At 34.5% G+C, this 72089-nt stretch overlaps 6 protein-coding genes and 1 long non-coding RNA gene across 7 annotated transcripts; 4 read left to right on the forward strand and 3 right to left on the reverse strand.

Moving 5' to 3' along the window:
• Positions 1–734: 734 nt before the first annotated feature.
• On the reverse strand, positions 735–4120 carry LOC120346279 (beta-1,3-galactosyltransferase 5-like). Its single transcript, XM_039415982.2, has 5 exons — positions 4014–4120; positions 3594–3728; positions 3007–3236; positions 2664–2889; positions 735–2329 (listed from the first exon to the last, which is right to left on the reverse strand). Exons 2-5 carry the CDS (start codon positions 3689–3691, stop codon positions 1792–1794), a joined length of 1092 nt encoding a protein of 363 aa, XP_039271916.2. The 5' UTR covers positions 3692–3728; positions 4014–4120; the 3' UTR covers positions 735–1791.
• Positions 4121–15354: 11234 nt separating this feature from the next.
• Positions 15355–21143, forward strand: LOC120346634 (uncharacterized). Its single transcript, XM_039416401.2, has 3 exons — positions 15355–15490; positions 19138–19248; positions 19587–21143. Exons 1-3 carry the CDS (start codon positions 15415–15417, stop codon positions 20021–20023), a joined length of 624 nt encoding a protein of 207 aa, XP_039272335.1. The 5' UTR covers positions 15355–15414; the 3' UTR covers positions 20024–21143.
• A 10422-nt stretch (positions 21144–31565) lies between these two features.
• Positions 31566–32661, reverse strand: LOC144425783 (uncharacterized). Its single transcript, XR_013477655.1, has 2 exons — positions 31966–32661; positions 31566–31680 (listed from the first exon to the last, which is right to left on the reverse strand). It is a non-coding gene; the product is annotated as an uncharacterized LOC144425783 (long non-coding RNA).
• Positions 32662–36973: 4312 nt separating this feature from the next.
• On the forward strand, positions 36974–41490 carry LOC120345592 (uncharacterized). Its single transcript, XM_039415113.2, has 6 exons — positions 36974–37126; positions 38071–38201; positions 38632–38705; positions 39277–39330; positions 39942–40028; positions 40354–41490. The coding sequence occupies exons 1-6, from the start codon at positions 37028–37030 to the stop codon at positions 40500–40502; spliced, it is 594 nt and encodes a 197-aa protein (XP_039271047.2). The 5' UTR covers positions 36974–37027; the 3' UTR covers positions 40503–41490.
• A 17-nt stretch (positions 41491–41507) lies between these two features.
• LOC120345591 (carboxypeptidase inhibitor SmCI-like) lies at positions 41508–45527 on the reverse strand. Its single transcript, XM_039415112.2, has 3 exons — positions 45439–45527; positions 42169–42375; positions 41508–41947 (listed from the first exon to the last, which is right to left on the reverse strand). Exons 1-3 carry the CDS (start codon positions 45509–45511, stop codon positions 41520–41522), a joined length of 708 nt encoding a protein of 235 aa, XP_039271046.2. The 5' UTR covers positions 45512–45527; the 3' UTR covers positions 41508–41519.
• Positions 45528–57066: 11539 nt separating this feature from the next.
• On the forward strand, positions 57067–58130 carry LOC120346361 (uncharacterized). The gene is made up of 3 exons (XM_039416074.2): positions 57067–57208; positions 57360–57470; positions 57831–58130. Exons 1-3 carry the CDS (start codon positions 57181–57183, stop codon positions 58037–58039), a joined length of 348 nt encoding a protein of 115 aa, XP_039272008.2. The 5' UTR covers positions 57067–57180; the 3' UTR covers positions 58040–58130.
• A 7038-nt stretch (positions 58131–65168) lies between these two features.
• On the forward strand, positions 65169–71890 carry LOC120345922 (translocation protein SEC62-like). The gene is made up of 8 exons (XM_039415520.2): positions 65169–65363; positions 65561–65672; positions 66047–66152; positions 66514–66793; positions 67987–68122; positions 68562–68693; positions 69506–69736; positions 70390–71890. Exons 1-8 carry the CDS (start codon positions 65268–65270, stop codon positions 70521–70523), a joined length of 1227 nt encoding a protein of 408 aa, XP_039271454.2. The 5' UTR covers positions 65169–65267; the 3' UTR covers positions 70524–71890.
• The last annotated feature ends 199 nt before the right edge of the window (positions 71891–72089 follow it).

Below are 72089 nucleotides of genomic sequence, written 5' to 3' on the forward strand. Positions count from 1 at the left end.
TCCCATTGTGTGTCCAAATATGCCCCCAAGTGAGATTCAGTGGGATATTTGACAAACGTATAACAAAGCGTTTTGGTGGTAAAATGTGCGTGGGAATTTCCTAATCCTAATTTCCTATTGAAAACTAGACTTGCCCATCTCTGTATTAGCCCTGCAACGCAAATGAATGGGCAGATTATCAAAAGATGCAAAGTTCCAACCTCCTTACCTTTTCCCCTACATAATCTGTTGAAGTTACCGACGGTAAAACCACAAAATTATTAGAAACTAATGCAAAAATGTAATATATACTTGTTGTGGCTTAGTAACTACATAAATGCGGAACAGTAAATTATTCACTATTTTAGCATTTCTTTGGTATTCCAAAATGTTTGATTTTTTGGAAGGAAACAAACTTTGGTTTATTCGGTAAAATTTTCAGTTGTTAGAAGACGAATAAACCTATACCTTGACATAAAAAAGTGCAGCAGATTGCAATATTACACCAGTGGTGACCAAGGGCGTGCCAAACTCTTATGCTGCCCGGGGCGAGTTTCCAAAAATGCTGCCCCTTATATCTAACCATGAAAATAATTCGTGCAATGAACAAATTATAGATGTTGTTATGCACGAGAATAAATAAATTAAAGGCCAATTAAGTAGAATGGAAACGTTCGTTTTATTAAATAAATCATCAACTTAAGCTACAAACTCACATTTACGAGATCGAACTCATTTATTAGCAATAAACAATTCACTTATTTCTATGTCCAATTGCTACTTTGCGATTAACAAATGTCTGAACGATCGCCCTTTTCCCTTCGTTAGTCAGGAATTTCTTTTGTGTAATAACGCGAACTACAGCTCGGTTCTGCTGCCCCCTATTACGTGCTGCCCGGGTCGGCTGCCCCGTTCTATAGAACCGGTGCGAACCGGCTGAATACCACCACTGCCTACAACACATTTAAATAAATTTTGACCTTCCTCTTTGGATGATTTATTATACTTGTCGTTCTGATTAAGTTTTTTCATTACCATATTTACACTGTATTTCATTGCGCCTAGACTTGCTAGTTAGACACAATTTTGACTAGAAGAGTATTATCAATCTATTCTTATTTCAGTTTATATATGTCACTGCGGACAAAACAAGATTCAAATTAATTTCAGAAGTGGTATTGTTATATTCACAGAATGCGTCACCCTTGGCTTCGACCCGGGCTGATAGATTTGGTCAACTATTGCTTGTCATTTCTCAAAGAGTTGACTTACTCCATAAAAATGTGTTACAATAAAATGAAGAAAGAAAATTTTGGTGGCATATCGGGTCCCATAAGACTCAGATGAAATTTAAAAGAAAAAAGTAATAGCGTTTTAGCTCTTTCCCGGGAACAGTTGATTTTCTTTCCGGAAAGTTCAGCATGCAAGCAATTTGTGCTGGAGTATAAAACGTGTTAATTTACATTTCTGAAAATACGTGAAAATTGTCGCTATCAGCCTTCAAGGTAAATTGTTCAAATCTGATATATATATAAGAATAGACCGGCTTTGATAATATCAAAAAATTCTAACGAATCTTGTTCGTGCATTTCAGGCCACAACTTTTCATAAGCCTTCAATATTTACTTCTACAAATATATAACATAAGCACATCATTCAATGGCGTTCGAGAAAAATGAAAAAGACCAGAACTGAATATTCAAATGAGACTTTCGACACAAAGTAATAAGTGTAATCTAACCCACTTTGGCACTTTCAGCTTTTATATTGTGAGCCGAATAGTACACATATTCCAACAAAATATTACAACAGTTAAAAGCCGTGTTTTACTCTGCCTCCAGCCATGGTAGACATTCCACAGTTGATATCTGTCTTGTTGAATATGAATTCCCGGTCTGTCATTAAATCGCAGAAACGAAGCCTCATAAATCCTGTTATCCAAACATCATCCAAATGAAAATAGGGATACCATCTTGAAACAGTGTAAATTGCGCTTGCTTGTTTCACTGACATTGAATAAAAACCTCCCAAACAAAACGGTGGATAATATTCATATGGATAAATTTCCACGCTGATCTGCCATTTGCATTTATTTCGTTTTGGTTTTGCGGCTGGTCGGTAGCTATAGGCGCAAAATATTGGTAATTTTTGTGTGTTCAACTTATCATATGAAACACCACTGACAGAGTATTTGGAAAAACTCCCTTCTTGTGACATTAATTTTTCTATATTTTTGTATAAACGAGAAAAATCTGGTGACATGTCATCATCTGCGGATGAATATATCCAATTGCTTGGGAAATGATCAGCTGTCCATTGCATAGAAGCTAGGGCTTTCAATCCAATGTTTCTGTTAAAATATTATACTTGAAAAAAATCATATGGAATAAATCATAAACCGCACGTGGTCCATATAAACGTTATGTCCCATCCTTGTTTTAATGTACAAATAATAAATGAACCTATTTACCCGTCAAATGTTGTAAGGGTTGCGTGATCGAATCACATTAATTGTTGGTCTAACAATAACATTCCCTAGATAACAGGACTCAAAAGAGGTTAGCATGTTGACAGATGTTGAGATCTTATTTTTTAGGTTCCTTTTTGCACGATTTCTCACGACGTGAGATAAATAACACGACTGTGGAAAGCGTGGTATCGTTATGTGCAAATTAAAAATTTACCGATATGTTTCTTCCAATTCAACCTGTAAAATATCGCCATGTACCGATTCTTCTTTTCTCAAGTTAAGGTTCTCTTCTGTGGTTGTTGTACTCGCAACAACAAAAATAACATCTAAACAAACTCCATCGAGAAACTTATTGAAACCCCATGTTTTTCTGATACGATTTCGTTGTTCAATCCTATTGTATCCTGTCTTGACTGCAACAATCATTGCCCATCGAGAATCTGTAAAATATGACAGGAAATGTTCATTGAATTTGCTATACATATGTCTGCTTACACATACTGGTTGATACTCTCACTATTTTGCTTTCTTAAAATATATTACGTTGAAAATGTGACCTGTTGAATGATTGGTATTATTTGTACACATCATTTTCCAGGGTGCCATAGTAATGTTAAACAAGGACCGTTTTGTATCCATCTTCTTTAAAAAACTTATTTCTTCCAAACCAAACTGTTTGAATGAACTCATAGGATGAAAGAGAGTAGGTTCAATAGAGTAGTTCATTGAAGGTGGCAGATCCATGTAGCTTCCCAGCATATTCATACCAAGATTGTGTTTTGGCCATCTAGAGTAGAAAGGTTTCATGTAAAATTGTAAAAAACTGCAATTGGATTTTGCTAGTACTAAATAACTGGACATCTAAAACAACATGATTAAGTCAAAATACTTGTTTTAGATAATTATCTTTAAATTTGGAATTCTGGATACAATGGTTGCTAAAACAGATCAGCATTTAGATTTCAAAATTCAGTGCACTGCAATAATTCCTTGTACATGCATATTGTATTTAAAAAGTTCGGATTCAAACTTCTATAAATTTGTGACACTCTTTTCCAGACACACACCAAAGTTCGCAACTAAAAAAAAACATATTTATTAAGAATCTTTATTTGGTATTGATTTTACACAATACATACACTACCTTTCTTGGGTAGAGGTTTCATACAGATAATATATCATTCCGCAAAATGAAAGAGTAATCAATATTGCTAAACCATTCCTTATGAATCTTGTTGCCATGAATTACTTTTCTGCAATTAACTCCGAGTAAACCGCCCTAAATTATAATATATAATATCATACATAATAAGTATTATTTGGTTCTGTAATTTTCTATTCAATTTGAACGATTTATGACTTTGAGTCGCTGGTCATTATTTTTGGCATTGCTGATAAACACTAGCCATAAACCTAAGTTGAGAAATAGAGTAGGCTACGTTGAAGCAAAATCATTTTGGAGAAGCACAATAGCTTTCTATGTCTGAAAGACTTTTGTTAGATAGAACACTGGCCAACAAAAAGTTTTGATACAACACTGAAATAATTCAAAAACATATCATACTTCTACCCCGGCTCACAGCTCATACGTTTTGATCAGCACCTTGGCTGTGAATAGCAGTGAACAACTGCTGCTACTATAGTGAAATAGACTTGACGTTTTTAGTCTTGCAAATGGACACCTGCACATCTGCACTTATTTAAATGCGGCTTAAAATAAACTTCCACGGTCGGAATGCTAAATTACAGAGAGGTGTTCAAAAAAAAAATACTTATTTAGCGCTACGAACGACTGTCCGCCATAAATCTTATATGTCAATATGATAAGTGAGGAAAAAAGAAGATATAATACGATAGCGTTTTGTGCGCTGTTAATTATTGACGAATTGTAAGGTGTAATAGATCTTACCATCCGACGCAGATAAAATAAAATTGGCATAAACTAAACAATTTTATTAACATCAACTCTTGTGGAAACTTTGGGAATCCTAGCAGAAATTTATATTCTCGGCATTTGAAAGTTCAATGGTTTTCCGATTGTGTCACTCTCCCTAGACCGCGACATACTGCCAACGAGTTAGGACCTGTAAATGCTGTATACCTGCGGCTGTAACGACGTCTTGGAATATGAAATATACTGTAGTTTAGTTTTCACGAAAACGCTATTTCGGTTGAATTTACAAAACGACACGTACACGCCACGTTCACAATATCTAGACAGCGTAGCGGAAATTATTTTTTTGAGTTTAGCTTAGGTTTTTTTCAGAAGCAAAATATCCACGTTAGGCCCATTTCTGTTTTCTATAGGACTAGAATAGCCCACTTAGACCAAGCACGAACTTTGAGCTGAATAAGTATAATGTAATATCTTATTTACACATACTTCTCGGACGTCATTAGGTTCTCATTTCCAGTACTAGTTGTTTGTTTGTCGCGGTGTATTCGCGGTTTGTCCTTATCTATCCGTCTCAAGTGAATTCCTTTTATTAATAATTGCCAAACTTCAAAACATGAGTACCTTAGTGATTTTGATGACATGGCGACTTAGGGAAAAGAAGAATACATTTGCTAATATACTAATTGGACTTCGCAACGTTTATCTTGATTCCTTGTTTTCGATTTTTGCGTAGAAAATGGGAATCTTTGTCTAACTGCGTGGAGCATTGAACTGTCCATCTCTACTCGGCCAGAACTAGATTCCGACTACATGTTTTACTATATATATGATTAAATCGTTCTATTAAATTGCATTTTTGTGGACATAAACATGATACATTACTCTTTGAATTATTTTTCTTGCAATTCCCACCAGGAGGCAATCAAGAGTTGAAGACACATGATACCAGAATCGTATTTCAGAATAGCCTAACCTGGTAAACGTTCCAGATGCATGGATTCGGACGGCGGGAGACGGCCTACACACATGGGGTTACCTAAATCGCCGCACAGAGGAGTCCTGATTTTGTTATTCATATATCACATCACTATCTCCTATATCAGCGGATCTCAATCGGCGAATTGTTTCAAGAGAATTTGCATGGCAGTTGAGTTTCCATGTAGTTTATATTTTCATATTTCGAGATATTACTGCATCAAAGTGATGGATTTTAAACGTACATACAACTTGCCATTTTGGAAATTTGAACATAGTTCTCAGATCAATTAACGCTCTATGGTATTTTTTGACGTAATTGTGCCATTTTTTTACTCCCATGAAAGTCGGAAAAAAAACTTGACAATTTTATAGCATAAAGATTTATTGGTTTATCTTCTCAATAGACACTTTGGCGCGGTTGCTGGGCTTGTCTTTATTTGCGCCATTGATTCAAAATAGATTCTAAGAATGAGAAAGTGGCTTATGGCTAACTAATAACAATTTATTATTAAATTTATAATTGATGACATTGAAAATCATATTTCATACTCGGTCGTCAGCAAATATTGCAATCGCTTTCTGTGTCTTTTTATTTTAAACTAATGCATCGAGTGTATTATTTTGGAGATCATCACTTTCCGTTCTACAACAATATCACTGTTGTTACAGCATCATAAATCCTGAAGACTCCTAAAGAATTTTTTTCAGAAAAAATGAACATTTTGTTTCAGCTCCTCCACCTCCAGTGGGTTACATATTTAAGCAACCACGCCTTTAGCAAACCTGACCACATCGTCGTTAATTAATGAATTCCCTAAAGACATCCTTTTCCACATTTCAACTAATCATCAATAAAAAATACCATTTATTTGTTTTTAAAAAGGCCACAATGACTCCAAAAATTGACCTGTTGATCAAACTTAAATAGGTATCGACAAACAGACATTTTCAGCGCCATGTTTGGTTGTCGATTACTTCGAAAACAAACAAAGACTTGAAGAAAATTCGCCATAAATAATTAATGTTTCGAGGAAGTGTTGTCATCATTAAGCATAGTTTGAAGTTTTTAATGGTTTGCTCTGTCGGGCCTTAGGGATTTGCTAACAAATCGGACTTGTTCAGGCGCAATGAATTTGGTTTAGTTTGCAACTTTTTTGACGTGGTTTGTCGTACGTGTTTTCGTCCCAATTGCTCCCAATGACGCCAGACTAATGCAAAACGTTTGAAATGACGAAATTAATTGATGCATTAGTTTTTTCTTGAGTTGGTTGACTCGAGTGAACGCAATTTAAAATTGACTTCGCCGTTTGTGGGGTTTTGCCGTACAAGAGGTTACAACATCTAGCAGTCCTGTTCACTCTTGTTTGACACAAACTTTTGAAATTTTACCACGTTGTTAATGTCAATAACACGCAAAGTTCTTGTTCATGTCTTCATGCAAGGTTCTTAAAATATGTTTATATTGAGCAGATTTTAAATTTCCAATACTGTGTATCAAAATACTGAATATTTGACTCCTTATGTAATATAACCTACATATTAAACAAGAGAGCAATGCGAAAATGTACGAACGCGAAGGTCCAGGAAACTAACCACAGTACCGATAGTCTACGACTGTACGCGACTTACATTGAATTGTGGGTAAACACCGATAACGAAGAACATGTGTGATGTACTCGGCCACGCGTGGCGGAATAAAACAGACGTGGTGGAGGTACAGGAGTTTGTCCTAACACATATTTGCGCGACATATACCCGTCACACATAGGACAACAGTTTAGGAATACCAATGAACAACATTCGATACACAACACGAAATAGTTTTAGTTATCACAAATAGTAAGTTATTCGAATCAGTTGAGACGAAAATTTCCAATTGTTTGCCATCTTGTAAAAAAATGTGGATGCTATATGTATTTTTGAAATGCAATCATGACATATTACTCTATTCTTCCAGTGATGAAACATCTTTCTTACTGTGTGTGACAAGTCAGCAAACTGACTGAGTGATGGATTCTATGTTTTCAGTTAAATTTGGGTCTGGAGGACCCATTTACAACAACAAAAGTCATTTACAATTACGTCGCTGTATTAATTCAAATATCTTCCATATATCAGAGATTCGATTCGGAAAAAAAAATACTCGATCCGATTCTGAAATCATCTGTTTTCGAAAAAGCCCAGCCCCAGTCGTCGGTCTTCTTTTTTACATGATCCAGTCCATATTTTCAAAAAGGTAAGCTGGATGGCGTTTTTCTTTTCCGGAATAAATATGAAATCCAACTGACAAATATTCATAAGCATTGCTATTTATAATATATGATCATTTCTGGCAATGAGGAAGCGTTGTTTCGGCAGTAGGAACACAGCCAGGGGTTACGCAAAAAATATTCTACACCTCGAAAATCTGGACTAAATGAGATAATCGTGTGTAATGTTGAAGGCTCTCCATTTGCATTGTTTATTAACTTTATTCTATATAACATGAGGACATTCGACTTCTATTCCGTGTAAATGGATTTAACACGCAATTTTATAAAGTAACAAACAACACGCTTAAAGCGATTTTAAAGCAACGCGGAAAACTTCGTTTGCGTAATCGTCATTAAATGACGTAATTTGTTCCGGTTGTCGAAGAAATTTTACGTAGAATGTACATGGTGATGCGCAAATATACCCGTAAGAAATTCTACTTTATTAACTGCTGTTACGGAGATTTACTTATTGCGTAATGCACCTAAACTGAGTAAAACAATCTTTAACTTAGTAAAATATAGCATACGTAAAAATTGCGCTTGACCGCACTTCGTTTGATTCAGACAAGCACATCAACACGACAAAAGTAATAATTTCTTAATGCATTAGAACGTTTCGATTTTTTCTGAATGTCACCCGTCGTGTTTACTGACATTTTTTGTAAGAAACGTTTATTTTCGGTTTATTAACCTTTGCGATTTATCAAATTGTCAAATTCCACGCAAATTTGAACAATCGATTGATCGACCAACAATGACATTATTTTAAAATGTCAAAATGAAACAAATGTACTACGTTCAACCTAGTTAATGACAAATTCGTCAAGATTATCACCTTTCGCCTATTTTTTCGTGTTTCATCACCATCATTCTTATTTTTGAATTAAATAATTTTCTGCTTGTATACGGCGACCCCCTAAAAACAGAATACATAAATTGGTGCTCCAGAAGTATGCGCACCAAGATGTCGCACAACTTGAATCCTAACCGGTACATACATAATATGTTCAGGTTGTGCGCCATCTTGGTGCGCATACTTCTGGAGGTCCCATAAATTTATTAATTACTCTTACGAAAATAAGGAAAAATTATTTAACGCTTGAACTTCTATTTGTGTATGATTGTATCCAAAATGGATTCTGTTTTTGTGTCGCCCTGTATAAGGGGTTTAAGCTCTACCACGTGAATTGATGCGTATGTGACACATTCATATTAATTAAGTATATTTACAAAGCGTTTTATAACTTGCTTTTTAAATTTCTTCCCACTGTCTATCATTTTCTCTGCACTACTCACCCTAATTTATTTTTAGCATAAACTTCATTGCTCGAGAAAATTTTAAATTGAGTTTGAAGACAAATCGAATTTGCGCTGCAGCACCATATTATATTTACCACCACTAATCTATGGACACGAATGGAAAAAAGATTCATTAGCTGAACCTGTTTAACCATAAAAAATTGGCGAACGAAATGCGATGAATCGGATTGAACTTACTTTTTGAATACAATGCGAAGACGATTTAGAATCGCAAACTAACATTTCAAAACATAATGAGTAAAACATATCGCCATAATGTGACATCGGTAATTATCAAAGATATTTTATTCATCATTTTACTCCATTACACGTCACCAATTTGGGTTGGGTATATAGTACATTCCAGCTCAGTAGGGCCAGGAAAAAATTGAGCCTGTTTTGTAACGTGATATAACAAAATGTAGTGGTTTAGAAACGAAAGTGTTTATAATCAGAACATATTGAATGAGCGAAAATTTTTATTTACGTTAATGCCGTTTTGCCTCTGGATTGTTCATAACCTACTGTCGCCAAAAATATTTCACGGCGTCAACTTTCAATTGGAATCGAATCAAGTTCAATAACGGCAAACTACGTCGTTTACTATGTATGTTGTGATTGTGTATTGGTATTAACTGTTTCCGATAGATGAGAGTATAGTCGAGTTGACAGTTAATTTCTACTATACATGAAATGCAAATCCAGTCGTCGATTAATCTACGTATTGAAAATTTAAAATGCTATACCATCTTATTTACCATTTAAAATGAACATAAATAATTACTCTTTTTTTGTACGTCAGTTATTGATAGAAATAAATATATTTGAATATTGACATTTTGACGAATTGTGACGTTCCTTTCCGCCATCAATATCACCAGTACAGTACTCGAATATCAATTTTCTACATTTCGAAAGTCTAAAAATGTGATAATATCAATGGGGACAAAGACCACCATTGGCCTTTCAATTCTACCTCCACGTTCACGATTGTTATGATAAAAAATAAAATTTATACCAATGATTCGCAACTTGGAGAATCTTGGTACCACGAATAATCAGATATCAATTGCCAAATATTAAAAAGATGAACAGTTGCACTACATATGTGTCGTTCATAAATTCCCGTCTTTATTTGGAAGATACCCCGTAGATTGACACCTTTATTTAAATTGATTCTGACCTGTCCCACAATACCAATAGTTTGATACTTCGATTATGCGACCTCTTACTCTCAAAATGACCCGACCCACTCACATAACTCGGAATGGAATTCCAGAATTTGAAAAATAAAATATTTCGAATATGACACTTCACTCTGAAATTGAAGAGATTCACTTTTAGTCGACATTTAAATGAGACAAACAGAGAAATCTTAAAATCTGCAACACGACATCATTGTTATTCGTTTTGAGAGATTTGATATTTCTGTGATATATGTGCAATTGTTCATATCAATGTATTTCTCTTGACGCTCTTTTTGAGATCAATTTTCGTATTTCCTATACGCGAGATAAGATTCTGGCATAATTCAAGACATTTCATTAAAATTTCATAAAACACACGAAATTTGAGCCAATTCTACAGTTTAAACTGATACAAAACGCTGAAATTTGGCGTCAAGATAAACCAATAAAACATAGGATATTCGATATTGTCTGCCCCTGATATGATTCAATCTGACAAACAGTTTTTGTGCGAAAATGAAATAAAACAATCCCTGAGCGGAAGTCTTAGTTTTAAAGCCGTACTGTCAAATGTCAATTTGCATAAATATTTCTTCGAGTCAGTTTATCTTCATCGTCATCGAAAAAAAAACGCGAATTTACACAATTGCAGAGTAAATTCAGATATACACTCGTACTTAGTTCAGTGACTTTTGGAATTGCTTTTAATTACTGGATCGCTATATATAGGAGTGATAAATATTTAATAATTCCTTTGTACGTCCTGGCCTGTATTAGTAGTAATTTCAGACTTTTGGAGAAATTGTCTGTCAGATAATCCAAAACCAAGGTGTTGTGAATTTCGACAAACCTGCGATATAGGTATGTATATACCAATACAATTTTAAAGCATTTATGATAAAAAAATTATCCAAGGAGTTACATTTACGAGTTTATTGGATCTATATTGCTAACAACGGAATGAACTTCTAATGATCCAATTCACAAGCTAATCCTTTTCGTAAAAGCGTGTATTTGGTAATGGCCTTTCAACAAATTTGAACAATTAAAAGATAACCCAATTCTTATTGGACTACGTAAAAATAAGTAAAAGATTTAACCAGAGCTTACATACGTTTCGGCCCAGAATATCAATTACTAATTCCGTTATTACAATTACTGAAAAAAATCACATATACTTTCATTAATGGTAATAACACAAACGTTATTGGCATTGTGGGTTTGGTTCAAAACGTCCGTGGGCCCAAACAGCTGTAAGATCTGCATTTTTTCAACATGACCAAAAAAAAATGGAATTTGTATAACTTTGGTTAGAAAAGGGGATGGATTGATTATGTAACAATGCATTATTGAACGTTGCGCATGGATCGCCTTTCTAATTATTGCTTTATATGCGATTTTTCGATATTCGTATGATATATATAAAATATGTGATATTTATGTTCCATCGTAACAATACGGTCGAATCGAAACAAAATGTCGCTGTTTTTCCGGCATGTTGGATTCTAAACGTGTGACAAGATACCCAGGTGGAAATCGAACGTGTTTTGGAAACGCAAAAGCCTTTAATCTCTAGCTTAACTGTGCCCCGTTACGTTCTATTCATTGTTGGGTCATATTCAGTAAACGTGAGACGTCGTTAATGGCAGATAGAATTAGATGATCCGAATATATAATGGAAGTCGAGAGAGTAAATCATGAACAAACGGCCATCGATAATAAGAATTTACATTGGTCGAAACCGTTTCTTACATCGTGTTAAAGCGAACACTTAATTTTGAGCATCGCACGCAAAACGTGATCGAGCATTATGGTCAAATAAGACTTGACTTCTGCTTCGCTCCACCTGAAACCAACTATTATTTTGCTAGCTGGTTTCATCTACTTTGTCTCTAGATACATCTAGGTAACTTTATTCGGTACGGAGACAGTATCTATGAGTAACCCTTCCACGATGTAATGCATGAAACAATATGGCGGATAAAAATATACGATGAATACACGAGTGAGTATTCAAAATACCTATCCTGCAAGTCTATTTTCGTTGTGTGTATTAACTGACCCTCCCCATCCACGTTCGGTTAGTGATTTCCTGTCACGTAAATGTGCTAGTTGATAGCGGCGCTATTGTTAGCGCGAATTTAGCACAAACCTTAATGTGATTAACATTAGTAATTAATGTGTCTGTATAAAAATACAAAGATTTTTATTTAACACAAAGGTACGTGTGACTATGTATGTAGCCAGCAAAAACCATGAATTTAACTAACGTTTACATGCATACGACCTGTCAGAATATTCGTATTCCTTCATTGACGCGAGCGATAACAAGAATAATTGTGCAAACAAGCAGGTTGAATTAGGAGAATATAATTAGTCCCCTCATTTAATCTACGCTGAACAAACACCATCTTATTTATATCAGTTTCTTAGAGTTCTTTTCTCATAAGGTGTGCAACATGGGCTATTTCTCAATTTGTATAATTGTAACCGTTTTTAAACTATTAATTGAAACAAAAACAATAAATTAGATTGTCAAATATATATTTCTAGATTTTAGTTCTAATTTTGAAGATGATGATTGACTGAATATTTTCTCCAATAACATTTCAACTTTATTTGAAAATGGTCCCAATTTGCGACGATACTTCAGACATATTCAAATATTTTGACTGCAATTCGCTGCGTGGAACTATCATTAAGATTTGGAATTATATCAAGGCAGGCATTTGTAAATATAGATATTTGAGTGAAAAACTCGATAGTTCCTATTACGTTAACGAATTATATGAACAGTTGATATGAAAAAAAAACGGCGCTCCAGAAGTGTGTGTACCAATATGAAGGTAACTAATTTTGTTCGCATACTCTACATCAAGTTGTGTAAAGAGAATGAAATCTATGGGTAGTGGGTATATTCACTTGGCTAACACAGACAGTTCCCAAACTCGTAATAGAACTAAAATAGGGAAATTCAAAATAAAATTATGGCCTAACCCTAACCTGGTACACACACTACAGGTGACCAAAAAATCAATATATTACCCCATTTATTTTTAGCTGTTTGGAATGTATCAATCTGTAATTATGAAAAAAAATTAAAAAATTGTCGTTGTAAATCGGATAGATTAATATTTCGTAAGAAAATTATTAGTTTACCACTCACTAGAGTGGTAGCCATTTTAGATTTTTCATTTTCTAAAATGGAGAAAAGATCTCACACTAAATTTCTAAATTTATTTCTGGAGAAATGATGAGCCCATATATCCAGATGGTATACTCATTAAATCAAGATGGAAAAAAAATCTTCATTTCCCCATTTAATGGTTAAGGCGTTGTCAAAACGTGCACTCGGGCAATCAACGGCGTATGCCATTCGATCAGCTGAAATTTTTCACAGCGTTCGGCCGCCTTTTTCGCTTCCATTTGTTCTATCGCAGCCAATTACAATATAAAGAGCGGAGAACAATTTAATTCGCAGTTTGTAAAGAAGACTAGATGCCAACAAACTGTGGATCAGTAATGGAATGGCTGCCTATTTTTGCGTTGGGTGATAATGTTTTTGCCAAATTCTAGATTTTATTGTATACATTTAGATACTAATGTTCTTTTACGAGAGTTATGGCACAATTTCAATACCCGAAGGATTTTTTTAGAGTGGTAAAAATATCAATTCGGTTAGTGTTCTGACTTCATCTGCTGCAGTGCTGTAACCAGAGTAGTTCAGCTATACCCGGAACTTGTTGTATCGGTTCTTGTTTTGGAACAAATTCAGAAATAAACTTTCGTACAGAATTTTTTTTGTAATGTAAAATTTGCACGGAAATTTTTTGCACTAAAATTTTCGAACGTTGTTCCGCAATATAGCTGGGTATGGTCGTTAATTATTGTGCTATTCAGGTCCCGAATTTCCAAATTTGCATATCTGTATAAATTCTTTGATATTGCAATATCCGCTATGAAATATGCGCTGATAAACACCATAAATCTTTCAATTATTTCGACATTACTTTTAGTTTCGAATATTTTCTCCCTCGGAATGCACTTTTCCCTGAAACCGGAACACCTGTGTCTTTGTTGCATATGAAATGTGATAGTACTACTGCATAATTCACTCGCAAAAGCTGGGATTGGCCGATTAACGAGGATTAGCTTAAAATTGGGAATAGTTATTTCAACAGTTCATGCTAATCAGAAGTATGAACCTGACGGGGCATTGCGACGAAGAGTTAAGCCCACAAACAGTTTCTAAGTAATTTTATCGTCATTTTCATTTGAACAGATAATGAAAAGATGTCAAAAAGTAAGAAATAGTGTAATTACTTTAGTTTTTAAACTACAAAAATGAAAATATTAAATAACAAATCCCGGTGCCATGTCAGGCTCCAATTTCAAATACGTGTGTCTGCTTCTGTACCGCTCAGCAGGTATATAGTTTACATTTGCGCATTTTTTTTTCTGTATTTACTTCTTTATGATATTTTTAGGAATCAGGAACTTTGTATAGATAATTTTGGTATTGATTATTCGGGATGTTTTGGTGACTAAAATAATTCATTTCAACTTCAATCTAAAATTTTTTATTTTGCATCGATTCTTTGATTTGTTAAATGTTCCATTTCACATTCTTTTTATTTCTAAATACCTTATTTTAATTTTTAAGTAGATTTTAACCAAACTCACCATGTAGAAACCGGATTCGGTCTTGCACATAATAAAGATTTCCGATCTTGTTTACCCGCAAGATGTATATCACATATTTATAACTACAAGCATCACAGAGTCGTTTTTGGGGTTGGGGTAATCACAGAAAGAATAATATAAAAGAAAATCACGATAAAGTGGAGTGGAAAGCGTGGAAAGAGTATGGGTAAAAAAAATGTGAAAAGATAATACACTATTTTGTGTGATTGGTCCACATTACTCTCGTATTTTGAGGCCGAAAAATTGTAAGTGCAATAGACGATATTATCTCCTAAAAGCCTGGCAGCTCTTCTGCTACTTACATCCCACGCATGATTATATCGATAAAGAATTGACGCAATTACACGAAGAAACTGGTGGTTTGTGACGTACTGCATGTTCAAGTAGGCTGGTCTATCGAAAATATGACCGAGGCGGCAAACCAACAACGGCCGATGGTTATAACAAGTTAAAAAGTTGTTTAGATACAATAAATTAGCTTTAATAATTAAATATTGCTGACTACAATGAGTTTCCATTTTAGTGTTCATTAGTACAACGTTTTGGTCGCGGATGATAATATCTTGTATTACTTCTTCATCTAGATTACGATTTAAAATATTTTAAAATAAAATTCAACCGATATTTTGCACGTCACGTCACAGAATGATCGTCACAACCCTTGGAAAACGTGTGTCGGGAGGTGTTCTCTTTGTTGCTGCGCTGCTGTGTTATACCACGGGTAAGACAATTTATAATATTGGACAACATTTTTATACAAAGTGGTAATATTATAGAATGAATACTATTAGAATGTTTAGCATAACTGATACAGGGTGATATACTAAAGCAAGCAAAAGCTGCAAGTAATATCAAATCACATTTCTGCATCGGATCCGATACAATTAGTTCAACCTATCCGCCAATATAATTACGTAACGCAATTTTGATCAAGATGATGCGCATGTATAAGGTCTTCTACTTAACTATGTTTACTAAAAATTCGCATATTTTCAAATAACGAAATTAGCATGTAAATAAGTCAGCGCAACTTTTAAATGATGAATTCCAGAGCTATTTTGAGTGATTGTAGCTTAAATTCGGGTCTAATGGCGTTTTTATTGCTTATAGTGAATTTTCGGTGCTCCTGAAGTATGCGCACCCTAACCCTAACCTGAGTTCAGGTTGTGCGCCAACTTGGTGCGCATACTTCAGAAGGTACGAATTTTCGCGTACCTTCAATTTCGAATCAAAATTTACTCTAATTAATCGCTTTTTCTAATTTCTGAAATATGACGTTAGCATTTTTGGCAAAAACAACTATTACATTAAAATAAAAATAAAAGTATGCAACAACGAAATACATTAGCGACAAACAGAGCGCCACGGGGAAGGCAAGAAAGAGTATGCGGCTATCGCTTAGCCTTATAGTAGTAAAGGCACCGGAAAAACAGCGAAAGAATTAACGCAGCGACAAGAGCAAATAACATGATGTATTTTTACCCATGTGAGCTCTTTTTTAAACATAAACTGCTGGATTTTATGCTTGATGGGGATAATCTGAGTGTTGACAAGGGCTGCACTAAATAGCCTAGCGAGTCGGGCTGTGGCCCGCGAGCGGCTGTTGCACACCCCCGTGTAAATAAACACAGCTGTGTAGCTTTGAATTTGAAATGAATTGATTTCTCAACACTGGTCTATGGCATGCCAATCGCAAGCAAGCAGATGAGCAAAATCGAATGTCTTATTTTACTTGTTTGGTGAATATTTGCTAACGAGAATGTAAAACAATATATAATTCATGAAACGCCTAATTGGCCATTTGGACAATTAGTTGATCCGGACCTGTTGAATATTCGTACCTTTGGAAAAATCAATATTCTCATTTGCTCTCCGGTTATTAAATTCTCAATCTGTCATATTTAAATTGTGTACGGTGCGTAAAAGGAGGGACTTGTGTCAGCAAGAGACATTATCACGTATAACGAACGAATGATGTATTCCCAGCCTCCGCTAGGAAGCACGAAGCTGCTCAGGAAGCAGTCAATATATGCCTCTTAAACTGGGACTGTACATTTGCATGGATAATGAGCCTATTCAAATCATTTATTGGAGTAATGTGAATTTTCTCTACGAAAACACTATTTGTATATCGGCGTTATAATCTCGGTGAATCATCTTTTGATCGCTAGAGAAAGGTTCCGTAAAGTATTGGATTATTGCTTCCCGCGTATCCTTATTAACTGACGAGTCCAACCGTGATAAAAAGATGAATTCCCCCGAGATGCCATGAATTATCTCCTAATTTGATACTGGAAAAGGTATCTGTAGGTCCCAGTTCGCAAAAATATCATTAATAGAGAGATAATCAAATTAGTCTGCACACTGATATCGCTAATTGGCCACATTTTCACGCTCTCGCACAATCCCGAGCATTTTACATAAAGTATAAATCACGTCTCGGTCGTGGAATCCATATAAATTTGTTCACTGGAAACACGCCAAAATATAGAATTTCCGTATAAACAGGACTTGATACTTACTACCTTGACATTTCGAACTCAAGAAGAAATGAACCCTTTTTGTAATATGCAAAATAAATCGAACCACACGCCGTATTTCTAATTTAATCAACTTAATTTTTGAATTAACGAATGTCGTTTGCCAACTTGGAAGTAAAATTTTGAGATGATATATTGGGAAAACATCAGTAGCTGGGAATATTTAAAAACCTCACCTAATACATGTTATTGGAGTTCGATTTTGGATTAAATGAAACCTTTTAGTTTCGAGTTACACGCATAGCGATAAAAATGTCTCGGGTGTGGGAACTACATCGGTCGCAAAACGCTACTTAAGTAGGAATATGACAATTTTTTATCGCAAGTCCATCATTCAAGGCCATATCAGATAAATTTGGAATCAGTACAAGTGGCAAAACACATGGTGCGATTCCATATTTTCCCATTTAAAAACATTTGCGGTAAATTTCAGGCTGAATATTATCTGATTTTGATTCAGCGTCTGCTGTATCGGTTTCTCTTAAGATGCGAAGAAAGATAAAATCGTCTTATCGATCTGACCGACTTCCACACATTATTTGTATCCAAACTTGGAAAAAACAAAATAACATATTTTGAATTTCATAGTAAATAAATCTTATGATTGATGTGAAAGTTCGTTCTATCGGTCTATAGCAGAACCTCCAGTCATGACGCTCATTCGACTGTATGACTCTTACCATTGGTTTTCGAAATTTGATTTCGATTTAAATAACAAGGATATTACAACCATTGTTTTGCTAATATACTAACAGTTTTTCAGTGTACAATAAACAACAATTCAGAGGTGTATAAAAACCTACTGTTTTTTTCTCATAAATATTTTATTTCAATGTTCCCTCGTGAAGTAATGCTGTAAAATACAAGTTGTATCGTTCACGACGAAATAATCGAGCCAGTCACAATACGCGGTGATAAACTTTGCGATGGCAAAAGTCAAAACGAAGAGAGATAACCGGCGCCTTGACCATCATATATACAACAACAATTATTATAAGCTAAAATCATTGCCGAAAATTCTCGATTATATTTAGAGATATATTTACGTAGCCTTTCATCTGACCGAGAGATTCCTCAGCCATACATATAGGATCTTCCGACGCGAAAGGATAGGTAGCAGAAACGCAATCGATTTGCAGAGATCGCACATTCCGCGCTTCTCTCGATGCGATCGACGTGGCCTTTCGCTAATTATCGCGGCACAGTCCCTCTTAAAATACAACTCGGGTAATTTACTGACGATAAAGAATAAGCCGCGACAAGCTGATGTGCGTCGTGTGTAATGAAAACTTAAGTTTGCAATCACTCTCGCATTCTATTCTTGTATGCAATTTGACTATCCGATCCACCATGTACGATGTAGTGGAATGTTCACATACTTTGTGCTTTTTTACAACACATTAGAAAACCAAGAATTGGATATTTTAGTGAAAATATAAGCTTAGGATATATAACATGGAATTCTAATGTTCTCGAGTTGCAAGCGATGACGAAACATACAAAAATAGAATACCTTGAAAGCGCGATAATCTACAACACAGGAAGAAAATTTTAAAAAGTTGCAGTTATTTTTTGGATAATTTTAAAATAAATAGGAATATCACTTTTCAAATAGTTTTCGGCTGTGTCAATGATATTTGTGTATATTGCTCTATTATAAACTATAAAACGCGATTTAGTAACGTAAACGTTAATATGAGCAAAATCCATTAAACAGACTTATGCTTTTCGACTCGGTGATAAAATGTAACAATAGCTCATACCCGAGAGATAGATAATCTTGTAGAATTTATTTTAGATCGGTGACATTTTTCTCTCATTCTAACAGATGCTGCTTTTGATGGAGACGACGACACAAGAGAAATTCATACAAGTAATTCAGACCTATGCAAATATCTTTATGGTCGAAAAAATTTCTTGGAATTCAATGAGAGATGTGGTAGGTTATATTTATTTATTCGATTGGACTTGTGATCACACATGACTTGATAACATCGCTTTGTGTAGGATGATATTTGATGATCAAAAGTAAATCTCAAATCATGCTACGAAAGTCTTCAAATATTCCAAACCATTTACCGGAAATCGACATAAAAATTGTCATATATGATGATACCGTCAGGATCTCTTTTAATTGTAACGTAACCACAGCGTTTGGCAACTGGAACATTGGCATTGGCTATCTGCGACAAATTGGCTTTTACAAGTCGAATTATTTGAATCGACGTTTCATGCTCTCGGGATAAAAGTTTTTATATTACTGTTTTATGTTTTTAGATACCGCTAGCCCTCTTGTCGTAGGACCTTTCGCGGGACGGGCATCGAAAGATCCAAGTAATTTCGATGATACTGTGGAATATGATGTGAGTCCAAAACTGAAGGCGATTCTGGCAAGACACCACCACCAAAATAAGCTCGATAACTTCGAAAGTGATTCTGACCGAGCTCCGTTGTCGTCAGCTACCAACCTGCCGTATCTGATCGATCTCCTAAAAATCAGTCACTTTTGGCAAACGTTGGAGGAAAAAGAAGATCCTTCTATTATGAGCGAAAACTCTGAGGCAAGATACATCATTCCAAAATATGATAACATGAGAGAAGAACCGTTGCTTTCGAAGAATCCGTTTGTACGTGCTTTCGGCGGAGTACGAGGTGCCATAGGATCAAAAAACAGACGAGACAACGAAGAAAATCATCCTCTTTATTTGATTTAATGACCAGTTGCCTAACAACGGATATTTACATTTGACGATTCGTACTTGTTTGAAAGAGTGCAATTTGAGTTTATACAATTTTTTAATCTTCTTCAAATCATAATCATGTGGCACACGCTTGTGACTGACTAGTAACAAAAAAAGTACATTCGTTATGAAACAAGCCATTACTTTTGCAAACATAATAATTGACCGTGGAAATAATTTTGCTCAATGTTTAATAAAGTTGACGACGCTTTTCCAAACAAGTTAAAATTGTCTTATGTTTTTGTCTGATCACGAATTGAGCCTAAGCACGAAAAACTTCACTTTGGCTGTGTTTTCATTTTGTTTTTCGATAATTATCTTCTTTTAGTATCAATGCGTCATCGCTACATTCGCTTTTGTTTACTTTCTATAACCGTATGATTAACAGCTTAGATGGCATCGGAAGCGAAATTCCAAGATACTAACGAATTTGTTGCATAATTCTGAATCATAAAAAAAAACGATATTATACTATACTTGAATATTATTGGGTTGAAGTATCGGGAAAAGTAGAAGGATAAAAGTTAAAGATATTTGTTGAAAATGTTACCGGTGATCCGTAGAAATTAAAAAGGCGTTTCGCCAACATTACATAATTCATGGCCTTGACAATCGACCAATGTGTAACCTTATGAACCAGTAAATAACTTTTAAATTTGTCGCCATGGGAAACCAATAACCCGAAACAGTTGAATGTTTGATATTTGCACACTGTATATGTTGTCAGCTTTTGTACATTTATTGCACAGTATTTATTTTAAATTGCACGTTTTGTTCGTTTTTTTTTCTTAATATATATTACACAAGTTCCAACTGAGCATAATTTCTTTTAGCCAGTGAAATAGAAAACTGCTGATTAAACGCTTTGCAATCAAGTGAGAAGATTCTTACTGTGATATATTCGCAGAGCTAAACCTAGAAAGACTGCATACCGAACCACATAATATATTGTTTTTTCGAATTGTTAATCCATGTATCACTTTTGAAGAATGAGATGTTCAAAATATTTTCTGGTGTCACAAATGGTTTTCTTCGTTAAAATTTTTGTTACAAAAGATTGATTGATTAAAAGAATAAATTGTATAGCATCCAACGTTGTTGCAAACTTGATGACTGAATCAAGGTTACGTTGCGGTACGAATAAATCCCTAACTTTCTATGGAAAACGAGTCTCGAAGCAAATAAGCACGCGCGTCATAATTTTACGAATTTCAAGATGTACCGAAATATCACTGGCATATTTATAGACAGAGAATGATCAGAGAATTGTCAAAGGCAACTCGCTAGCTTAGGGGAACACTCGAGAGATATTGAGGTGGTAGAGATCACAACCCATTTTGATTGGCTTTTGCTATTCTCCGAATAGGCTTAGGCAAATTAACATCGAAATAGAACATCTATGAGTATTTTATTTCGACGCTTTGAATCAACCTCTCTCAATAATTTTTTCTTAATCGAAAAAGCTTTGTATAGATAGTATCTAAATATTCACAATTTTCCATGAAATATATACATTCAGCTCTCCCGTTGTGTATGCTTTTCAGTCACTACAACGTTGCCAATTCGCAGCTTTCACGTATGTTATAATAAAACTCTGTTTTCTCTTTTCCATCTATCTGGATTTGTTCCATATTTAGTTATCCAGTTTCGCTGTGCTTGAACACTTGTTTTGGTTTCATAATATTATAACACAAATTTGCTTTTTCTCGGATAGTGCTTATTATTAACAGATTCATAATTTTCATCTGATCACAAATTCTATGTCATGAAGTACTTTATACTAAAGACTGTTTAACATAAAACCAGCATCACGATATCTCATCATCTACTTTTGAAATATATATTTTTTCAATTGCAACAAGACATTCATTTGATGAAATTTTTATCAACGTTAATCCCAAAACGAACTTATTGGCAGATGGATCCAATCCCGTTTATTTATGATCCTGTTTTGATATCACTTTCCATCGACTTGCATATTGTCACAAGCACATTAGGAAAAATATTCGTATACCAGGTAATATTTCAGTGACAATGAAGGAGGCAGTTCAATCTCGGAATTACATCCTACTGGCCACTCATGTAATAAAAATAATAATAACGTATTTTTATTTCGTAAAAATTTTACGGCAAAAATCATTTTGAGAACAGATAGATATTCTAATGATATTCCACATCGACATGAAGCATGATCAGCATTCCTGAAGCCGCAAGAAGTGTTTTATTACAAGAAGATTGCCGGTTATGTCGACAAAAACAAATGCCATGTATATTTGATGAATGAAAATGTCTGGAATTCCAGTCCAATTTGTGGAATTATATTTCTACTGTGTCTGATTACAATCAACTACAAAAACTTAAAAAACATGAAAATGCAGGATTACCTGTTTTAATCTAGTTTTTGTCATATTAGAACTCGAAAGCAAACTTCACTTCTTGGCCAACAAATTGAGGCAAACGAAATTAAAATCTTAAATGAGAAAATTGTACAAATAAATATTCAATGGAAAAAAGAGGCAGTGTGCTTCGTTTGAGGAAGGCATAGTATATATAAACCGAATTTATTGTATCTTATCATGCCAATCAAAATTAATACGGTCAAAATCAGGTACTGTTTCGATTCATCGCACTATTGCAATATATGCTGATGTTGGAAGTCTGAGAGCTGGGTGCAATCTGTTTCGTGATGACGTTCTTAGCCGCCTGTACATAATCATTGCCTCAGTGTTTGTTAACAAAAAGTCAAGGAAAAATTACAAGAGGGCAATACTCAAATATACGGGCACGAAAAACTAAGATTTGGGTGAATTATCGTAACTCATTGGATTCAGAAAATAATTGACAAAAATAAATGACCTTCTGGCGACTATTTCCATTTTCAATTACTAAAAATTTGTTTCAGTTACACAAATTTAAACTAACACACACTATATATTGCCATAATGTACTGTTGTCAAATATCATCACAGAGAGTATAATTATAATATTGGTAATAACAAATTCCCTTTTTATTTCCAGTGAATTTGTGTAAAGATTGATAAAGTAAACGTCTTTGACATTTGGACTTGTCAAATCCGATTTGTAAGGAAAGTACGGAAAAGTATCCGATCACATATCCAATTCTACGAGGTTAGGTGAGGTAGGGATTCTCGACTTGCAGGGGGATGAGTCTCCAGTTTCAACAGTAACAGTGTTACTGCAGCGGTTTGCAGCAGTGTCTTTAATGATTGACAGGCGAGATTGTATGAAGTCATAGTTAGAATGTTCTGGAAACATGTCACTTCCTGTCTCTGGCCTGTAACCAGGGTTGCCATATTGGCATTTTAAGGCCAAATTTGGATTTTTTGAAACTCGTTTGGCTTCATAATTTCCGTTTGGCTTTTTCATGTCTTCTTTGAGTTTATTTTAGTGTCTCTTATTGAAATCATATGGAAAACAATATTTTGCGTATAACAATAGCCTATTATCGGTACTTAGCTACTTAACATTTGAATTTTCCCGAGCATCGATTTTCTTGTTTATTGCCTTAACGCTAAACCATACCCAATAAGAAATAATTGCAGTTTATACAGCCGCCCAGACAGTTGTGTTGTTCAAGCAGGGTTGTAAACATTACCTCGTTTTTTATAGTTTTGCGTGTTATTTGTCAGTTTTTAGTTCTGTTTCTCAAAAAAATAGTTGTATAACTTAATTTTCATTATGCCTGATGTGGAGCTTTAGTTTAATTGCAGTAATCAAAATTTAGTCTCACGAACGATGTGATTACGGTAATTACGCTAAAATTACTGAATTAGCTATCTGTAGTCCACCTGTAAGCGGCACGTGGTTAGATAATTTTTTGATAAAATTGATTGTTTCAAAATTAAAACAATTTCAATAGTAAAGTACGATATAGGGTGAATTTTTTAAGGTATATCACAAGTTGAAGTAGAAACATATATGTATATCCAGTGGTGGGATTCAATTTTTTTGTCAGCCGGTTCCATCACAAATATCATATTTTTCAGCCGGTTCTGTTATAAACAGAACATTGACAGTAATCAGTAAAGCTAACCGGTTCGCTGATCTCATAAAATTTCTTGAGACGGTTCTATAGAACATATATTTACGATGGAACCGGTGCGAACCGGCTGAATCCCATCACTGGGTATATCCGTAAATATATACTACTACGGTTTATCACATACTGAAGCGGCACCCTGTATTGTAAGGGTGCCCAACCTGCGGCCCGCGGGCCGCATGCGGTCCGTCGGACTGTTTTTTGCGGCCCGCCCTATGAAGTTTTAATCAGTTTTTACTATTTTATAAAGGCTTAAGTATTTTTCGTGATTTGGTGTGATTATGTCGGTTATTATTATTACGTATGTGTTAAGTCTTGCGCCCTGGTGGACATCGACGTTAGTTTTTTGTCATTTCTTGTAGAACCAATGACATGGGTAGAACTGTGCATTCTGTTCTACGACCTCGAAAGATATTGTGCGATCCACAATAATAGAAATGAATTTGGAACTTAAATTTGCAAATTAATTTCATTCTGATTATTCGTGTCGGTTTTGACCGTCTTTTTCGCCAACGTAAAATATCAAGTGAACAATATCTTTGATACTCTTGAGGCACGGCGGTGTGGCTCAACGGGCTAAGCGTTAGGAATACGCTCGCCACTGCACCTCTAGTTACTCTGCGTGGGTTCGCATCCCATGCAGGGATGGTTATGTGCGAGAGGATTGCTGGACTCCTCGCCGTCGTTGGGTGGTTCACGTAACCGCTGGTCGGTTACGGCTTCCCTACCACCAAGTCCATGCTTCCGAAAACAATATAACTAATCCCATACCCGACTTGGAATGGTAACCGGACGGGAGGCCGTGGTTCGCCATATGGATAAGCCGTCTGATCGGCTTTCCTCTCCCCCGGGATAAATATGTAAATCCTATCCTATCCTATTGGCTACGGGACTCGTTGTCCTTTTATGTTTGCATTTTTGTTTATGCTATGTTTGCGTTAAATAAGATTTCGGAATTGTCGTCACTGCGTACATGTCAATAATTCTGCTAAAATTGACTTGATGTCATTGCTACATATTCAAATTAGTATATATATTCGTCCAGAAATCTTCGTAATGTTACCTCTTTAAATACTTGTATTGATGTTTCAAATTTTACGAAACGGCCCACTAAAACTTGATATTCCCACGACATTGGCGCACAGTATGCTACTTTAAACATTGAGACAGTATCATAGCCACTGAAAATGAATGAATAAAACACTATAACGCAAATACAACACTAAATTTTGACGTCTTTGTCTGTTAGTGAAAACTGTGTGTAGATTCTCGCATAGTCGTCAGAGATGTGTTTTGTAATGATTGATTCTTTGATTCGGCGGCCCGTGAGTGTCATGTTCACGCCCTATGTTACCAGATATTTGAATATTTAACTGTTATTTCAATATTCTATATTACATATTCCACCAATATTTTTCCAACCCTACTCAGTAAGCAGTAAATAATTATTAACCTGCAATGGACGAAGGGTCGCGAAAGACTATCAAAGTCGTCGAGTGAGCGACAGCATTTTTGCTGGGTTCAGCAGCAGATTATGTCAAAAATACAGAATTCGATTAGCATAAATAAATAAACACAATTTGAGAACTAATGAAGAGAAAACGGGAGATTTCGTGAAAAAATTATTGACGAAATATGTCAGTTTTTAGCTCAACTAACGCACACAACAATTCATGCTAATCCAACACAAACACTCAGTAAAAGTTAAGATGACTGTCGTGCAAATGCTGTGATAATTATAGTAAGCAATACAGCCTGTATTTTTAAACGATGAAATCAAAATATGTAGCTTGCTGTTCCAGCGCCTTCGGACAGATGAGCCACCAGGCCGGTTCCCGTGGCAAATTGGACTCTCTCGTAATGATTTAGGCAAAGATTCTCGCAACTAGCCTATCTTCACAGCAATTGTAACGCCTGTCGTTTAACTGGTTGAATTTAGTTGTATAGTTGACTTTAACAGATGCGTCGAAACACACGTAAAAATCTTATTCATCCTAAAAGTTGATTTTGCCTTTTCAAACTGCTAGCCTGATAATCACAGCCAATTGCCTTGATTAGATATACGGTATTACTTCGTGTGGAACCAGAGAATCATCGGTTCTCCCTCACTTCTTGGCATTTCCGCCCATATCCTGTTGGCTGCAGGCATTCGATCCCTTCCTTAGTCTGTTGATGGAATGCTAGCAAACTGATCTAATAACAATTCAATGCAGCTTGACTCGTGTTTCAATATTTTATCAGCATGAAAATCCAGTTTCCACAGGACAAAGTCTAGAAATAATGCAGTAATGTTATCAAACATGAAATATTGTGTTCCGGTTATATGCTAATTAGTAATTACAATGTTGAAACTGCGGTAACTGACATTGAATTCTGTGTTTTTCTGACAGATTATTATTCCAAACTGTGTAAACAAGAACATAACAATTAATTACCTTTTCGTCAAAACAATATGCAACTGAACTCAATACCAGTACATATCCTAACCTCATATTTATACATGCAAATTCAAACAACAAAATTTGACACTAAAATAATATTAATATAGCTATAATAAATCTGAACTATATAAGGACAGCACTAACTCGTGTTACAGGCAGGGTTGCCAGATCCCAGCGATCAAAAAAAGCCAAATCAAGACATAAAAATGCCAACAAAAGCCAAGTACAAAAGAACCATGATTTGTCAGATTTTAAGCCCTTGGCACAATACTGATGTAGACCCATCAGCCATCAGTTTATTTAGTGAGCCACACAAATGTCTTTTCCCATTGAAAGTTGTATTTTAGGTTGCTATCATGGCGATTCGCACTTCAGCAGAATGAATGGTTCAAAAGTAGAAAGGATTAATTAAATGGCAGCGCCAAAATCTACATACGACACCTGACAATACAGTCAAGCTGACATCTATAGAAAAAAGTTTAGAGATATCAAAAAATCAAATAAAAAAAAATATCAAGCGGACATCATTATTTTACAATTCAATATATATATATATATATACAATACGGCAGGCCTGCCCAACCTTTTTCGTCTCGCGGGCCACTTTCCCATAAGGAAATCCGTTGCGGGCCGCAAACGTTTGTACCAATCTTTAATACCAGCTAAGTCCTGATTTCGGCATAATTTACATACCGGTAATACATAAAAGGCAAGTTTGTTAACGTAGAACCAGTCAAAGTAAATATTGTCACGCTAATAACCGAATTGCGTAAGTCATTTTTAGCAGTTTTGAGAAAAACGTAAAAAACTTCTTAATGATATTGTTATGCGATTGAGAATCAATAATTTGCCATAGTTCAATTTTTTGATCGTAGCCGGATTTAAGTAAATTTGTATGACGCGGTCATGTGACGTCATAATGGCGCACTGTGACTTAGGCACAAATGTGTTTAGGACTTGGTGACATACGCAATTTTGCAACTTGACTATATTAGGCCGCGAGCCGAGGCCCTGAAAAACGCCTAGAAAGTGAGTTTCGTAGCGCACATCAGGTAACTACCTGAAAATGATTTTAAAATGTTCCTTAAAAATTTAGTAACAAATATTGCCTTGTTCCCACTTCCAAAAGTTGCACGTTTTACGGAAAAGACGCTTTTACTACAAGAAATATGTGCTACGATCTGTCCTATATTCTCTACATTTTCGGCACTGAACAATGACTTCTGCATGACGTAACAATTGAATTAAACCAGCTGTTAGCGAGCGGATGAATATTAGTTATTTCTGCTCGACCTTGCGCTGAGTTGGGCAGGCTTTCCATAGCCCTGTTTAGTTATTATTAGTTAAGTTATGCTAAGACGTTGTTGAAAAATGTATAAGTAAATTATTAAACACTTGTAGATCCTTACCACGGATATGGGCCGTGAGACGAAACCATGAAAACGCCCAGAAAATGAGTTTCGTAGCGCACATCTGGTAACTAAATAAATTCTTCAGTTTTGTGTGAAAACGAACATAATGAACGCATTACAGCTTGTTCCACAATCCTGGTGCGAAATTGAATACAAGAGGTTCCCGGAAATTCAATAACCATAAGTTTACAACGCATACATAAGAACTATACAATTCGAGAGCCCTACAGCACACTAACACAAATGTATTCCTGTAATGTTTTGCCTGACCAAAATCGGACATCCTCAGTCAATCATAATTTATTAGGTAGATTACGAAAAATATGGCATACATGTAACCAACAACAAAAAATACTTTAATTGTGTGACAGGAGTAGGCTTGCACGTAATTGACAAAAATCAATTCCGTAATTACGGCAAAATCAATTACGTAATGACCCCGTAATTGCGATATTTTTCACGCATTTAAACCTATCATAACAACCAATTGAATCCACTTCTTTTCCGAATGGGCCATTGAAGTTGGGTTTTCATATTCTTGGCAGTACTACACGCCGGCGGCAGATGTTAAAGACAAATATCAAGGAGTGAATTCAAACTAATTTTATTCTGATTTTTATATTTTGTGTTAGCTTTGGTTTTCCTTTATCACCTTCGCAAATTAACTGTCCCATTTTTATGCGATCAATTTTATCATTACCGACACTGGTATACGGATATTTATGGAAACGATAGTTTTTTAAAATCGACTCTCGTACTGAATAAAAATTACGGGTTTCTAATTTATTAACCAACGACCTTGCGATTTCCTCGCGACGAAGACTTGTTTTTGCAGCGTTTTCTGCATTATCCGACATTACTGCCTTGTTAGCATTTTATAATAATAATTATTGATGTCGACTTATTGACGATATTCCGATTACCATGCTTCATTTTACATTTAATCATTTCGCGGACTGAATGTTTATGACATTATTTGCGATAAATTTGAATCAAATATTATTTATTTGCGTATAATTTAAATACCGAACTTATACAAAGTTATATCGCAAAACAATGCATTTTGTGACATTTATTTCACACTCACGACATTTATTTGCTAACTCAAGTCGGCGATCCTATCGGCCAAGATTGACACAAGTTTGGTCGGGTGTCGGTGGTATTCAAGTCGACGATAAATCAAAATAAGTTGCCGCATTTGGTAAGACAGTTAATCATATATGGCCGAAATATTGCGAGGAATTGTGAAAAACATCATGAGCAAGGCCAAGTCCGGACTGATATATAACGATAAAACCGTTAACAGAACATCACGATTTTGTAATAGAAAATGGATCTCGCACAGAATATACACACTGGCTCATATTTGATTATATATGATAGCAGTTAAATTTTTAGCGGTCCGTGAGGAATCCGTTGTTTTGCTGTTTCTCTGCCGTCTCAATCGCTTTACCGATGCCGAGAAGACGAGGTTGCGCTGATTCATTACGCAATCTCTCTTTTGTCGTCATATTTCTATTTGATAAACGCGACATTAATTATCACGCGAGGTATTGGCGCGAGTGATCAATCGCTCTTTTCGCTTATTTGGTTCCAATTCGTCGCGAAAGCTCTTCGTTAAATTTCACAAGATCGTCGTGTTGAAAGGTTATGGATATTTTCCTGTTTATTCCCCAAGTCTGAAACAAAACAGCTAAAAACAGTATGATATTCCATGTTCATATATCAAGTGTTGATATTAACAATAAAGAATGGTTAAGCATTGCTAATCCACACTTGGTGGGGAATTCCCACTATTTAAACGCGTGACTATAAATTAGAATAAAATAGAAACGGAACATATATACCATAAGTAACGGAAAACTGGAACAAGTAAATAATAAATAAAAGTAAAATGGATACAAATGTTTGATAGACCATGTTTGATAGATTGATCTCCTGCGTTCATTAGTCATTTCACCCGAAGAAGTTGAAACCGGGCTGTTAGCGTCCATCGGTCTCAACACAATTCTTCCCCCTATCTACGGTTATTATGTACATTGGCCATGGCCATGCTAGATAAGATGCGAGAGAAGTTGAAACCAGGTGTGTTGGCGTCAATCGGTCTCAACGCAATGCTATCCCTTATCTACGGTTAAGATGCGAGAGAAGTTGAAACCAGGTGTGTTGGCGTCAATCGGTCTCAACGCAATGCTATCCCTTATCTACGGTTAAGTTGCGGGAGAAGTTGAAACCAGGTGTGTTGGCGTCAAACGGCCCTACTCAGTTCTTCCCCCTTAACTACGTTAATAATTAACATTGGCCATGCCAGATAAGTTGATAATAGGTTAGTAAATGGCAACGCGTCATGCCTTCCTTCACCTACGTAACAAGAGAGAGAAAAGTGAGAAAAACGGCTGCGAATACCGAAACCCTAACTTCTTCTACTTGTTGAGCTTTCATTTTTCGCAATCGACGAAATTGACTGCTTTGAAGAAAGCTCGTTTCAATGCAATTATTACGACTTTACGTAATTCGTAACTTCCCTTCCGTAACTCCAAATAATTACGTAATTCCGTAAATCCGTAAATTACGTGCAAGCCTAGACAGGAGTCGGGAGTGACCTCGAAAGCAGCGACACCAACAACGCTGATTCACATTTGAGAATAAATTTTATGTAATAACCACAAGCAGTTTACAACAAGAACAGCATAAAAAGCTACATCCATTTTATAGAAGCTATCAAGTATCAAACGTATTTATTTTTAAGCAATGAAGTCACAAATTAACATCGTGAGCACGAAAACACAAATAAATCAGTTATTTCTCACTTAGAAATTTACCGCAAAAGTCAAGAAAATTAAATGAATGTACAATATGTACATAACATAGTGAACAAAAATATTACAATTTACAATTAATCTTTTTTTAGTTTATGTGGTTATGTATTTGAACAAAGGCAATAATATTTCTAGAAACAGGACTACGACACTAACAAATGTCCGAAAAAAACAAACAAATGTATGATACTTATTAAATCAACTGTAATATCTAATTCACTTTCTTCTGAATTGTTTTCGAAATCCACTATCTCAAAAATCGACTTTTCCTCTGTAGGTGTACTGTGATTTCTGCAGTCAATACAAAAACAAAAATCTGTGCAATTTAAGTTGATTTTGGCACACTTTCATAAATTATTTTGACTATTTTTCTTTGCAGTTTGCCAACTCAAGAACTGATTTGAGGGCCACATGCTTCTTCAGTGAATCATTGTTGGGTGGAGAGTATAATCCTTATGTTTGACAGTGTTAAATAGACGTGCCCTGGTATCATTTACATTCTTCATATCCTCTTCAAATTCCTCAGCTTTATTTATTAATACCTCGTTAACCTCAAAAGATCTTCATAGTCGAGGGAAAAAAATGAATTGAAAATCTCAATGAAGTCTCCAACATGAATTTGATGGGCAGTTCCAATTGCAGAAAAGTGCTAAAGTATTTCAATATGAATAGCCCATCTAAGCTGTTTGCAACTATTATGATTCTCATATACCTTTCAACTGATGGACTCGTGCCTACTACAATAGCTGGATGTACTGCCCTAACAACTCCAATTTCTGTAGATTAAGCTTCAAGACTTCTTGTTTAATCCATTTTATAGCACTGATAGCAGCAGGGATCAGAGCCTGCGTTAGGTCGGATTGGTGGAACATTGCCGTTTTCTTTTGTAGTACAGTATCTAAAATAAGGAAGAAAATAATATTTGGAGCAGCATGATTTTAAAAATACCCCTAAATACTAACTAATACCTTGAATACATAATGCATTTTATCTGATGTACTAAATGAGCGTATATATGCTCATTGCATGTTCTACAGTCCAGCAGTGTTTGCATACCATTACTAGACTATATCTACACTAAATTTTGATATATCACAGTCTGAAATGTCCTATGACAGTATGAGTATGGACTATAGACTATATTTTGAAACATCAACTGTTTGTCTACAACTTCCTTTCTCACCTCTCAATCATTTCCAATGCTACCTTTCTTTCCACTCCGGCATAACTTATCATTGCTTCCCAGGTTCTTGTCGACTCTATGAATTTAGATTTAGACCAACCGACATTAGTAAAATTGATTAATTTCTTCTCTTTCACACAACCGTGCATTACAGAAACAGCCATTCATTTCTATTTCCAAATATGCTGTGGCCTATATAGTAGTATAAGTCTGCTGAATAGTCAAGAAGAGTCATTAAATTAATCATAAACATTTCATGCAAGCCAGAAAATATCGTTGTTTGTGACATATTATTCTAGGTCTAGCCTTCCTTGGAGTTACCGCACCGTACCTATTTAACAACGTCTTATGAGCTAGTGCTCAACTAAAATTGCTATTTATGGCAAGGATATACAAGTGTTTAATATCTTACCTATACTTTTCAACACCTCCTTAGAATAACTGGACTAATATTACCGGTAACTGAAAAAAACTATGGAAAGGCTACTCAACGCAAAAGCGAGCAGTTGAGTACATCTGATATTCATCCGACCACTGGGGATCCACCTACAGCTGACTAACTTGACTGTTACGTCGTGCAGAAGTCTGCGTTCATTGGCCCATGATACCGGAAAAGCAGAGAAAATAGGACAGATGGTAACACATATTTATTGTAGTAAAAGCGTCTTTTCTGTAAAACGTGCAACTTTTGGAAGTGGGAACAAGGCAATATTTGTTACTAAATTTCTAAGAAACATTTTAAAATCATTTTCAGGTAGTTACCTGATGTGCGCTACAAAACTGAAAGATAAATGGCCTCGGCTCGCGGCCTATATGCACCAGTCCTGGAAACCAAACATTCCAAAAACGAATGTAATTCTCAGTATCTACGATGTCTAATCCCCAAAATAGCGAATCTGTTTCAATTACATTATTTTTTATGTCTAAGAATGTATATTTCATATATAACACACTCTGCACACCCACTGAAATAAGACTAAGATTAAATACAAGAGAGCTATGCTCAAATATATGGACACGTAGAGTCACATAATTTTGATGACGTCATAGCGAAAAAAAAAGTAATAGCCTTCTGGAGAAAATTTTTATCTTTAACCACTGAAAATTTCAAAGCAATTGGTCTAGTATTCGAAGAGAAAAGCGACTTTTTAACAACGTGTCAAAGAACAAGAACAAGAACAACAACAACAACAACATAATATTGAAACGATCGTTATGTCCACTACGTGTCCAATAAGGAATAAAACAGCAATGCACATTATATATAAGCCAACCAAGGTGAATTGGACTCAGGCAGTGAATATCACAAGTGCACGTCTTCCTATACTGTAGTGTAAATTCAAATTTATAAGCGCTGAACTAGAATCTGAGATGCAAAAACTCGAAAATACTTAGCCAGGTTATTTTGCCTTTGTGACGTCACAATAGTCATGCTGTGACAATGATAATTCATTATGACGAAACAATTGCACAAATGTGCATGTCATACAAAATCTCTATTTTTATGGGTTTCGGAATTCTTAAAATAAAATCTGAGTTAACAGACAGGTAGGTGCGCAGCATTACCTAAATACCTATTTTATAAAAAACTCAAAACCGCCAAAAATGACTTACGCAATTCGGTTATTAGCCTGACGATATTGTACTTTTTTTTAAATTTATCAAGTGCTAAAATTTTTACATTTACGTACAGATTTTTCTACCTTGCCCGGATACAGTACTTGGATTCTTAAATGACACTCTATATTTCCATATTCTTAAGCAATTGGAATTTATATTCGTTGTTAGATAGATAGTAACAGTTCTACATGTAGCTACGGAAGTACGCTGCATGGTTGTTTAGACGTGAAAAAGATAAACGTCAGGGTATATTGAAATTAGCCTTCCATAAACAGTTTTACTTTACCATACACTCTGCTATCAAGTATTCAACTCGCTATCGCTCCCTATCGGCATTACAGATCACCATACTGTATAAGAGAGCAATGCTAAAATATATGGCCACGAAAGTCCAATTACCTGACACAGACCGGTACGTTATAGACCTAATTACAAACCAATCGACACCGACCCTGCTAATAAATTCTTATAATATTTAATTTATTATTTGACAACAAAACCACCTACCTTGCCAATCGTCATCATGTCGTGACTGCATACTGCCAGTACCGATATTTCATGCAATTTTGTGTTCACTCTAGATATGGAAGCGCGGACGCGAAGGAGGTTTCACTTGTACTTGCGATGATATAGGTAAATTTATATTTGTGAAAAAAATATTCACTTACCTAAAATAAACAACTTCTTTTATATATTTTTCTCCGCACATGGCGTGGGTTATCGGAATCTGACAATATAAAATTCGGATGTTAAAATAAATGTTAATCTAAAAAACTATATTCTTAACATAAACACGGACAATTGTGTCACGTGACAGAAGCGACCGATGAAGAGTGAGGGTAGAACACAAAACAGAGTTGCAACAAATTGAACTAAATAAGAGAAATTTTATGTGAAATATCGAATCTCAAAGGGCTCAGAGGATGTTAATAAAATAAAATTCTATCTCTAAGTAATGAAAGTTAAAAGTTGATTGATCCGTGAGGAACGGAGAAAATTTCCTCACAAATATAGACGCCACGACAACAGCAGCAAAGATTTAGCAAAATCACCCATATGGCATTTTGTTTCCAATTATACATACATAGCGCTTCCAGATCTAGATGCAACAATTGACAATGAGTTACGTGATATGTTCAATTTTTGTCGATACACTTTTCCATACATCGTCACGCTAATAATCGAATTGCGTAAGTCATTTTTGGCGATTTTGAGTTTTTTATAAAATAGGTATTTATGTAATGCTGCGCACCTGTCTGTTAACTCAGATTTTATTTTAGGATTCCGAAACCCATAAAAATGGAGATTAGTATGACATGCACATTTGTGCAATTGTTTCGTCATAATGAATTATCAGTGTTAACGCAGGACTACTACTATGACGTCACAAAGGCAAAATAACCTCGGCGAAGTATTTTCGAGTTTTTGCATCTCGGATTTTAGCTTAGCGCGTATTAATTTGAATTTATACTACAGTATAGGAAGACGTGCACTTGTGATATTCACTGTTCGAGTCCAATTCACCTTGGTTGGCTTTTATATTGGGTGCATTGCTGTTTTATTCTTTATTACTCATCGATCTTAAGATCGGTAAGTATGTTGATAGGTATTTGTCTGTTTGTTTGTTTGTTTGTTTGTTTGTTTGTCTGTTAGATACACGCGATATCTCACGAAACCGAGGTTGAATCTGCTCCAAATTTTGCATGTGCATTCATCATAGTTCGGAACAGGAGCCTATCGATTTTGGATGGATTATGTCGTATAATTAGCGAGTTATTAATTAATTAGTGATGGGACACACGGTGTCACTATGGAGTAAGACCACTGTTTTGGGGGATCCCCTAACCTCCGATCGATAAGTCTTCGGTTTCCAACCGAATTCTAGTATTTAATCTTAGTTTTATTTCGGTGGGTGTGCAGAACGTGTTATATTGATGAAATATATATTTTTAAACATAAAAAATAGTGTATTTGAAACTGATTAGCTATTTTTGGGATTAGACATTGTAGATACTGAGAATTACATTGGTTTTTGGAATGCTTAGTTTTCAGGACTGGTGCATATAGTAAAGTTGCATAATTTGCGTATGTCCCCAAGTCATAGACACATTTCCGCCCAAGTCACAGTGCGCCATTATGACGTCACTTAACTGCGTCATACAAATTACCCTAAATCCGGCTACGATAAAAAAATTTAACCATGGCAAATTATTGACTCTCAATGGCATAACAATATCATTAGGAAGTTTTTTACCTTTCTCTCAAAAATGCTAAAAATGACTTACGCAATTCGGTTATTAGCGTGACGACATTCTGTTTGTGTGCACATCAAAAGTATTTTCCCGAATGTCGGTAAAATCAGCCTTCTATAAAACAGTCTAAACAGTAGTTTTTTTGTCATAATTCAACTATCGTTTCCATCTAGCTGAAGATTCCACATTAGAAATATCTGAAATATGGAATATGTGTTTTGCTATACAACAGAATATTTGCGTGATGTTGAATTAATTATCATCTAACGGCGGAAATGACAGGGTGACATCAGTTGGGCACATTTAGTTTTGTCGTAACGGCAAGAATTGAAGCAATCTATCTGATGTAATGGCACATCATTGATTTAAATGCCATCATATAATTTCGATAATATTAAGTACTCTCATCAATAAACGCTTTGTCGGTATTACCTCAACGCCTGGAAGAAAATTAAGAATTCCATATTTGAAACAATTACGTGTTGGGAGCGCACATTGTACACATAAATTTTACTCTTATTAGTTGCATTTTTTGTTACGTTGTTTAATTGCGGACGGAAAGACGGGGAGTGGAAAATTTGAGTCAACAACTAGTGAGTGTTCGCACTGAGAACATGGGAAAAACCAGGTTAAAAAATGAACCAATTTATTCCGCTAAAACAACAGGAAACAATGTAAACGGACACGTTACATGCTACTGTCATGTTATTTCCCTTTTCTCATATTAATTCACCGTTTAATCGGTATAAAGCTGAACACAAGCAGTTACCTGTAGGCAAACGATATCGGCAACTTATAGGCGTAGTAAAGATTTCTTTGAGCTTTAAAACAACTATTGTAAAACGAGTATTCAGCCATCAAGGTTTTTCTCAGTGCACCAATGGTGTTGTATATAGTGTTACTGAATTGCTTCATTCACAGTCTGATACAAATACTATAATTTTCAAACAGTATAAAAATATCTACATAGAGACAAGTTTCATTTTAGTTGACTATATACGTATATAGCTTGTTGCTTCAATACTTTTTGTCAATATACAATGTCAGAAATATGTCATTGAAACGATGCGATAATTATTATTAACAAACGTTTTACCTTGATTTGCTGTAACATTTATAATTATTAGATTAATATTTTTACTATAATTCAAAAGTTCTAAGATTGCTGTATTTAAAAAAAACTGCTAAATATGAAGTTGTACTTGGTTGCTTGCATTGTTTTCACCGTAATCTCATCTTCGATGCAGTGTGAAGTGCCTTCACCGAAACAACCAATAGATTGGTCTAAGGTTAGTATGTCCGTGATTTATAAATATTATTATTATTGTCGCTTCTCACTGTCCTCTAGTTACTCCCGTAGTGTGTGTACCAGGTTAGGGTCAGGCCATAATTTTATTCTGATTTTCCTTATTTTAGTTCTATTACGAGTTCGGGGACTGTCTGTGTTAGCCAAATGACTATACCCCCTGCTCATAGGTTACCGACCCTTTTCGCAACTTGATGTAAAATAGGCGAACAAAATTAGTTACCTCCATATTGGTACACGCACTTCTGGAGCGCCGCTCTGTGTGCCTTTAAAGATCGGTGTAGTTCGTGATTTGCCCATTGAATTTTTGTTCCAGATCATTATGACAAGTAGTTTGCTGAATATTTGAAAATTTTGATGTTGGGAGTTGTACAAATTTGGTCGTGTCCGATTATGATGCCTTTATTAATGTCGAAAAAACACTGCTGAATGAAGTCAAATAGGATGACTTGTTCGTAATAGATTTGAAAAAGTCAAATCCATATATAAAAATAGTTTCACTTAATAGTAATATACTATAGGACTTATTTTGGTGGTATTTTCATCTCCTATTTGTTCAGTAACAATCCAGTCATAATGAAAGTCATTGCGAAAGTGAAGAATAAACATATAAATGTAATAATATATTTGATTTAAAGCTGTCGTTTTATTCACAAACTGATTTGTTTTTTTGTTTATTTTTGGTGAAAGCGGAAATTTATTTCACATTTGTAATTCTTCACATACACACATGCACGCATACATTTAATAAATAAAATTTTAAACTACAGAACATAGATTCTATATAGGTAGTATTATTGATCTTTACGCCATCTACGTCACGAAATTCAAATTAGTGATTGTTCATTGCCAAAAATATCTGAGAAAACTGGTGTCTTGTTATTGAAGCATGGAAAGGTAAATAAGATTATACTTTTTTGTTTCAAGATTCCAGAAACATGGTTTCTAGCTTTCACCTCGGGAGATGCGGTCATGGGTGAAATGGATTGTAATGTGATACACAATTTGAAGAAAACTGATGCAGGTTTCGCATTGGATGGATACTTTTATTCGAACGGGTAAGTTCTCTGTTGACTTAATATCGTAAAAAAAATTCAACAGTACAAATTGTACCCAGTTTGAATGATAATTCTATGTAATGTTTATACAAATATTTTATTTCTAATCTCATTTTGTAAGTTTGGGAAAGTGTGTAGTCCTACATATCAATTTATATTGTACCCCAACTGCTATGAATAATGAATGACGCAGGAGGAACTCGAATTAGGATCAAATTTCAAGCCAACCCCACAACTTGTCAAAATGAGATAGGAAAGCTCTTGGACTGATCTGTAAGAATCGGTAGCGAATGAGCAAATATCTCATAAAAATGCTTTGTTGGGTACAAAACGGTTGGTGGTAATATATTGATATACATTCGCAACAATGTCATTTCCAGAATATCAATCCTTGCTTCTCGTTAATTAGTGCGTTTTTTTTTAATTCTAGGGTATTGAAGGATAAAGAACACATTGTCAAAAAAATACTACCAAATGGCAACTACGTCTCACATTTACCTCATGGTGATTATTTTCTTTCTTTTCTATTTTAACAGACAACACCTCCGCTTTCTCTCTCTCTCTTTCTCTCTCTCTCTCTCTCTCTCTCTCTCTCTTTCTCTCTCTCTCTCTCTCTCTCTCTCTCTCACACACACACACATATTAAAATATATTTAAAAAGGTTGATAAACGCCTTACTCTACATCTCTGTAATGGTTCTTCGGTGGTTCAGAGTGTCAACCAAATATGTTCGACATTGGTTAGAACAGGGGTTAGAATAGCCTCGAATAAATAAAATATAGAAAATATTCGACAACTGTTATTTGGGTTATCATAAACAAGAGCAACAAGCTGTATATTTTTTTGCAAATTGCATCCTTTATTTACGTACTAAAATAAATATAACTCAATTTAAATAGAGAAAGCTCGATAACGAAACTTGAACTAATTTATATTTGGATAGCATTATAGCGATGACGGAAAACTAAATATCAATTTTCTGTTATTTATGTTGCTTTAAATAAATGATCATTTGATGCTATCGAATTTCTTATCAGCGATTATCTTCGTTATCTTTATTATATATTTTAAACAGGTAAATATGAAGATATTGTGAGAGGAAACATGCACAAAGCTCTGGTTGCTGAAGGTTTGTTTATATATTTTTTGATTCATGTGTAGTAAGAGGATATACTAAAAAAATGGAAATTAAAAAAATAACGCATGTTTTGCGCTATGATGAAACCTACTAAGTAGACAAGTAGACTACTAAGTAACCTCTACTAAGTAGACATCGAAGTGGAGTATTACGAAGCTATACAAGAAGTATGAATAAAAATTCATGATCCTATGTATAAAATATATCATTAAATTTCAAATTAGCAATTCATTGCCGTGATAAAAAAAAATTAGCTTCCAGTAAATACTCTTGTAAATATTAGTCAGTTGGGCAAATGACTATGGTGAATATAGACACAAATAAATAAAAGATTACAACCCACGACATTATGTTCTTGTTTTTAAATGCATTTCTTTAGTTGAGTATGCACACTTCCCTTTGCATCACAAGTTGCGCACATTATTTTTGGTCGGGGTGCATGGGAGCATTGAGTTGATTTCCTAGGACAATCTAATTCTGAACAACACTGGCTGTATTGTCGCTTATGCTGAATCTGAGAAACGTCATTTATTGTTGCAGTTGGGCGACGCGTAACAAGCTTTACATTTACAAAATGACATTTTACTTATTTGTTTATTTAGTTCAAACAATTAATTCGGAGAAAGATCAGACCTTACATTCTACCGACAGCAAAACTTACTTATACCACATAAGCTGCTCCGCCACAGGTACGTTGTTTGATAGTTAGAAAAACACTTAAATATAACACTCCTAGGTAGCCGTGGTTCGCCATATGGATAAGCCGTCTTATCGGCTTTCCTCTCCCTCGGGATAAATATGTAAATCCTATCCTATCCTATCCTATTTATGATATATATGAATGTTAAATGATACCTCTGCTGCTTAATATGCACCACGTTTTAAAATTTGGATCATGTACAACAATAATCGATGATGACGACAATCTTTTTTTGCTGAAAACCTTTGAGATCAATTCGAGTTTTAAATATTTCATTGGCCTTTAAACTACGATTGTTGAAAATTTATTTTCAGGGGAATATATTGTTTGGTGCTACACATCAAATCCTAATCCGGATCTGATGACTCTTTACAACGCTTTCAAAGATCTTATAAGCTACGGGATAACTCCAAAGAATTTCCAGCCTTCTAAATGCAATCAAATAAACTTTGCAAAGAAATAAAAGTTTTAAACTGACTATATTACTCGGATGACATTTTTTTGACTTTGAAATTTCATGAAAAAAAAAAAAAGATTAAATTTTGAAAGTTACTTTCTGATGACATCTTAAATTTTTGTTCTGAATATATAAAGGAATAGTAATGCCAAAAAAAATATTACACTATTAAAATGCGTTTCATGTTTTTATCATTACGGCTTTCGCTGGTTGTGTGACTGGCATATCATGTACTCATGTTGTATTAAACAGATTATTTTTGTTGTTATTCTCTCAGTACAGTATCTGTGTTTTCTGCTATATTTATGTTTCCCTATTGAGCACAAGTCCATAAATATATGACAAACGATTTCTTGGTTTCTAATGGTCCAACCCCATGATACGACCATAAATTAGAAAAATCATTCTTATGAACCCCCAAACATATTTTTAGCTGCCTCGCCGTTCTGATACAGAGCACTTATCAGACAGTAACTGTAACAATCTTTCCATGACTACGTTTAAACTGAAGCAAACATTCAAAAAAATCCAAATATTTTGGATTGCCAAAACTTTTTTTTATTGGGACTGCCAAGTCGTTCTGATGACCATAATTTTATCAATCACACGAAGCGGGTATTCATTTTAGCCAGGTAATGTAGTGACAAATTCTCACCACTGCACCGTAACATTCAATTGCATAAAGAAGGAAATTAGACAAATGCTTTATTCAACTTGTAGTAGTTCACTAACATACTCGCATTGTTTTAAATTACTGATTTTCTGATTCAACTGTAAATATTCAAAACGAGACATTATTTTAAAAACATATATATACAATTCAAATTTGTGCATGATTCGCTGCTTTCTTTCTATATGTTATTGATGACTTGCCAGTTGCTTTTAATAACTTGAGTTAATATCAACAATAATTATAATAAAACGTGCTGTTTATACATTAAACAAACAAAAAAATATTCAGTTTTTTAAGGGAATAAAGAGTGATATTATTGAACACTTTTTTTGTGATTGTGACATCACGCATTATTCTGTCCATGCAAACCCAGCGTCAAATCCATCGTATCTATATTCTTCTATGTTTTCAAATGGATTCCAAATTCTAATGTTCTCTCCCGGATCTGTCACACAACTATTTTGACATTCATACATGGTGGGAAAGTTGTTGTCGTTAGGGTAGCAACCTCCCCACAAAAATGAATGGCATCTTCCATCATGCTTGTCATAGAAAAAACGACGAACGTTGTGTTGACATGGCCCTCTTTTCATTGGTAGAGAACATTTTGGAAAGCATCTTTCTTCACACAATTCCGCGGTTTTGAAGTTGTTCTTGTTACCATGGCAACCCCCGTACGCGAACTTTTTACAGGTTTGTGTGGAAGCATCAAAGTAATATTTTCTTTGGAGCATACGACACGGGCCTGGTTTCATTGGGAGAAAACAGATGTCATGATCTAAATCAGAAAATGTTTTGCATGATAAACGTGCTATTTTAGAAGGATTTTCATTTGCCATCGCGATGCTATAAAATGTTGCCAATAAGTACATATTAACTTTATATTCTGAGCTCAGTTTGCACTAGTGATATTTTTCTTTAAAATCCATTTTATGCCCTATGATGACTTTACAGCGCATATACGAAAAATCTTATTAAGAAAATGGTATTTTTACATACTTTTTTCATGTTCGTCTTCATTTCTTCGTTCTTTTTTTCGACACGATTTCTCGCATTCTCGTCTTGTCAAAAACCTGTTGGAATTTCCTCCGCAACCACCATAATGAAACATTTCACATCTTTGCCAATTTTCATTGAAATACCATCTTGAATACCAAGCTCTGCACTCACCAATCTTCACGGGTAACTTACATCGAGCCGGTGTATCTTAATTATAGTGGACATTTCTGTTATTTTTGCAAGAATAGGTAATAAAATTGGTATAGATTTAGAGATACGTCGCTGTCTCAGTGATCATGATCGATTCAGAAGAATTGCAATGTTTTATAAAACCGATTATTGGGATTTTGACAGCAGATTTTCCAGCAAATGATCATCATTAGACTCTCTTGTTTTAATAACCGTGCCAATAGCTCATTTGGCCTATGGTTCGCGTAGATATAAAGTAGAGAAATTTGGTCAGGCGCGAATTTTTAAAATGAAAACTGAGTGCTAATCGTCATAGAAATATATATTAAGCGCTTTCATTTTGCCAAGATTAGATTGAGTGCTTCTCACCTTAAGCTTCAGAGGTTATACACATTGAGTTGGATTCGCTCTTATAAAAGAAATCAGTATTTCACCCGGCAATGCGATAGTTGTCTATACTCTTGTCCAGGCACCGGCAACCTTTTGTCGCTCGTGGGCCAAAATTAATGGTTGTAAGTCATTGGCGATCCACACAAAATTTTAGAAAGTTCAAAACCGAACGTATGGCCGATGAATCACAATTTTTCACACAGATCAGAAGTTAAATTTAGAGCAGCGCGCGAAGACTGCGCCAACTTGCGAATTCAACTTGGTCGTCTTACATGAAGAGAAAAAGTTACAAATGACATTTCATGTGGCACTTTTTGTTGCATCACGCTTTTCCAAATGGGATGTAGGATGAAGCCACGATTAAAACATTGCATAAATGGGAATCACTAATCCGATTTCTCAGCTTGTTTCTTCCTAATGTTCATTTTTGAAAATAATTGTTCGCATGCATATGTACTACAAAACATCGATGTGAATTTTTTTGCGTGGTTTGTCAAATTTGGATGGAGTTTTCTATGAAGAAGATACTTTTAATAAAAGAGGTCAAGCAGTAATACATCTCCCAAATAGAATATAGATTTACTTCTTCATTGCATCTCAAAAAATTCCATTTGAATATTTTCTGCGCCATTGAACCCTTTGCACTTCTGAACCCTCAACTTTTCTGCGTTAGGTTACCATTTGTCTAATTATAATTAAATTATAGACCCATCAAACGATCAATTGTGAATTGTATACTTGTTAGATTATAATATAATTTAGTCTACACATGTCATAGAATGAATTCTATTACTTGAAAAATATCATCGTCAAAACAGCAGTTTTATTAATATAATTCAGTGAAGCGTGGTGGACCGGGTTACATTACTCCGCGGGCCGTAGGTTGCCGACCCCTGCTCTAGTCTATAGCATGTATTTTAGCAGCTTTGAAGTAACTGGGGATTGTAAAAGTATGTCGTTTTAAAAAGTGTCTTTCACCTTCAGGGATGCTTTCTATTTTTAATATTAGTAGTAGTAGATAGTGCGGACAGTAGTACATACAAAAAAGTGACATCTTTTTTTGATTTCGTTTAAAAATATGAACGACAACGTTGCCCTTACAATATACATGTAGTAATACACGAGATATTATTTTTAAAATTGCTAGTTTTGAACTCATTATTACGCTTCGTAATGGAGCATGTCACATTTGAATGAGCCGTGTTAATTTAAAAAAAAGTTAATGTCAGGGTAAACAGCTACGTTTGAAATATTGAAGTAATAGTCAAGGTTTCATGCTGATTTCTGTAATTCGTGTCCGGGTGGAAATGTTACGTCATTAAAAATTTATTGTGACCTTCTGGAACTTGAAATTATCAGCGCCTTTGTAGCGCATTGAACTAGACCTAACATCTGTTTGTACGATCTTCGTGTCAAAATAACATTGCGGAAATAAGGCAATATGAGCCCGATTAATGACATCAATGCCAGATAAATGTTATCCAGCAGGTGTTTAACTTGACACTAAAAGTTGAAATATTGTAAGTCACTGATTATTGCTAAAAAAATTTCCCACGACTTTAAATAAATTTAATTGCAAAATAAATTGGCATTTGTCCTTCGTTGTCACGCTATCTAAAGAATCTTTTGAAATCTTGAATATATTGATGGTAAAAATGTCGAGCAACACACTGGGAAAAAGAGACAATGAAATGATGGGTATGAGAAATCATATTCAAGAAATAAACAAAATTGTTCTCATATCGTGGGAGAATAATGTGGACTGTTTCATACAGAGAGTGTCGGCAGTGAAGATTTCACTGATTTGAAGATTTCACTGATTCACTTCAAAACATTTAGGTACCAACTATCACGCTCATGCAATCGAATTCTATTATTGTAAACAAAGGAGGGATGATCAAATATATGTACAAGAAGGTACCACGCTAGTACCAGTAATGCCTTATCTGAGTTAAGTGTTCTCATACGTCATGAAAAGTGTTCCCATAAATTGAAATAAACGGCAACGTTTTGGTTGAAATATTAGATTTTTTATCACCCAGAGGAAATTAAAAACAGTACTAGAATTCTTGCAACTATTTTCATCCCTAGGTACCATAAATTTGGAATCGTAAAAAAAAGCAACGTTTTCTCAACGACAACCACAAACCCTACTAACAACAAAAATAATGACAATTTGGCTACCCCGACCCCGACTAATTACGGTAACTAAATTTACAGGCCCGAGCCAAAAAATTCATATTTAGGAGTTCTTTGAATTGTGGAGAACATAAGGGTATAACATGTTCCAGTGCAAACGTAAAGATCTGATCTTGAGTATTTGTGGTTCAACAAATCCTGATAAAATTATATTTTGTATAAAATATAATCTGGTAAAAAATGACTAAAAGTTAGTATACCCATGCAATCAGCATTGCAGTTACTTTAGATACCATGCAAGCATACCCACCTTTCGATGAGTTACATGTTCATTACACCCTGTATCAGCTTGATAAAAAATATTGCTTTCATCGAACATTTTTTAAAATCTATTGTAAAAAAATACTTAAATATACTGTAAATATACTGTATTGTGAAAAAATTCCTCATTCTCACGCAATACTTAATCTAACATTCAAAATACTCGGATAAATAGGATAGCAAAACAAAGAAAAAAAGACGGATTAAAATATCAGTAAAATAAATTCTTACCGTGTATGGAAGATACGATCGTTAGATAAGAGATGAACAGCAAAATTGGAACTCCATAAACTGAAATACTCATAATTTTAAGCAGATTTCTGTCTGAGAAAATATAAAATAGTACTTGAACATTTTGTGCATAAACTCGGGCACAGTATTTCTAACATAGGTAGCCAACAGTACAATAAACTTGAATTGTAACTTGATCGAAAAACCTAACCAGTTACTCACGAATTACAGAAATATGAACTACTAGCTGCCTGTACGCTTTTAATGTGTCAGCGTTGCTGTTATTGCAATCGAGAAGTTTGAATCGAGTTATGAATGAAAGGTCTTCCAAGAAGGTCCAGTTCATTGAAACTGGTCATTACGAACTCGCTCATTCCAAATTTGTATGAGCGACCTTTTATTACTTCCTCATCAATAACTATATTATGTTGTTTAGCATTGGGCAAAGATGGTTTGCTTTTGTATATCCATGAAACTTCCTAAACATTTTGATTACTTCCTCCATTTCATCAAAGTTAAAAGAAAGTAATAAAAATATGGAATGCATAATATTAAATGAATGTGTAGGTCTTTTGATGCAAAAATGGGTTATGGCTTTAATATGAATTATATTTATTTTTTGGAATAGGCTGGATATGAAAATCCGAATAAACTTTGAATAAATAATTTTTTGACAAATATTTGGTAGTTTCAATTTCCAATAACCCAAGTTTTATTTTTTGATAAAAACTTTAATACATGCGCTATACGCAAAGAACAACTATGGCACAAAGAATTGAAAGGACAGTTATTTTCCACATATTCAGACTATCGTGTCAATATGACCATGTTTTCCCACTGAATTTGAACTTCAAATAACTGGTTGATACTGAATGTTTTGCACTCTTACATTATATCATAAAATTTCAAGTCCAAGTCAATATCGTTATTTGGTCTAACCCAGCATTTAGCCAGGTGTACAACATACTGATGATTATTTTCTAATTAAAGATATGGGGGGGGGGGTGACTATCGTATCGGTAAACAACAATTTTCCCACGACTCAAAACAAAATTGTAATAATAGTTTGCAAATGGAACGTTATCACGCATCTGAAGAAAAAAAATCATTATGCAAAAAGTATAAAAACAGTTGTCAGAAATCACGAAAGTCGACAAAAATATTTCATGTATGAGAAGCGTAGTAAGATATGAAGAGATTCCGAGTTGCATTTTAAAGCAATAAACTTTTGAACAGGTCTGGTAGACTCAAAATCCTGTTATTCTGTGATGCCAGCCGCGCTATGCAATTTTATTAACTCCACTAACTCCTGCAAATGTAACTAAATACTTGTTACTGGCTTAGTTTATGAACCCAAGTCTACTGGAGCATGTAGGTTATTTATTCAAAGTCGCAAATTAAAACAAAAAATCAGAAATACTTTTTTCAAATAAACATTAAAACAACATCAAATAACCTTTGGCAGTGTGTGAGATCTGTACCACGATTGAGATGACTTGAAAACACGAGTTGAACGTTGAACATAAGACGTTGACCAACTAGTTTTGTGCAGAATTACTGGAGACAATTGTAATTGATATTAAACTCACTTGTGTGAACCTTAGTACTTGTCATTTTGAAATAATTCTGACATTGTGTAAGCTTCAATATGCTTGGGCTGAGTTTGAAAGCTAGCAAACACCTTACACGAAAACGAACAAGGGCATTTTTCGTCAAGGAAAAATTATTGGACGCAAAGTGAACCTCTGGATCGGTTTGTTGGATTGTTGTTGCTGTTGGTATTCCTCATGTTGTCGTTGGTGTGAAAACATCGCTGCTACAGGACTAGTTACTCTGACATTTTTAGTGGTTAAAGATTGTTGTTATCGCTAAAAGACTACAACTTTTATTTATGTCTTGAATTTCTGTAGATGGGATTCGTTTTTTTAATTTAAACGTTCGCGTGATGATGTCATCAACATCAATAACTGAGTTTTTGTTAAGGTTATAGAGATATATAAGATATAGAGATAGATAATGTAAGAGATATGATGCTACTTTGGTTTGGTATTCGTGCTCATATATTTGAGCATTTCTCTCATGTTTCAATTAGGAAAATTTGGTTAGTAATAACTAGATTATTCCTCAATGATTTGCTGATCATATTTTACATTGCTTTCTTTTTGAAATATATATACAATATATATACAAACAATTTAATATATATTTTTCAATTATATCAAGATTCTTGAGCAATTACAAGAAATAAATACATTAAATGGAGAGGTTCATCGTTGAAGGCCATCCCGAAGAAAATGAGTTCGAAATTGCACAACCAAGTTCTGAAGATTTGCGTATTTGGAGCAACAAAACAATCCTTATTTTTTCTAGGACTGTTTCGGTAAAAGAATCTCCCGAACATCGTAACTACTGGCATCTGGAAAGAACAAAACATGACAATATGGTTTTTTGGAGTTTTTATCTCATGCGTGGCTCTAAGAAATATTATCTTACGTTCCGTAAACGTGAATTAATGTTCCTGGCTGAGGACAAAGGGAAATCGGAAAACAGGTGACGGTGAATTAAAACACAATCTCTTTTTTCTTTGTTTTTTAATTTCGGTATTTGTTATATTTTACTTGTCCAATCTATGATTTTATTAAAGAGTAGAACAAGATGAACCATAAAACTTGATTCGTTTTGTCGTAGGTAGTTTATTTAATCTACTCTTTGTGTAATAATCAAAGTTTGTTTTCTAGATTGTTTCAATTACTCTTGCGATCTAATGGGAGTGTGTGCATCAGACAGGTCATTCTGGTTACCACCACAGTCAGACAAGATTTTTGAAGACCGACCAGGAAAATCAGCTTGTTATGGTTCCAGAAACAAATCTTGGGACAGAATATGAGTGGTTTATATTAAAAAAACGCAGTGACATAGAAAAGTAAGTAGTTCAATCTTTTGCGTACTTCAAACTTCAATAATTCTTTTTTGCTTTTTCATACTATAAGTGTTAATATTTTAGTGCCACCAAAATGCTCCATTATGTTGAAATGGTTGCCTCCCATGAATCAAAAAAGTGGATAAGTCAAGGTGTGCTTCCTCATTCCGAGATTCAAGTGAATCAAACCGGCATCAAGCATGAATGGGAAGTTACAATAGGAGATAAATGGACGTTTGCCGCCGGACGTTATCACGCAATTCAAACTACAATTAGTGAGATTGACGTAGTGCACTTGGAGGAAGTTGCTGACGAAAATCAAGAAAGGTTGGTTATATAATATTTTAAATGACACGTCTTGTTTTATTTATTTTCCTCTCTTAATTTTTCTCCCCCTTTATGATATTCCTTTGATGATCTTTTTACTTTGTCTTTTTCAGTCTTCATTAATTATCATTTGAATACAATTGACAACAGTTTTATACTATTTTACAGTCGATTGTTTCCTGCGGAGGGAGTAGAGTCAGTAGAGTACTTGTTTCAATCTCCGTCCAATACTGAGAAATATCTTGCTCTCGGCAATACGGTCGTTGTGTTGAGACCTGGCAAGACCAATGCTACGAGATGGCAACCAATAGAGGCGCGAATATCATATTTCGGAGAAAATGACGAAACGTTATTTTATCCTCCTGTCGGTGGTCGGCGTCACTCGTCCTCCTCCTCTTCATCTTCGACATCCTCCTCTTCCTCGTCCTCCTCCTCCTCCTCCTCCTCCTCCTCCTCCTCCTCCTCCTCCTCCTCCTCCTCCTCCTCCTCCTCCTCCTCCTCCTCCTCCTCCTCCTCCTCCTCCTCCTCCTCCTCCTCCTCCTCCTCCTCCTCCTCCTCCTCCTCCTCCTCCTCTTCCTCGTCCTCTTCTACCTAAACGTAAATTTAAAGTATGAATTACATGTTGCAGGTTCAACGTAAATATTGTACTATTTCAACCTTGTTTTAAATTTGGTTCAATTCCGGCAAATTACATCAATTTAACTAGTCGAAATAAAATGCTTAGTGTATTTTGAACACATCCATTAGTTAATCCAAATTATTATTTCAGTATAAAACAACTGAATGCTATTTATATATATATTGGCAAATATGAGTTACCTTCATTTTCTGATGGCTAATTGTACTATCGTAGGCCTTTATTTGGCGCAATGCTGTCGCATTGATTTCAAGCATTGCTGAAGGTTTGCCTCGACGATTTAAAAGCCTAATGGTTTCCAAAATTTTATCCCTGATAAGGATCTATATATATATATGTTCAATATGTTTCAACTTGTGACGACTGAAGAGTGTAGTATGCTCATCATATTTATTTGCTGATGTATACAATATCCGATACATCGAATGTTGCTCAAGGGTTACTTTTCATTGTGTCGAATGAATATTCTTTGAGCTAATGGTATTTTTGTATTGGTATAAAATATTTAAACTCACATATACTCCTATCTGCAATTGATTTTGTTTTATTCATGTTCGTTTTTTTTGTCAGTAAATGAACGAATGGTTTATTTCAACATGTATTAGCTTTTCATCAATAGCTGTATTATTCTTGTTTTTGATGGTATTATTTCAAAACCAGGTTAAACCTGCTTGATATTTTTTATTTAATTAATCTATCACATATATTTGTAATTAGTCACAGGTAATACTAACAATAAATTCAACAGAATAATGGAAAGTCAAGCGTATGGTATCTTCATGTATTCTATACAAGTGGTTTCTGAATAGGCAGACAGGCTTTTTAATTCTATAAAAGATAGTTAGTTGCTTCCAGTCATATTTAGCGTAATTACATTCAAAAATAAGTTTCGGAAACTGATCTTTCAATCCGATTCCATGTCCAATTTATGTGTGTTGCCATAGGCAACTTGACCCTCTAAAACTCCTAAGTCTTGTTACTTACCAGTTACACGTTTATTTGCTGAGTATTATGAATACTTTTTCGCGGTTGTGAGACATTGATTAAGCCAATAAACGCTTGTGGTAGAAGGTAATAGATCAGAGAGAAAGCAAATAGCAGGCATCATCTTTTTTGCATCCATGTTGGCAGTTATTAAATCGCAACTGTAGTATAGTCTACTCTAGACCAAGGTTTCTCAAACTGCCTCCACCTCCGCTTGGGCGACAAATTGATTTTCCGATGTCCCATAGACAAAGGTCTTCAAAAGGAGCGTACGGATCATGCAAGTTTGAGAATAACTGGTTTTGACAGAACACTAGCCACTAGACCCTGTAGAAAAAGATCGATCGGTTTTGAATTCGAAATTCGAAACGATCTTCTTGTTTTACATTCCCTATATCAGTGCTTCCCAGCCTGGGGCCCGTGTTCCATCGGATTTGGAATCTACCAATCAAAGTAACACTATAAATACCACTGGAATGATAAACAAGAATGCCATGAGGGCTAAGATCCTCCAGCAAGGTGCCACGAGATATAAAAGGTTGGGAACCAGTGCTCTATACCTTTACATACACTCAAAACGTTAAACTGTATATTGTATATTAAATTGTACATTAAATGGAATAAAGATATTTTCAGCGTGTTGGACTAGGCTTGATCTTTTTATAACCGGGGTTGATATACTGTTTTGATATTGCTTCATAGTTATCGTGAAACCGGCAAAAAGTAGGATAAGGAGGAATTTGCAATTCGACCAACCCCCACCTCCCTTTTTTTTAAACTTCGCCTTAAGATTCAAAGCAATCTTGACCTACAAGATGTAAAAAGCACAAAACTCAGCAGGATCGAATCGAACATTCCGATTTGAGACTTATATTATCTGTAGGCAAATGCAAAGCAAGTAATAGTTCGACAATTAGTTTTGCGCAAGTTTTTTTGCGTTTAATGTGATCTACGCATATAAATGATGTGATTGCGATTTCAAAATGCTTCAATGCACTTTCAATCATATTTTTAAGAATTCCATACAAGCTGGAGAGTTTATAATATTTGAAGTAGATTTCTGCAAGCATAACATCACGCGCTTTATCGACTTATTATTGAGCGTTATGTTAGTGCAATTAATTGATTATTATTATTTCCGTTAGCAAGAAATTATTTTCAAATATATTTACCAAATTTTGACCACTGGCCTCTTTTTAACAATATTTTTTTTTCATCAAATAACATCAAATAATTATTATGGAGCAAAATTTAGTAAAATAAAATGGAAAATTGCATGCAGCGAACAAAATCGTTTGTCGGTTTACGTACCGTGCTTGTCAGGGCTCTGTATTTGTCGGTCTAGGTTCCCGCCTGATGTCTAATATTAATTCTACCATGCAGATTTCTACGTTCGGGCATATAAATACAACCGCAACAAACATTATTTCAAATCTTGCGGCATGAGACAGATATGATAATGCACATGACATGTTTACTGTCGTTAAATTCACGCACGAATATGAACAAATAATAGAATTTGTCTCTTTGAATTCGTACATCGTCATAAACTACGAGAATTTCAATTTTTTTTTTTTTAGTTGTTTAACAATTCAGCGAACAGACATAATTGTAATGTAGCATTTCTGAAAAGTATGTTGTACTTCTAAATCATCTCACAAACCTATAATGATTTACGTCATTTGCAATTCATAATACTGTAAACAACGTGGTACCGCGGGCATACAATTTATTGAATGGGCCTACACTAGGTCCCAAGAAAAATGTATGGCTGAAATTGAACCGGGGATTGGGAGTTCAACTTGACAATATGATAATCAGACTTCTGGATTTAGTTTAGTCATTAACACTTTTACCACTTTTACTGTGTTTTTCGTATTAATAAAAAGAAAACGTTTTCGTAATCCTAAAAAATTGTTAATAAAGATTGTGTGGGTTTAAGATTTCTTTTGGCACTGAAAATGTGCCACAAGAGAACCGTTGGTTTATTTTATGATATGCACTTGCGCTGGCCAAGCGGGGAGGGACCCCCAACTTGATTTGTCAAATCCAATTAAAAATAGGTTGTATAATGTATAAAGTAAAAAGGTTACTTTGTTTATCCTTGCTTCAATAACAGAAAGTGAAGTAGTATTTGTATTTGCTCCCCCCCCACAACTATCCAATTCGGCTCTGTACGTACAAGCGTTATCATGTACATTTTCATGGAATGTTCGGAGGCTATGTAGGGGATCGTGCAGTTGGACGTTGACTTAATGTGAAGTGTTGGCACTAATCGCGATGGAACACAGAATTTCAACTTACAATTTCCATTCTCGAGACGCAATCGCTATTTCCTGGCGTTTTCGGAAAATGGAATAAAAATGTTTCATATTTATCATGAATAAGTTTTGATTGAGAACCAAAACACTTAATGGAGCCAATTGATTTTTTGTTTTGTTTTTTTTGTTTTTCATATACACCAAATTTATCACAATAAGTAGAAAGCACAATTTAATTGGTTAAAACAACTTCATAAAAACACCTAAATTCATTATTTACTACTCATCATAAATATGGGTTTCACATCAAAGCATACGAGTTTTTATAAATATTGAATAAAGTTGTTATTTTAATGTTTTCAGAGATAGGATGTTTAATAATTTGTTATATTGCAACCCTTAACTACGCTTTTCGCTCAGAGCAAGGCTCTATGCAATTAGCTATAGGGTGAAGTGCGTGCATGGGATTGAGATGAGTCAACACAATTAAGCCTAATGCTTCAACCGCTCAGCCATCCAGTCATATTTTCATGCGAAATGAAAACAGCAATGTTGAACGTTCGGTCGTTATTTCAAGCATCCAGTGCAATATCTTCACATACTAATTTGATATATTCTAATTGCATTAGGTAATTTCTTTTGGAATCCTTATTTCTGTTGAAAACAAGATCCCATGGTTCGAAAGACTGTGACGTCATACTATATTCCCTTATGTACCTATGATGTCTTGTGATTTCCATCGCGAGGTGTCAGAACCTACGCTTTATGTAAAATTAATGATTGCTATATTCATCAAAATTTTGAAAAATCACTAACTATAATTAAATCAGGAAATTGTTTTTGAATATCCGAAAAATTTAATCCCAAAATTATTTCTACGAGACAATTCACACAATCCTATGTATTGGATGACGCCATTTTACCTCATATTTATTTCATGAGTAATTCAATACAAACCAAATTAAATTCATCGAGATTGAATTTCGTGGATTTTATTGAATCAGAAACAAATAATCGGACAAAAAATCTCAGAGCATACTCACGAAAAGGATTAGAAGATTTAACCCGTGTTTTCCAGTTATTCAACATAGAAATATAAATATTTTACAAAATTTTCCAGATCTTCATAATAAGCAATTGTTTGGGTGTAATTTTTGAACCATGACTTGGTTTTGAATGTGAATAGTTTAGTTGAGTGTACTGTAATCATGTTTTCACTTTTCGCTTCTCCCCAAGGAGAAATTAAGATCGTGTAATATTTTGTTACTACGATTTCAAAGCAATTCGGTAAATGTAGAATTTAGTAATCCAGACAAAAAAAAAATTTTTTTGGGGCATCTAAATATTGAAATTGTGGAGATTTAAAAGTAATTAGTCCTTTTTTTGAAAAAAGAGCATTCTTTCAACAACATCACTAAAACTAATTTTCCGAAACGACCTAGAAGCCTACTTCGTGGCCAATATCCTGAAGTTGCAATTGATTCGCTATAGAAGTAACCACGAACTCCGAATTTCAATTATTGTAAGGGCGGCAATGGGTCCAACATTTTTATCAAATACGGGACGATATCAGGGGGTCATGATTTAGTAATATGACATCTCATTATTTATTTGTTTTTCATTACAGGGAATATAGATGCAACATGCAAGTATAAGGTGACAACAAAAAACAGAATCCATAAAATTTCTTAATTACTACTACAAAAATAAAGAAAATTTAAATAACATTTAAACTTCTGCTTAAGTATAATTTGTCACAAAAGTTTGAGTAATCTAGGACGTTTTGCATAAATTTCGTGCCCTCTGTAGAATATGTTCCAAATGACCTGGGTTATATAATAATATTTCAAAACGCCAGTCATTCTATTTATCATTGTTCAAATTTATTTACTCGATTCAGATACATTTTTGAAAAAAGAAAAATACCAGAGCAAGTGACAAAAAAAGGTCTTTTCCAAAAAATGCTTCTCTGTTTTCGATCAAAATGTAGGATTAAGCAGCAAATGAACCGGTAATCTCCGACAGGGTAGACACAAAATGTCGATATCCAACTTTAAATTAGGTTAAATTTGCCAGAAATGCATTTATATATTTCAGTAAGTACGTCTACGTACGACTGCGAGTAAAAGGATGAAATTGCGCAGACTGAAGGATTTTTTCTTAAAGAAAAATGAATATTTGAAGAAAACAACCCAACTTTACAACATGCCAATTTACAATGCAGATATTATCCCCTGACAGTAACTATTATTGGGGATTTGTGTGGAAATTTCGTACCCCCAATCTTTTGACCAAGTCTTCCAATTAGAAATCTATTAAACTTGTGCGAATACCCTTTATCATCTAAAATTTACAAGACTTAGATGTGATGCGCACATAAGTCAATTTAAAAAATGTCTTTTTGAGGAGTCTTAAATGCCTAGAATATTTCATTTTGGGTTTAAATTAGCACTTTTATTATACACGTTCCTTTTGAATGGTCTTGCAGCGTCAGTGCTGTATGCCTGGTTAAGCAATATCATAGCTTTGTTTGAGATGTCGTTGCGAATTCTATCGAAAATAATATGCTGTATATACACGTGCAATATTACAACAAATCAGTCGTGAAAAAGTGGTAGTTAGTTCGGTACTCACCTGGAAGTTAGTTTGATTTGTAGGGCGTACTAATCTCTAGGCCGTAAATGTGAATTATTATTTGGTAGAAGATATAAGCCGACAACCGTCCTATAATCCATTTTAGACTAGGAGATCGGGCATCGATTTTTGTCCTATTAGTCAAGAGATAATATATTGTAAGCTCAGTAAAGAAGGTAAGATTTTACAGTGAATTGATCATCAAACATGGCGTTGTTTTGAATGAGAGTTTTCGTTAAGCTAGCCATTACCAGTATGGCGCAATTTATCGGGATTAAATTCAAAAGGATTCGCCGGGTTTGCTATAAATGGTACATGTGTTGATTTCAAATCGCATCGATAAAAAACCGCCACGTCAACGTTTTTCGAGAACATTTTTCTTTTTTTAAATCGTTTCCCAAGTCGGAATATTTAACCCCGACACATCTCTAAACCCTGAGCAGTCACAGTATAAGCTACTTCTGTATAGTCAAGTGAGAGAATGTGACGATAGATCTGAGTTAATGGAAAAATATAGTGTTTCATGCGCAGATGAAAATAGCTTTTCATCAGTCTTATTTAAATCAAATGGTGTTACCATCTTGAAAAGATCCATTCAGTCTTCGAATTTTAGTTTCAAGTATAAAAATGATTTGTAGATGATCTATCTCAGAAAGTTTATGCATTGTTGTCGCAAAATTATTTTTAGAGCATTTTTGATCATCTTTCTGTTATTCTGAAATTTAAAATTATTAACACAAAATTCCAACTTGCAGGTTAGAAATTTTCGAGTTTATTTGATTCGAAGATGGCATATTAGAATTACTTAACTAAACATTATCAACTCAAACGTGAGATGGGTTTCAGTAGTTGTCGAGAGAAAATGCAGACAGACCTTCAATTACTGGGTTATTGGACACGAAATGTACAAGCGGATATTTTGTTATCATGTTGTTGTTCTTCTTGTTCTTTTTGGTATTTTTCTTCTTGTTGATATGGAAAAATAGCTTTTCTCGTTAACTATTGGACCAATTGCTTTGAAATGATCAGTGGTTAAATAATTGTGTTTTTCGCTGGATTTATTTGTATTTGTTGATTTGTTTGTAGCGGATCTGCGACCTCTCTCGTGTTATGCGAAAGTCGGAATTTTTTTTACCTTACCGTCCAGTAAACTGGGTAAGGTACTGTAAAACATAAGATAGACTACTTCTTCGCGTTGATCATCGTGTCCATATATTTGAGCATCGCTCACTTGTTATTTTATTTGATGATGTTTTGAGACAATTTAGCATTTTGCAGCCCCCTTGTGGATAACCCTGACTAGTCTCTCGAACTACAAGATAGGTTTTCATTTTTCCGCTTCCATCTATTTTATGTAAATTTTATGTAAATAATCACCAACGTTTACATGATATTGAAGCAGTCAAGTCGTAAAATCGTTCAATTTTTTTTCAATTCACCGAAATCTACCATATTTTCTTGCTAATTTATCGCCTTATTTTTCACTTTTCTACACAATTAACTTGTTTCTTTGAATATTTAGGATTATGTTTTGTTGTGAATTAATCGTATTCGACCAGGAGTATGAAATTAAAATGTCTTTCATACTTTTTCATTTCCCTATGTTATGTCGAACTTACTTTTTTACATACCGTAATTACTTTCAGGGTCATATATCGTGGTTACACAAATCATGCAAAACAGTTTACTGTTGGGGTTAAAACGCAAGTACTAGGTAGTTAGGTGTTGGATTAAATCTGAAAACAATTGAGAGTAAAGTGCACAAAATCGTAGGCGACAAGTCACAATATTAGAAAATGTATTATGTATGGGGTAATATTGGCGTCCACGTTACATGTTTAACCTCATAAGTTTTTTTTTATTTTTAAATTGTAATGGGTGATAAATAATTCAAATTTGAAAATTGCAGAAATAATAGTTTTTGGAATACCTATAATCACTCATATTTTTGCAAGTGCATTATATCGTCTAGAAAGAAAATGACTCTGTGCTGTACATTACTGTTTGGTGAGTATGCTTATTACGTTAATAGATTTTACAATTTATTAGATAGAAAACGGTCAATTAACTTAAAAATTATAGAAATCGGCTTCTGGCTTATATTTTTTCATAGGCCCGGAGTTTAGAAATCGTGACCTAAATGGCTTTATTTTTGTAGTTTTGTTAGCAACAAGTTTCTTCAGCGAAGACGTCGACGCAAGATCGTTTCCGACATTTTGTTCCGATATTTACAACACATTGCCTTCTCCGATGTGGCGACAGCTATGTGGTGAGTGCAAAATTTGTTGGTTTTTGATGCTCCGACGTAAATTCTGACGCTAGTTTGAAATCGTGTCAATAAATTCTCGTTTTTTATTTTTTGTTGAATAAAAGAATTATTAGAATGAACCTTATTTGCAAATAAACTGTTGGCCGGGATTAGTATTAGAAATAGTATTAATAGCACTTCGAATATATTTTTTCCCTTTTTCTGTCGCCTAAGGAACTATCTACTCTGGGGTATGAGTTTTGAATCATGACTGATATCCATGCTTATTTTGAGTCCCTCCGCGTGTATTTTTGTGTTGAGGCTGATGGTTTCTATTAAAAATGGTTGTAATTTTAATTAAAAGAGTTTTTTTTTTTTTAGGTTATGGCAACCCAGGACCATTCAATCCTAGAACTGCAATGAAACGTGACGAAGAAAAAGAAGTTTCCCGCGCGCTTTTAGAAGAATTAGCCGAGCTACAGTCAGATGGAGAAGTAGAGAAAAGAGACGGATTCTTTGCTCCAAGTGACGACTACCTAAACAACATGATGCGTTGGTTAAAGCTAAATTCCTACAATCGACGATATTAATTTAAAAAATTGATGAGAAGTGTTTTTGGACGAAATACAGTTCGTGTAAATTTTGAATGTGATTGATTTAATAAAGGATTGTGATATAACAATTTAATCTTGAATCTTGATTCATCTGGGATACGAAATACCTAGCGCTAGCCTAAAATTCTATTTTTTGAGAAAAATGAACTGTCTAAAGAACGATCAGGGGTGCTTAAAGTTTTGTCGATGCAGGCCGCATTACACTTTTCGTGAGCTTTCGAAGGTCGCAGAATTGCTCATACACTCTCTTGTATTCCGGAAGTTGTCCCACAAAACTAAATACAAAACAACAAATTACAAATATTTTCATCTTTTGTCTGACTGCGATTATTTCAGAAAATCCGTCTCAATAGCATTAGACACTAAATCATATGTATAATCCGAGCCTCACGTTCGATCTTTCATACTACAGAGAATTGGTTCCGAGTATGTAAAAATGTCCGTTTCTAACAAAAATTTCTGTATTATATATATGAAACATAACATTCTAGGATATGTCATTATCTCTTAGCCAGATATTGCAACTTTTAGTGCATTAATATTCATGCCAATGTGAGTGTTTCGACTGGGAACAAAAGTGTCTGCTACTTCTCAAATTAGTGGATAATTACCTATTCCAGAAGAATACAGTTTTTATAGTTTTGGTTTGTTTAAAGCCATTTCTGCACGGATTTTGCAAATCTGACGGCGTGTCAACAAAATAGCATTTAACTTGACTGTTGGCTTGTTGGCTTTAACTTGGCCTTTTCTGAGACACCCAATTATAATCATGACTGTAATTTCATAAAATAAAATTAAGAAACTTGAAACCAAATGGCAAGTAATAACATTTATCACTTTGTTGCTGAGAGTTTCACACTTACTCCTATGTAAGAGTATCATATGTTTTCAAAAAGTTCTGGCAGATCATTAATAATTACAAAAACTTCAAGGTCAAAAACAGTAACTGTTATTACAATCTGTTGACAAAACACCTGAGCTAGCCCTAAATCAGGTATGTTTGTATTTTGTTCCTAGTTTAATTTGTTGTTGATGTTGCGGTCAGCAGTTGTTGTATGTTTTGACAATTTACACACTCTGTTGTCTGTTACACGGGTAGTGCACACTAATATGTAACTCTAATATGCATTTCACGGATGCACAGACTGCTGTTTTGATGCCTGCTAAATTTAAAAAACACAGATTCCAAAAAGTCATGCAGGTGGGCGAGGTCGTTACAAAATCTGCTTGGAAGGCTGGCGATTGCAAGTAATACGAGTGAGTGATCTGACAGGGGTTTTGTTCAACAACGACCTTGCGTGCGAGTTCGAGAGAATGTATCTGACTACGCGACTAACTGTTTGTAAGATCTTTCATGAATCACACATACGGAATGAGAGACACAGTTACGTCTCGTAAACCTTGCTTTTTACGAAGCAAATGCCCACCGTTCTATAAAAATTACCGATAGGCTTACGCCTTACCTGTTAATATAATCTGATTTAAGAATACAGGAACGTGATTGCTCGAAACTGAAATAAATGACCACGATGGAATGTAATTCATGTTTAAAATAATACCATTCAGCATGTTTTTGTGCCAGAGAATGATTTATTGCCATAAAAAAGTCAACACTATTATAAAATAAGTCAATAGCGGAAATAATTAACAGTGATTGACTTTTTTCTATGCGGTTCAGTGTCCAAGACCGACCGAAGAGACCATTTTCATGACGAAGCATGAATATCGCGATTTCAAATGTATGCATTTCACAAAGCTGTAATATAATAAAATGTCGATACATCTGGAGATTGATTAAACGTTTTTTTTTCGAAAAGCATACACCTCAATATTTTATTTTACAAAACTTGTATTGGCTTGTATCAAAAATAATTCGGGGATAAACAAATTATAGATGTTTTTATACATGAGATACATGAGCGTAAATAAATTAAAGGTCAAGTAAGAATGTAATGTTCGTATTATTATTGAATAAATCAATAAACTAAGCAGCGAACTCTTCTCTACAACGTGCTGGTCTGTTGCACGAAGGTCCTCTCAAAGCATTCCCTTGGCTGCAATAAAGACTTATTATAACCCCAACTAAATATGCAATATTGTAATCGCGAGTGAAATAAACTATTTTGAGTGTTTCAAAGTTCAAAATATTCCTCAAATCTGTAAAATATTCCTACAGTTTGAGATGATTCAGTTCGGATAATTCAGCAACGGGTGAATTTCGTGTATATTGGGCCATCCAGTGTAACAATGACTATTTAATATTTTTGGTTCGGTTATTGCCCAAATCTACTCTAAATTGGTCAGTTCACGCGTTGAAAAATAGCGACCAAGAAAGAATGAATGGTTTTCCTCGAGCATTTATCTACTTTCTTGTTTATTTCCGTAACTTGATCTAATCAATTGGTTGCTTAATGCTTATAATGACGCACCGATGGAAATTTTTTATTTTTGTTATTATATTGGATGATTTTGTTTATATATATTGTTGCAATGCTTGTTGGCAAAACACTAAATCTCTATATAATACCTCTAGCCACTCAGACACTTTTTTCACATAGTCATAGTCAAGTTTATTTTTTCCCATTCAGTAAAAATAACATACCTATTTAACAAAATACAAAACTGAAAACACATTTTTACTGGGAAAGAAAATTCGCGGGGAACCAGGAATGGTTATCGAGCAGCGACACCCGAGATTCAATATCTAACTTAATTTGTAAGGAAATTACGTTTTTAGAACGCTTTTAATATGAATGAGCATGGCTTTGGCAGCTGAGCATTAGCTCGTTCTCGTGGTTTTTCTGAATGTTTGTCAGTTTTTAGTCGTATTCCCAAAATTTAGGTATAAAGTGATTAATTGAACAATCATTTCGTTTTCTGAAGAAATTTTAGTTTAGATGCCGTAATCAAAAATTAGTCCCGAAGCGGCGATAGACTATGTTGAAATATTCTCCCAGTACCTACTTTTGAACGGCAGGTGGTTGAAAATTTCAAATAAAAATGATAACTTGAAACATACAAATCAAATTGTATGCGCTAACTCGCAAAAACAGTCTTGTAAAAGCATCAGACATTTTGCAAGTAAAATGTAAAGAATTTTTCTGGGTCAAAGGTCGGGGACAACTCATCAGTCGTCACAGGGCTGCCACTCTAGATGTTTTATATCTAGATCTAGATGTTTTTTTCAAGATCTAGATGTAAAATTTGGAGCATGTATGTTAGCTATAAAATCTAGATATATATATTTTTCAAGGTTCTAAATATTATTTAGTGGGAAATAAATAAAGAGATGTGTGTAATACTGTAATAGGTGAATGAATATTATTTCATTATTTAGAAGTATTGATGTAAGATTGATAAAACAGTACCGGTACCGGTTTTTATTTACGATAAAACTTATTCATATTGTATTCGTCCACGGGTACCATACAGCCATATGTACTTAAAATATTTGAATAACGAATTAAACATGTTTAAAACATGTGACGTTTTAATTAACGTTAAGTAGAAAGGACGACGTTGGTCCGATGATATTGTTGCCAAGGCAGCAAGGGGTTTTCAAAATTATTAAGTTATTTAAGTCTATAAGTCGGTGGTTCTCAACCGGGGGTCCGCCAAGCATTTCCAGGTGGTCCCCGATTAAATTGTGATTTTAGGAAATTATTTGCAGTTTAATATCGTTTTTTTGTAATACGCTCGAACATTTGCTGCCTATGACAATGTGACAATAGCCTACAAAAACTATTTTGATTCATCTCCCGTGAACCTATTGTGACAAATACAAGTTATGACAGCACAATGATAAATACGAGAACGCAGCTACAGTGATCACTTTCTCCGTTTTGGTGCGCCATTTTGCCGTCCTACCCATAAGTATCGATGGAAGCATTACGTGTTATTGCAGTATTGTTCCATTCGCCTCCCCTTACCTTTGTGAAAGCGAATTTTTTGCTCTCGTTCATATCAAATTCAAGGCTCGTCACCAACCAAACGTCGAAGACGATTACGTGTTATTGTTCCATTTGCCTCCACTTGTGTTTGTGAAAGTGGATTTTCTGCTCTTGTTCATATCAAATCCAAGGCTCGTCTCCAACTAAACGTCTATGCGTGATGCGTCTATCGTTATCAAAAACACGACCACGCATTTCAAGACTTGCTTCTGATATACAACAGCAGAAATCCCATTGAGTGTATTCGATTTGACAAAATAAATGGAAATGTCCACTGGGTCTGGTTTGAGGGTCTTACTACTTACTGAATACAGCGCAAAACCGCACGAAACAGTGCAAAATAGCGCAAAACAGCGCGAAACAGAAGGAAACCAGCGCAAAACAGAGGGAAACAGCGCAAAACAGGAGACGCAGTCATTACCACCTCCTGCCACGAAAGAACCACGGCGCCTCTCGCCATGGTTTTATGGCGCTATTTCCGGTATATTTACAAGGTTTTGTACCGGATTATAGGTCATCATGCGAAATTTTATCTACCTTTTTGGTGCTCCAGGAGTATGTGCAGCAATATGTCGCACAACCTGAATCCGCTACACACACACATACTATTTTCAGGTTGTGCGCCATCTTGGTGCACATACTTCTGGAGGTCCATTTTTACCTAACCCCTGACCCTAAAGCCAACCATATCCATATGGAAAATGTTTTAAATTATGGTACCCAAAATGTGTCACCAGCAGGGGCAGACCTGCCATTACAGCATTACTGGCTACATACGTTGGTTTGTGTTTTTAATTTGCTGCCGAGGTACTCCAACTCAAAACAAGGTGCCCCGAACTCATTGCAAAATTTTTTTCTGCTTCATACTGTTTCCCTCTGTTTTGCGCTCTTTCATGCTGTTTCCCTCTGTTTTGCGCTGTTTTCACTGTTTCGCACTGTTTTGCGGTGTTTCGCGCTGTATTCAGTAAGTAGTAAGACCGCTCTCTGGAGTTTGGTGTTATTTTTTACTTGGTTAAATCTGTATGGAACATTAGGTTGCTGTTTAAGCTATAAACTAAATTTCAAATAAAAAACTTTCGAGGGGTCCGCGACCGCTTTGAGAGCACCAAAAGGGTCCGCAAAGACAAAAAGGTAGAGAAACACTGCTATAAGTGCTATTGAATGTGTCTCTCTTTAAAAGTCAACTTTTCAAAATGCCAAAGTGTATATACACTACCAGCAAAAATTTAGAAAAGATTGGCTTAAGGAATGGTTTGCCCATTCGGATGATAAGAACAAGGTCTTTCGTAAGTTCTACGGGTGGGAATTGAATTCTAGGTGATGTTAGCTTCTTCGACATCTAATATTACTGTATTATGGTTACTTTTCATTAAATTCAATGACTTCATATCTAGATGTTTTATTTTTCAATCTGGATGTTTTTCGAGGTTAATCTAGATGTTTTTAGTCAGGCAAAAGTGGCAGCCCTGAAGTCCTCTTGGTAGCAGAGTTGTCTCTGGGAGATTAGTACAAATTTTAAACATAATTTCAAAATCCTCCAATAAGAGCAGAGATATGATATAACACTGGTTGATAGTTGAACTTATATAGATGGGATATTATTACAACAGAACAATAGTGGCACATCTTGACGTGACCGGTACGGTACGGTACCGTATATCAAGGTACCCTCGACATGACATACTGTACAGACATAGGCTAGCCTATCTCAGATGAGTTTTGTATTTCAACTGAATTTACTATGGTAACTAGCCTAAATCAGCAATTACTGTACCGTTTTTTTACCTTGCCATCAATCTATGAAACTTGTAAGTTGCGGAGAGTATAAAACAACAAAAAAAATTTTTTTGTGCCCCCCACTTTCTCCTGGTCTCATTCTGATATTTAAGAATGAGAGTTTATTGTTTTAATCAGTTTTTAACGGAAACTATATAAAGCCTTTAGGTATTTTAACTTTGCTTCCCGAGAAATAACGTGGTATTTTCTCATCTTTGTTTGTGTAATGTCGCTTAGAATTATACTCTTTTGTGACAGACTAGACACTGAGGTTCAACGTTCTTACTACTTCTATTTAACTTGGGATAAGTTTTGAAGTTGCGGAGAGTTAAAAATAACAAAAAACACTATAAGCCCTCAGATTTTTTTCAAAATTTTTTTGTTATTGAATGGGCTATTTTTCGAAACTGCCAATAAAAGCAGCATCACAATACACTAGGTGAAAAGAAGAACATGTTTAGATTTGGTTTTATTATGGCAACCAAACATTGATTCTTTTTTCGTTTATTCTTCAATTTTATGAACAATGTAGATGTAATATAACATATTTCAAACAGATTTAATATTTCAACCCAATTACCTAATGATTCAATAATTGTCCATCTCAATTGTCGTACATGGATACTGTAAATTTTTTAGAAACCACCATTCTCAATGGATTTTCGTCTTAAAACTAGAAGCCTTAAAAATTTGATAAGCCAGTTATGCAAGTCGATGCACAAAGTAAATCCATTACACAATTTTTTTATTATCGAGTTTGAGAATTGCTGTTCTAGGTCAAGCATCTGAGCTAAATTATTTGTTTTATTCCGTTATTCCTCCAGTTCTGACTGAAATTATTTGGATATTCTGAATAAGTTTGCTTTTCTAAAAAATTATAAATGTAACGATTCAGCAATTGGGTAAGGTAAGGTCTATTACAATATAGTATGAAATCTTACTCAGGCTGGTTCTATAGAGCGAGGTCTCTGTTAGGGCAGTAGGGTAAAACTTCTTCTGAAATATTTTGATTAGTCCTCGCAATTTGATGGTAACTACCGGTACTTCAGGCCCTGGAGGAATATGAGACTGTACGAGAATGCATATGGTGGTAGACCTCGCTTTAGGGCAGCACCTAACTTCATTTCAATCTGTCAGTTACTATATTATGTTGTTTTCAATCTAGTTGATAAATTATAATTATTCACAATTATAATTCTCTGAACAAGACCTACATACATGATCCACAATGGAACGCGGAGGAAAGAAATTTAGGAAGAAACGTTCTGGGAAAGTGAGTCTGCCTTTTTCGTCTTACACTCTTCATTGTTACTGTATTATGTCAAAATAGTACCATATGCTATTATTTCCTTCCTGATATTGTGGAACGGTGCTGTCACATCCCGCGTCAATTATATTTAGCGTCTGCATATCACGGTTCTGAAGTGCCTGCCGTTTCAATTAATGTTGTGTTGTGGTTGTGGTCTTGTTGAACTAATATGGCTGCTGTTTTTGCATTACCATTTAATGAGAATGTTGGGAAGAAAAAATTAGAAGAGGAAAATAAAAATGATTTTCTTGATGAATGTATTGTGGTGAGAGAATTGTGTAGTTTAATTTGAATTTTCAACCTACAAATATTCAGAAAGCATGCACTATGATTACTGCATTACTAGTTTGTATAATGTAGAATGTTGATTTCGGATCATCAACCGAAGTGTTCTTTTGCCATTCTTTTCTGAATATTTTTTGTAAAATTAGGTTTAAATTCAAATTCTCTTTTTTAATATAGAGCACAAGTCTGCAAACAACAAAACTTGATATGGAAATCACCAAGTTTTTGAGGTTTAATGTCCCAAGAAAAAGTACAGTAATGCAAAAACAAGCAGTGGAATATTTTCTAGGTTTGTTTTATATAATTCCATATTTCAAAGATTTTTATAGATTATTGCTTCATTATTTATCGACTAATATATTCACATCACTATAATATTCAAGTTTATATTGGGTTGTGATTTGTGAATTATTGTCAGCCAGCTCGTTACTAATTACTTGTAGAACCTGTTTAATGATTTGATAATTGAAGCAATCAAACCACAACTTCAAGAGATGAGAAGTCTAATTTGATTGATTCAATGAAAACAATTTTATTTAGCTGTCTGACTGAGCTGTCTCTCTACTTTTCAGATGTTTCTTGACTTAAAAATGACTTTTTTGGTTTTTATTAGAGCAAACTTTCCAATACATATATTAAAATAAGTTTTCCACTTTTACCTAGGAAATAAAGCAGTCGATACTTTATTGGAGTCAAAATGGGCTACTCGCAAAAAAGGAGTCGATCAGTTATTTGTTTGTAGAGAAGATGCAATTACTTATTTGGATGAGTAAGTATTTCAATTCGTAACCGTAAAAGCAGTCAAGTAGTTGATAATTTGATTCAAATAATATAATTAAATAAATTAATTGTAATTAAATGGATATATACTTGAACACTTTATTTGATGCTTCTAAATAGCAACAGTCTTATGGTGACCATGATCATGAGTCCCCAAATGGTATTCTATAAAACAAAAGTCGGGATTAGGCTATTTTATAAACAACCGCGATGTTTAATTCTGAAATATTTCTCTTTCAAAAGTGCTTATTAATTTATTGATTTGACCTGCTTTTACCGGATATGCTATATTATCTGTAATAGTAAGGAACTAGTAGTTTCAATTTCAAACTTTTTTACTTACTCATCAGACTACTGCGGAAGAGCTTATTCTATAGAGTGGAAAAAATCGAGCTGGGGTCAAAAAACAAAGGCGATAAAAATGAAGTGTCAAAAAATAAGACAGACAAAACAGAACAACAATCTGACAAATCTTCTGAAAATAAAAATGTTGTAGAGGAAGTACCTGCCATACAAGAAACAACTTTAAGACAAAGAAAAAAAGATAAAAAAACTGAAAATACTGAAGATGACAAAACTGAGGATTCGGAATCAAATAAACCAAAGTTGAAATTAAAAGCCAAAGACAAGGTGTGATTGGTTTATATTTTTGTGGAAATTTTACCTTAATAATGTTGAGTGCACTAGAAGATGTCATAGAGGTCTAATTTGACTAGGCGAGCTTTATATCTAATTATACCCTCGAAACTTGTCATTTTCTCATTAAATTGTTGCTTCTCTTATAATTATTGTCAATTGAAAATCTGTAATAACTTTCAATACTGTGAACAAGACAGTGCTTTTGGTGAAATCCTGTTCCAAATCGGACAATTTGATGGCCAGGCATTTCATCTAATATTGTTCCTCCAATAAATAAAACTACATATTCCAGTTTTGCTGTCGGCTTTGGGAATGTTTTTATTGATATTGTATCCGAAACTGAAGATCGAATTTCAGGCTTTAATAAAGGATGATGTTATGAGAAATAAAACTTGTAACCAAAACTCAAAAAAGTTCAAATAAGCATTCTCAACAGATAAAAATTGCTAACATTCGCCAATGTTTTCGCTGGCAAAATTTGGTTTTCTTGGTGCTAGACTGCTACAATTGTGATCGAAAGAAGTCAGCCAGAAGTTTTCGAAATGGCTCGAGAGTCTGGATTTAGATTCAGGTGTAAAATTACCCCAACTCATAGTCATCAGCTTGCATTTTTTTTGTAAAATATTCCGACATCAACTTTTTTCTCTAAATCAAAACAGTTGATTTTTCAAAAACTTTCATCAAAATTACAAAACATTCAATTACAAAATTTGGGATGACGCAATATGTGTACTCTTGACATCCATTTTACCTTAACCTTCTCACACAATTGAACGTAACCATGACAATCATATGCACACAATCGAACGTTCGATGTCCTTTACTATACCCTAGTTGCCTCGCCATGACAACCTTGTGAGACTGTCTCGCACTATAATTCCCATGGTTACGCAGGCTGTGGTTCCTTAGTCGATTTTTTTTTGTTGAAACGACCCGCCTGATGCTGTCACAATCAAACTAAAACCAAATTTTCAAACAATTTGTTGAGATTACGAATAAATTTAGTTCTGGCACGAGGCTTATTGTTTTCCAATTTTACTCATGTAACACTGTAAATATTTATCATAAAATGTAACTTTTTACGTCACACTTACATGGCCCGCCAGTCTAGGCAGGCACAATTTTTGGCCCCTGGTCCAAAAACCTTGCCCATCCCTGATTCATCCTGTACTTCATTTATCTAGAAAACCAAAGAAAAGCAAGTCACAAAAGTAAAGAAGAGATATAAGTTGATTCCTCATAATGAGCAGAAATTTTTTGATTCAAAAGATATTTACATTTGGACATATAATCCTGTCAGTTGGAAAACAATTATCATGGGTAAGTGGGATTTAATATCAAGAATGTCATGCAATCAACAGTCATTTGGAGCATATTTTCAAGGAAACCTACCGTAGTTTTTGTACAAAGCCTCCTAGATTTTTGAAACTTCCGGGTATAATCATTCACAAACAGAAGTTCAAGAAGTTTAATTTCAGTCAACCACAAATCTCAATGTTGAAAAGCCAAAATGCCCAAAAACTATGAGGTTATGCTTTGAGCCGCATCGTTCAGAGTAAAATAGTATGTACTATGTATACAAGATTGTTGCAGCATAGTCGTCCAATTTTTGACTCTTGAGTGGTGAGGTATTCACTGGATATAGATTGATCTCTGTTCACTGACATCTTTATATTTCAATGCAAAAGATCCCAATATTCTTGCCGGATGCCTGTATAATTTTCAATCTATTGCTGATTGTTATCTATTCATTTCCTAGGTATAGCCGTATTACTTTGTGTTGTTGCTGCAACTTTATTTCCACTATGGCCACCAGAAGTTCGACTCGGAGTTTATTACTTATCAATTGCCGGTGGAGTATTTATTGGAGCTATATTTGGAATCGCACTTGGTAAATTATTTTATGACAATAGATTCGATATAAAAAAACTTATTTCAGTTGCTGATTGTAATAACAACAAAATACTTTTATATAGAAGTACATTAATTTTTTATTCAGGAGCAAAACCGTGGAACTTTGGTTGTCAAAGACTATAGTTTGTAGTTGACCATTTTTTATACAGGGCATTGTTTTTCACTTCAAAGATCTATTTTATATTACTCAAAAACCACCAATTACAAATTCATTTATTGCCTTATTTCATCAACTATTTTTTAAGTAGAAAAATATGCCTTGGGCATTTTAAAACTACAATAATTCAAGTTTAATGAATAATAAAGTAACGTTGGGGGCTTTATCAACCAAAAATGCCAAAACTTGAAATAGACAGCATGAGAAAACAGAGAATACTATGCATATTTTTGATTTTTAACATGTTCTGAAATACCATTACTTTGCTTAATATTGATTCAATCTACGATTGGACACTAGCTTAGAGAATATCTGTTTCTTTACAATATTTTCAAATAAATTTTATTTCTTCATTTTAATAACACTTGTCTTGAATCCCTCAACTTGGTTTAACATTTTCCCAGCAAATAATGATTAAAAATATTAAGATGTTCAAAATGTAAGTTACATCATAAGTGACGTTATCATTCTGTATATCCATTTGATAATTTTTAAAAAAGATAAAAATCATAAAATATCACAGAATCCTTTTTCCTATATCTTATCTTGGTGATATTGCTTATCACAGAGTTATTCAAAATATATTTCTTTTAATTTAGACACTTATAAAACATGTTTTTCATCTATTACAGCTCGCTCTATATTATGGACGATTATTTGGGTATTCACTGGAGGGAATCATCATTTATGGATTCTGCCGAATCTGCTGGCTGATGTCGGTTTTTGGGAATCGTTCAAACCGTATTATACATATGAATACAAAGGATCCAAAGATAAAAAAGATGAAGATGAGGAAGATGACGAGAATGAGGATGAGGAAGAACAGAGAGAGGGAGAAGATGAGAATGAAGAGAATAAAGAAGGTCAGTGTGATACTAAATAAATAGTTTCATTGATTTGTGTTTAGCTGGAAATAAGTTTATCAAATTGTGACAACTTTATAGATCATTATTTCTCATCTACTGGTGGTACATACCGGTACCTACCCAACTCTTTTTGGTATATTATTTTTTTTGTCATAGCTAGTGTTACAGGTAGCTCCCATTCTAACTTTTGAACAATTGGAGTAGTTTATAATGTGTGCATAAATATGTATTACAATAATAATGATTAACTAACCAATATTAGTAATACTACAGTGAATACAGAGAAAAATTTCTTCATTTCGTCCCCCAAAACCAAAAAAATTACTCCCTGGACAGGAAGCTATATTGTGACGGAGCAAGGATTCAATTTTTAGCTGATGTAGTCATGTTACAGTCAGGAATGACGTACACAAAAATTGTTATTCCACGCCTACTAGATGTATTTGTGGTACTGAGCTATACACTACACCCACAGGTATGGTAATCGTACCATAACTAGTTCCAGCTTTGTTCAGAATATTGTTTTGGGGAAATTATGGATGAAATATTTCGTTTTGGATTCATGTCCATTTATTTGAGCATTGCTCTCTTGTAATAAATTGAAATTTCATCTGACTGGCAATTTTATGATACATCCTTGTTTTATACAGATGGTGATATGCAAAAGAGTGGGCTTTATAATGAGGAGAATCAGGAAAATGAATCTCTTGAAGAACGTAAAACTGATACTGGAGCTACCACAAGATCTGAAGCCTCTACGGAACGCTCCGGAAGCGAATCGTGACGCAACAAAAATTTGTTTCAGTAACATTGAGGTTTGCCTAAATCCTGCCTTAATATATTTGCTGTGAATGTGCTAGTGAAAAGTACGCGAAACTATTAAAACAATTTATCCTCTGCTTAGTAGCGTTCGATACTCACTATAAATAAACATGTACATTGGTGTGTTATTAATACCAAATTTTGACTTTTTTCAATGAATATAGTTGAATTTGACATATGGTTTTGCTTGTAATTCAAATTACAATTGTCTAAAAGATGGGAATCTGAACTCATTTTGGTGATTATTTGGCATGGACAAAATACTCCACATTCTTAGGCTATGGAGTTGCAAAGTGTGAGTTGGGCATATTTTTTTTATTGATATTGGAATTTGAGTCATATTGCGAACAGCTCACCCACCAAGAGTCGTCAGTTTAAGTTTAATTTCAGATTTTTAATGGTGCTAATCAAGTCAAAATTCATCTCAATAATTCCAAGACTTGCGCATACACCAAATTTTTTGTGAAAGTAGTGTCGTTTTTTACTTGGTACCTTATTTCGGATTGAGTTGAGTCTGCTTCAGCTTTCATCTTCCTCACCTTCAAAGATTATTGAAATATTCACAATCATCAGCAGATTCCGGTCATTCTGACTCTGTTTCTGTCTTGAATTGTCTTTTGTTTATCTTATCATATGGTACAATGATGGTATTTGATTTGTCGAACAGTAGCAGATTGAATTATGAAGCGATATGGTGGTGAACACATGACTATTCCATTGTGTTCCAAGAATGCTTCCAGTATGCACATAAAGTTAGGTCATGTTTTGTTGCCCTGAAGCAATTTGCTGCATATTTGCAGATCAAATACTATTTGGATATTTCAAAATATTGTGAGAATCAGACTTGACACTGAAAATATTGCGTTTGTTACCAATTTGTAATTTCAAGACTATGCCTGAATGCATTCTAATATATTATATATATATTATGTGGATGAATTTCAATTGATTATCGCAGACATGTGTAAACCTTGAGAATCTGTCTCCACATTTTTTCACAAGATTACTATTATTTGAAATTATATATTCACACAAATAGTTTAGTTCTATATTACTTGTTTTTGTTTCTGTTCAAACTGCTGCTTTTGGTCATATTTTAGCTGCTAAAATTGAGGGTAAAATTTGATAATGTATATTGAGTTCAAACTCCCTTTCAAATTGTTGTCATGATAGAGAACCAATTTCTCATGATTTTTCTTGCAATGCATGTCAGAAGTCTGAGTGTTTCCTGTTTTTTTTTCTTCTGACATACCAGATGTGTTTCGTATCATATATGGTGGTGTTCTGTTCTAGTGAACATGAGGATATATAAATTCTTGCTGGATGGAATATTGTTTTGTTAATTATTTTGCGAAATATTATTAGAGTCCTGCCGAACTGTTGTGTCAACTCGGAGCGTTAGAAAGATGCTCGCTATCGCACCACAGATTAACAGATTCAGATAATATATTTCTATCATGCAAGAATCAACACAAAAATTAAAGCACGTAAAATTTACAAACGTGTATAATGACATTAGTAAAAAATG

Source organism: Styela clava, chromosome 8 (genome assembly GCF_964204865.1).
Source record: "Styela clava chromosome 8, kaStyClav1.hap1.2, whole genome shotgun sequence".
NCBI lineage: Eukaryota > Metazoa > Chordata > Ascidiacea > Stolidobranchia > Styelidae > Styela > Styela clava.

Coding starts and splice junctions, on each gene's coding strand:
- LOC120346279 (XM_039415982.2), bottom strand. CDS start 3,691: ATGGCAACAAGATTCATAAGGAATGGTTTAGCAATATTGATTACTCTT. Junction 3,237..3,593: donor GAAACCTCTACCCAAGAAAG/GTAGTGTATGTA, acceptor TTTCTACTCTAG/ATGGCCAAAACACAATCTTG. Junction 2,330..2,663: donor GAATTGGAAGAAACATATCG/GTAAATTTTTAA, acceptor ATATTTTAACAG/AAACATTGGATTGAAAGCCC.
- LOC120346634 (XM_039416401.2), top strand. CDS start 15,415: ATGATCGTCACAACCCTTGGAAAACGTGTGTCGGGAGGTGTTCTCTTT. Junction 15,491..19,137: donor GCTGCTGTGTTATACCACGG/GTAAGACAATTT, acceptor TCATTCTAACAG/ATGCTGCTTTTGATGGAGAC. Junction 19,249..19,586: donor GGAATTCAATGAGAGATGTG/GTAGGTTATATT, acceptor TTATGTTTTTAG/ATACCGCTAGCCCTCTTGTC.
- LOC120345592 (XM_039415113.2), top strand. CDS start 37,028: ATGAAGTTGTACTTGGTTGCTTGCATTGTTTTCACCGTAATCTCATCT. Junction 38,706..39,276: donor CGTCTCACATTTACCTCATG/GTGATTATTTTC, acceptor TATTTTAAACAG/GTAAATATGAAGATATTGTG. Junction 39,331..39,941: donor CAAAGCTCTGGTTGCTGAAG/GTTTGTTTATAT, acceptor TTGTTTATTTAG/TTCAAACAATTAATTCGGAG.
- LOC120345591 (XM_039415112.2), bottom strand. CDS start 45,511: ATGAGTATTTCAGTTTATGGAGTTCCAATTTTGCTGTTCATCTCTTAT. Junction 42,376..45,438: donor GATCGTATCTTCCATACACG/GTAAGAATTTAT, acceptor ACTATAATTAAG/ATACACCGGCTCGATGTAAG. Junction 41,948..42,168: donor TGAAGACGAACATGAAAAAA/GTATGTAAAAAT, acceptor TTTCTGATTTAG/ATCATGACATCTGTTTTCTC.
- LOC120346361 (XM_039416074.2), top strand. CDS start 57,181: ATGACTCTGTGCTGTACATTACTGTTTG. Junction 57,209..57,359: donor GTGCTGTACATTACTGTTTG/GTGAGTATGCTT, acceptor TTATTTTTGTAG/TTTTGTTAGCAACAAGTTTC. Junction 57,471..57,830: donor GATGTGGCGACAGCTATGTG/GTGAGTGCAAAA, acceptor TTTTTTTTTTAG/GTTATGGCAACCCAGGACCA.
- LOC120345922 (XM_039415520.2), top strand. CDS start 65,268: ATGGCTGCTGTTTTTGCATTACCATTTAATGAGAATGTTGGGAAGAAA. Junction 68,123..68,561: donor TTGGAAAACAATTATCATGG/GTAAGTGGGATT, acceptor TTCATTTCCTAG/GTATAGCCGTATTACTTTGT. Junction 69,737..70,389: donor GAATGAAGAGAATAAAGAAG/GTCAGTGTGATA, acceptor TGTTTTATACAG/ATGGTGATATGCAAAAGAGT.